The sequence below is a fragment of the Salmo salar genome, chromosome ssa20 (assembly GCF_905237065.1).
Source record: "Salmo salar chromosome ssa20, Ssal_v3.1, whole genome shotgun sequence".
Taxonomy (NCBI): domain Eukaryota; kingdom Metazoa; phylum Chordata; class Actinopteri; order Salmoniformes; family Salmonidae; genus Salmo; species Salmo salar.
The window spans coordinates 46,319,649-46,391,737 of record NC_059461.1 but is presented as its reverse complement, the minus strand read 5'-3'; the positions used below and the strand labels follow the sequence as shown (position 1 = coordinate 46,391,737).

The 72,089-nt window shown below is 41.4% G+C and overlaps 2 protein-coding genes across 3 annotated transcripts in view; one reads left to right on the top strand and one right to left on the bottom strand.

The window, feature by feature from the left end:
* Positions 1 to 17,949: 17,949 nt before the first annotated feature.
* Positions 17,950 to 45,744, top strand: drd2a (dopamine receptor D2a). 2 transcript variants are annotated; one of them, XM_045703447.1, is made up of 8 exons: positions 17,950 to 18,332; positions 30,955 to 31,265; positions 40,594 to 40,703; positions 41,717 to 41,853; positions 42,433 to 42,635; positions 43,520 to 43,606; positions 43,855 to 44,236; positions 44,643 to 45,744. In XM_045703447.1, the coding sequence occupies exons 2-8, from the start codon at positions 30,987 to 30,989 to the stop codon at positions 44,837 to 44,839; spliced, it is 1,395 nt and encodes a 464-aa protein (XP_045559403.1). In that variant the 5' UTR covers positions 17,950 to 18,332; positions 30,955 to 30,986; the 3' UTR covers positions 44,840 to 45,744. The 2 variants fall into 2 exon arrangements, with proteins under 2 accessions (XP_045559403.1, XP_045559402.1); XM_045703446.1 differs by having other exon boundaries at positions 43,852 to 44,236.
* A 26,127-nt stretch (positions 45,745 to 71,871) lies between these two features.
* Positions 71,872 to 72,089, bottom strand: part of ankk1 (ankyrin repeat and kinase domain containing 1) — a 9,887-nt gene continuing 9,669 nt past the window's right edge. Inside the window, exon 8 of the mRNA XM_045703445.1 lies at positions 71,872 to 72,089. This exon is cut by the window's right edge and continues 1,593 nt beyond it. The gene's annotated coding sequence lies outside the window, so the exon portion shown is untranslated.

The following is a 72,089-nucleotide window of genomic DNA, read 5'->3' as shown; positions in this document are numbered from 1 at the left end:
ATGAGCTTGATTCCGTGGTTCGTTTAGAACATAAAATGTTGTCTGCCTACTCCTTCTGTGGAAAAGTCTGTTTTGGTCACAGTCCCAGACTCCAGTACTTGCAGGAGCAAAGCATTATGCAACACCATCCTGAGAGAAACGATGACCTTCACTTCCTAATGAAATATTTAGAGGTTGGCAGATTTAAATCTTTTCACATTTTGTTATGTTACAGCCTTATTCTAAAATTGATTAAATGAATAAAAGATCCTCAGCAATCTACACACTATACTCCAGATTTTTAGAATTTTTAAAAAATGTATTAAAAAGAAAAAACAGAAATACCAAGTATTCAAACCCTTTTCTACAACCTGATTGGAGTCCACCTGTGGTTAATTCAATTGATTGGATATGATTTGGAAAAGCACACGCCTGTCTATATAAGGTCCCACAGCTGACAGTGCATGTTAGAGCAAAACCAAGCCATGAGGTCGAAGGAATTGCCTTTAGAGTGCCGAGACACGATTGTGTCGAGGCACAGATCTGGGGAAGGGTACCAAAAAATGTCTGGAGCATTGAAGGTCCCAAAGATCACAGTGGCCTCCATCATTCTTAAATGGAAGAAGTTTGGAACCACCAAGACTCTTCCTAGAGCTGGAAACTGAGCAATCAGGAGAGATGGGCCTTGGTCAGGGAGGTGAACAACAACCCAAATGGTCACTCTAACAGAGCTCTAGAGTTCCTCTGTGGAGATGGGAGAACCTTCCAGAAGGACAACCATCTATGCAGCACTCCACCAATCAGGCCTTTATGGTAGAGTGGCCAGATGGAAGCCACTCCTCAGTTAAAGGCACATGACAGCCCGCTTGGAGTTTGCCAAAAGGCACCTAAAGACTCTCAGACCATGAGAAACAAGATTCTCTGGTCTGATGAAACCAAAAGTGAACTCTGGCCTGAATGCCAAGCGTCACGTCTGGAAGAAACCTGGCACCATCCCTACAGTGAAGCATTGTGGTAAAGGCATCATGCTGTGGGGATGTTTTTCAGCGGCAGGGACATGGAGACAGGTCAGGGTCGAGGGAAAGATGAACGGAGCAAAATACAGAGAGATCCTTGATGAAAACCTGCTCCAGAGCACTCAGGACCTCAGACTGGGGCAAAGGTTCACCTTCCAACAGGACAATGACCCTAAGCACACAGCCAAGACAATGCAGGAGTGGCTTCGGGACAAGTCTCTGAATGTCCTTGAGTTGCCCAGCCAGAGCCCAGACATGAACCCGATCGAACATCTCTGGAGAGACCTGAAAAAAGCTGTGCAGCAATGCTCCCCATCCAACCTGACAGAGCTTGAGAGGATCGGCAGAGAAGAATGGGAGAAACTCCCCAAATATAGGTGTGCCACGCTTGTAGAGTCATACCCAAGAAGACTCGAGGCTGTATTCGCTGCCAAAGGTGCTTCAACAAAGTACTGAGTAAAGGGTCTGAATACTTTTTTAAAAATAAATTAGCAAACATTTCTGAAAACCTGTTTTTGCTTCATCATTATGGGGTATTGTGTTTAGATTGATGAGGAATTACATTTTTTAATACATTTTAGAACAAGGCTGTAATGTAAGAAAATGTGGAAAAAGTCAAGGGGTCTGAAAACCTTCCGAATGCACTGTAGCTAGTTAGAGCAAAGCATGCATACGTTACTGTATCATCATATGAGGTGCAGGTCTGTTAGGGTCTGTGGACCCGCTCATCTGTTAGAGTCATGATAGCTTGCTCATTAAAGTAGCACTCCACTTTCTCCCTTGAACCAAGAGATAGAAGTCAAATAAGAGCATTTTAAGCCCACAATTACAGTAAGTTATTGCTTGATTATGTCTTAGTGTTTCTGTTTTCTGAAGAACACCGAAGACATATGATACAGAACAGATAAAACACTGTTAGTAATAAAGCTACAAACATTTTACCAGGAAAAGGATAGCACATGTTGGCAAAACAGTAGTAGCCAATCGTCATCTCCACACCGTGCCAGATTAGAAGCCGTTCATGAAAATTATGAAAATAGTCCATATTAATGTATGTACCCTTAGAAATAAGGTTAACAAAATCAATAACTTGCTAACATCAGATAACATTAATATATTAGCCATTTCTGAGACTTACTTAGATAGTTCATTTGATGGTACAGCAGTAGCAATACAAGGATATAACATCTACATTAAATTCTTATGGGGGAGGTGTTGTTGTTTATATTCCGAGCCACATCCCTGTAATGCTTAGAGAAGATCTCATGTCAAGTGTTAAGTGTTGTGGTTGCAGGTTCCCTTGGCACATCTAAAGCCTTTTCTTTTGGGGTGTTGCTATAGGCCACCAAGTGCTAACTGCCAGTATCTAAATAATATGTGTGAAATGCTTGATAATGTTTATGACGTTAACAGAGAGTTCTACATTCTTGGGGACCTGAATATTGATTGGTTTTCATCAAGCTGTCCGCTCAAGAGGAAGCTTCTCACTGTAACCAGTGCCTGTAATCTGGTTCAGAGTATTAATCAACCTACCGGGGTGTTTACATACACTACAGGAAAAAGATCATCCACATGTATCGACCACATTTTTACTAATACTTTAGAACTTAGTTCTAAAACTGTATTCGTACCCAGTGATCACAATATAGTGGCTATATCCAGGAAAGCCAAAATTGCAAAAACTGGGCCTAAAATAGTGTATAAGGGATCATACAAAAGATTTAGCTGTGACTCTTATGTGGATGACGTTAAAAATATTTGTTGGCCTGAGTGCATCCAAACGCTGCACTTGATGAATTTATGAAATTGCTTCCTCAAATTATTGATAAACATGCACCTGTTAAGAAACTGACTGTTAGAACTGTTAAGGCTCTATGGATTGATGAGGATTTTAAAAACGGTATGGTTGAAAGAGATGGGGCAAAAGGAGTGGCTAATAAGTCTGTCTGTACATCTGACTGGCTGTCTTACTGCAAATTGAGAAATGATGTGACTAAATTCAACAGAAAGAAGAAGAAACTTTATTATGAAGCCAAGATCAATAATATAAAGAATAATGGAAAATGAAAATGATGGGCAGAAAGACAAATTCAACTCCATCTTTCATCGAATCAGATGGCTAATTCATTACAAAACCATTTGATGCCAATTATTTTATTTAATACTTTATTGGCAAAGTGGGCCTATCAGCTTGCTGTTTGACCAAATATCTCCGTAAACAAATTAAAAACAGACTTTCAGCATGCTTACAGAGAAGGGCACTCAACATGTACTGCACTGACGTAAATGACTGATGATTAGTTGAAAGAAATTGATAATAAGAAGATTGTGGGAGCATACTGTTAAATTTCAGTGCAGCCTTTTATATTATTGACCATAACCTGTTGTTGAAAAATCCTACAGTTTAAGTCGGAAGTTTACATACACTTAGGTTGGAGTCATTAAAACTCATTTTTAAACCACTTCACAAATTTCTTGTTAACAACTATAGTTTTGGCAAGTCGGTTAGGACATCTACTTTTGGCATGACACAAGTAATTTCTCTAACAATTGTTTACAGACAGATTATTTCGCTTATAATTCATTGTATCACAATTCCAGTGGGTCAGAAGTTTACATACACTAAGTTGACTGTGCCTTTAAACAGCTTGGAAAATTCCAGAAAATGATGTCATGGCTTTAGAAGCTTCTGATAGGCTAATTTACATAATTTGAGTCAATTGGAGGTGTACCTGTGGATGTATTTCAAGGCCTACCTTCAAACTCAGTTCCTCATTGCTTGACATCATGGGAAAATCAAAAGAAATCAGCCAAGACCTCAGAAAAAAACATTGTAGACCTCCACAAGTCTGGTTCATCCTTGGGAGCAATTTCCAAACACCTTAAGGTACCACGTTCATCTGTACAAACAATAGTACGCAAGTATAAACACCATGGGACCACACAGCCGCCATACCTCTCAGGAAGGAGACGCGTTCTGTCTCCTAGAGATGAACGTACTTTGGTGCGAAACGTGCAAATCAATCCCAGAACAACAGCAAAGGACCTTGTGAAGATGCTGGAGGAAACAGATACAAAAGTATCTATATCCACAGTAAAACGAGTCCTATATCGACATAACCTGAAAGGCCGCTCAGCAAGAAAGAAGCCACTGCTCCAAAACTGCCATAAAAAAGCCAGACTACGGTTTGCAACTGCACATGGGGACAAAGATCGTACTTTTTGGAGAAATGTCCTCTGGTCTGATGAATCAAAAATAGCCATAATGACCATCATTATGTTCGGAGGAAAAAGGGGGAGGCTTGCAAGCCGAAGAACACCATCCCAACCAAAGAATCACGGGGTTGGAAGCATCATATTGTGGTGGTGCTTTGCTGCAGGAGGGACTGGTGCACTTCAAAATAGATGGCATCATTAGGGAGGAAAATTATGTGGATATATTGAAGCAACATTTCAAGACATCAGTCACGAAGTTAAAGCTTGGTTGCAAATGGGTCTTCCAAATGGACAATGACCCCAAGCATACTTCCAAAGTTGTGGCAAAATGGCTTAAGGACAACAAAGTCAAGGTATTGGAGTGGCCATCACAAAGCTCTGACCTCAATCATATAGAACATTTGTGGGCAGAACTGAAAAAGTGTGTGTGAGCATGGAGGCTTACAAACCTGACTCAGTTACAGCAGCTCTGTCAGGAGGAACGGGCCAAAATTCACCCAACTTATTGTGGGAAGCTTGTGGAAGGCTACCTGAAACATTTGACCCAAGTTAAACAATTTAAAGGCAATGCTACCAAATACGAATTGAGTGTATGTAAACTTCTGACCCACTGGGAACGTGATGAAAGAAATAAAAGCTGAAATAAATCAATCATTCTCTCTACTATTATTCTGACATTTCACATTTTTTAAATAAAGTGATGATGCTAACTGACCTAATACAGGGAGGTTTTACTAGTTTAAATGTATTTTGCTAAGTTGTATGTAAACTTCCAACTTCCACTGTATGTGTTATGGCTTTTCAACCTCTGCCATATCGTGGATTTAGAGCTATCTATCTAATAGAACTAATATGTTTTTCTTTAATGGAAGCTTCTCTAATGCCAAACATGTACAGTGTGGTGTACTGCAGGGCAGCTCTCTAGGCCCTCTACGCCTTTCTATTTTTACCAGTGACCTGCCACTGGCGTTAACTTCTTACGGATCATTGGGATGCCACCATCCCACCTCGACAACATCCGGTGAAATTGCAGAGCGCCAAATTCAAATGACAGAAATCGTAATATTAAACATTCATGAAAATACAAGTGTCATACATCATTTAAAAGCTTAACGCCTTGTTAATCCAGCCGCGTTGTCAGATTTCAAAAAGGCTTTACGGCAAAAGCACACCATGCGATTATCTGAGGACAGCGCCCCGCACACAAAAGCATTACATACATTTTCCAACCAAGCAGATGCATCACAGAAGTCAGAAATAGCGATAAAATAAATCACTTACCTTTGAAGATCTTCATCTGGTTGCAATCACAAATGGTCCTTTTGTTCGACAAAGTCCTTCTTTATATCCCAAAAAAGTATGTTTCAATGGCACGCTAGACTCAGTAATCCACCAGTTCCCTCGTTCAAAATGCATACAAAATGAATCCCGTAAGTTACCAATAAACTTCTTCTAAACAAGTCAAACAAAGTTCCTAATCAATCCTCAGGTACCCTATTATGTAAATAAACAATAAAATTTAAGACAGAGAATACCGGAGACCATTACCGGAGATAAATAACGAAGTACGTGCACTCATCGGAACGCGCTACAAACACTACAGCCAAAATGGGAGCCACTTAGAAAAACTACAAATTCTAGCTAATTTTTCAAAAAACAAGCCTGAAACTCTTTCTAAAGACTGTTGACATCTAGTGGAAGCCCTAGGAACTGCAATCTGGGAGGACTTTCTTTTATTTTCCCATTCCCAGCCATTGTAATCAGGTGAGCTGAAAAACAAATCTGGATGGATTGTCCTTGGGTTTTTGCCTGCCATCTCAGTTCTGTTATACTCACAGACATTATTTTAACAGTTTTGGAAACTTTAGAGTGTTTTCTATCCAATACTACCAATTATATGCATATCCTAGCTGCTGGGCCTGAGTAACAGGCAGTTTACTTTGGGCACCTCATTCATCCAAACTTCCGAATACTGCCCCCTAGCCCGAAGAAGTTAAACAAATCATGTGTGTCCATGTATGCTTTTGATTCAACCATATACGCATCAGCAAGCACAGCCAATGAAGTCACTGAAACCCTTAACAAAGAGTTGCAGTCTGTTTTGGAATGGGTGGCCAGTAATAAACTGGTCCTGAACATCTCTAAAACTAAGAGCATTGTATTTGGTACAGATCATTCCCTAAGTTCTAGACCTTAGCTGAATCTGGTAATGAATGGTATGGCTGTTGAACAAGTTGTCGAGACTAAATTACTTGGTGTTACCTTTGATTCTAAACTATCATGGTCAAAAACATATATATTCAATGGTTGTAAAGCTGGGGAGATGTCACGCCTGCTCTCGCTCTCCCTCTCTGGTGGTCGAGTGTGCAAGGCTGCCCTTCATTACACACACCTGTCACCATCATTACGCGCAGCAGCGCTCATTGGACTCACCTGGACTCCTTCCCTTTGTTGATTGCCCCATCTATAAGTGTCTGCTCCATCGTTTGTTCTCTGTGTCTACATTCATGTCGTTATGTGTTCATGTCCAGACGCTGTCCTATCCTGTTCCATGTCCGTTGCCATTAAATGTTCACTCCATGTACCTGCTTCTCGTCTCTACCAACCATCGATCCTTACAGGGAGAGGTCTGTCTGTACTAAAGAGATGCTCAGATGTTTTGACACCACACTCCAAAAAGCAAGTCCTGCAAGCTCTTGTTTTTTCTTATCTTGATTATTGTCCTGTTGTGTGGTCAAGTGCTGCAAGAAATTACCTAATTAAGCTGCAGCTGGCCCAGAACAGAGTGGAACGTCTTGCTCTTCATTGTAACCAGAGGGCTGATATAAATACTATGCATGCCAGTGTCTCTTGGCTAAGAGTTGAGAGAAGAGACTGACTGCATCACTTCTTCTTTTTATAAGAAACATTCATGCTTTAAAAATCCCAAATAGTTTGCATAGTCAACTTACACACAGCTCTGACACACACTTACCCCACCAGACATGCCACCAGGGGTCTTTCACATTCCCCAAATCCAGAACAAATTCAAGAAAGCGTACAGTATTATATAGAGCCATTATGGCATGGAACTCAATTCCATCTCATATACCTCAAATGAACAGCAAACCTGGTTTCAAAAAACAGATAAATTAACACCTCACAGCACAATGCCCCTCCCCTACTTGACCTCTATAGTTTGTGTGTATATATTGATATGGGATCCAGAGTGGCGCAGCGGTCTAAGGCACTGCATCTCAGTGCTAGAGGTCACTACAGACCCTGGTTTGATTCCAGGCTGTATCACAACCGGCCATGATTGGGATTCCCATAGGGCGGTGCGCAACTGGCCCAGCATCGTCCAGGTTAGGGTTTGGCTGGGGTAGGCCGTCATTGTAAATAGGAATTTGTTCTTAACTGACTTTCCTAGTTAAATAAAAATATGTTGGCTGCATGTACCTTTTTAAAACAGATGTAGTTCTGTCCTTGAACTGTCCTTGCCTATTAATATTCTGTATGATGTCATGTTTCATGTTTTGTGTGGATCCCAGGAAGAATAGCTGCTGCTTTTGAAGCAGCTAATAGGGATCCTAATAAAATACCAAACACCAAACACCAATCCCTTTACCTGGCCATAACCAGATTCTCTGAATACCACACGTTGTCTGGATCTCAGGGAACCAATCCCTTGGGTACTAATATCTGTCTTTAAGTTTAACCCACACAAACCTACAGAGAACGGATGCCCTCTGTACCCTCTTAGGATCTCTGACACCAATGAATTATTATGGGACTTCACCCCATCATGCTCCGTTGACTGGAGTATCATCGGGAGTCATGAATAAATCACACTTTTCCCTCTGTGAAGTGAATTCCAACTCCTCGCCAGCTTAATGAACACATCCTCCACTCACTGTACTGGCCCTCGCTAGCTCCCAATTAGGCCAATAGTTGGCATGTTGAGAATAAAGAACCCTGGCCCTCCTAATTCTCAGGGAACACTCCAACTTCATCCCCTTCATTAATTCAAAAGCTCTCAGTCAGTTCCTCTCCTTTGTCTCTGCACTCTCCGCGCTCCAAGTGTGCACGTCTTCCAGTGCCGCCACGAAGATAAACTTTTAGAAAAAAAAGGTGCTATCTCAAACCTAAAAGGAGAACTCTTTGAAGAACCCTTTTTGGTTCCAAGTAGAACCCTTTTTGTTCCAGGTAGGAAGGTTCTACATGCAAGGTTCTACATGGAATTCAAAAGGGTTCTACCTGGAACCAAAAACAGATCTCCTAAGGGGACAGCCAAATTACTATTTTCTTTCAAAGAGTGTACAGCATGAAGTCCTCTGCCCACTTGAGAGAGAAAGAAAACATGATAGAAGCGTTGTTGAGGAGATTCAAAGATAATTCAATATTTTCAAAGAGACCGATTCATCTTTTTGGGTCAGAACAGTGCCAGTTAAATCAGCAACTTGCACATGCGCAGGCTAGCGAATCACCACCAAGTCCCAAGACAGGGTAGTCACGATTTTCAATCACAGCACCAGTTCTTTCATCATAGAAAAAACAATAATCTCGAAAGTTGTTGTCACTGCTGTGACTGCTTTATTGCTTTATTAGAGTTGTTTGTTTAATGGGGACCTCTGCTGTTTGTTTTATGGGGACCTCAACCCTGATACGAAGCAATTCTATTTTTTAGTTAGAATTCTGGCACCAGAACTGTCAGTTAAACTGTAAATACTGCTTTTTGCTGGAAATGCCATCTCTTACTGTGTACAATGAAGTCTTTTGAGAAACGGTGGGGAGTTGATTACTGTAGCGTGGGCTTACAAAGTGGATTGAAACCGTGAAATGGGAGCTTATGTGTTGCTTTGGGATTTTTGGCCCACACATACAAGGCTGAAACACAACTCAATAGCCATAAATGCCTCGGCTGTGGGAAGAGACTATAACCCATAAGAGTCTAAGCCGAGGGGAGGGTTTATGTGGATTTTTTCATTATGCTAATTCGATTTCCGCTGGGGCGCCGACATCGACCTTAGGGGGATAAAGTCCTGCGAAGAAAGCACTAGGCTATTTTGTTGAGAATACGTTGTAAAAAGGTGATCCTATCTTACAAAAACGCCGTACATTTTCCAATGGTGTTAGACATCATTTTTAACGAGTTAGTTGAAATGGTGAGACCAGTCATAGCCCCAGGAAAATGAAAACAATGATGAGCATAATGGTCTGAAAATGCTGAGCTCACATAAAGATCTATACCCCAGCTCCTTCTTTTTCTGAGCAGTACATCAAATCAAATCAAATGTTATTTGTCATATGCACCGAATACAACAGTGAAATGCTTACTTACAAGCCCTTAACCAACAATGCAGTTTTAAGAATAACAAATAATTAAAGACAGCAGTAAATATCAATAGCAGGGCTATATACAGGGGGTACCGGTACAGAGTCAATATACGGGGGCACCGGTGTCGAGGTAATTGAGGTAATATGTACATGTAGGTAGAATTATTAAAGTGACTATGCATAGATAATAACAGAGAATAGCAGCAACGTAGAAGGGGTGGGGGGGGGCAATGCAAATAGTCTGGGTAGCCATTTGATTACCTGTTCAGGAGTCTTATGGCTTGGGGGTAGAAGCTGTTTAGAAGCCTCTTGGACCTAGACTTGGCGCTCTGGTACCGCTTGCCGTGTGGTAGCAGAAAGAACAGACTATGACTAGGATGGCTGAAGTCTTTGACAATATAAGAAGATGTTGAAGACACATGGAACATTTTATTTGCCAAAGAGAATATGAGAGGAAAAATGTGTAGATCTCCCTAATGACTCCAACTTTGACATTGGCATGGAAATGGAGTGTCACTTTGGTCCAGAGGGCCTGTTCAAATTGCTACCCTGTTAGGATTAAGTAATTATTTTGTGAAAAAATGTCAATACCGTGTGGTTCTGTTGGTAGACCATGGCACTTGCAACACCAGGGTTGTGGGTTCAATTCATATGGGGGACCAGTATCAACAAGAATGTAATCGCTACTGTAATTTGCCCTGGATAAGGGTGTCTACTAACATATTAAAGAGAAATAGCTTCTAGATAAGCACAATTCATGCGTTTACATACTTATTAACACCGAAAGGTTGTTGAGTGATGATGTTACGCAAGCCGCAATTTACATTAACGCTAATTTTCAAACTTTGTTGTCATGAGTGAGATGCCCTTGTGAGTTATAGAGGCGTAGTTGGAACAGGCACATTAAAGCCTTAAAAAATGATGTGTTGCAGCCTTTGTATGTCTCTCTGGAATACTAAACTAGCCTTCACTTGACATTTTTAGCTGAGTGCAGTTGCCATACTCTGGAACACAGTGCAATGGTGTTGAACAAAGAAAAGCTTGAACGTTGCCGGCTTTCTAGGTCAAAGAGCAGTGCATGACACTCAGGACCTGGGGAAACTAGTGCTGGCAGATGTACACATAAAGAATAGCAAAGCTAATCCTAGACATTCCGTCCTGTTGATGTGTTTCATGCGAGTGGAGCAGGTAAAGGATTTTCAAGGATCTCTTAAAGGGCTTGTGAGAAAATGGTAAGTCAGAACAGAAAACGGGAGAACTTTCTCTGTGATTTAATAAAAGCCGCGTTTATGATTCATGTAACTCTCCCAGACGCAGGGACTCAACTAAGAATGGCTGTACCAAAGGAGGCATAACTGAAGCCTTCTAAGATAACATGACCTGTGTCTCCCCAAAAAGTCTTAAACTCAAATTAAGCGGTTACACTTGTGCATCCACAGTTGAACAAAAATGGCTTCAACAGCCGTTTCAGGCTTCACCTCTATTACAGAACAATCGTTTACAGGAGAGGATTATAGCTTCATTTCATAACACAACCTACAAAAGGAAATCATGTGTATTCAAAAAGACATTGTTTTAGTAAACTGTCACAAACGTCACAAACGTGAACTAGTCAAAAGTATGACTTATAGGACCTTGAAGGGTTAACCTGCTGTTCACATTTAGCCAATTCAATAGCAAAGGGCCTTGTCTATTATGATTAGTAACTGTTACTCCCTCGCTGTTTCCTGTGTGTTTACATCAATATATCACAACTCCTTTCCTATTAATTGACTGTATTTCTGCGTTCCTCCACCACACATTGAAAGATATAGCTGAAAACGTATGATTTTGAGATATTTACTACATTTCCCCTCCTACAGTTTGCTGCGTTATGTTTCATATTTCAAAACCACCCACACTTTCATATGACTTTTAACATAGACCAACGGTGCAGAAAATGGTGTCATAAACAAAATGAGGTGACACACGGACTAAATAGAACAACCAACATTACTTAAAACATCCCCCAAAAATGAGAAACGTTTCAGTATGCTGGTATTCAACTCCGTGTTTGACAAATGAGGTCAAAAAGAAATGACAACGTTTGGCATTTGCTTTCCCATGCTACTTGTTTCTCTTTTGATATATGGCAGACAAATAATTGTTTTGTCTGAGTGAGGAAGTACTTTGAAATTGTGAAGGGCTCACGGGCTAACATGTTTGTAGTACGCCTCTTTCCTTTACTTGGTTCATTTCCCCTCTATCTAATTAGAGTATTTTTCTAATCTGAATTCCCTTAGCCAGCACCAGTGTCTTAATGCCTTCCTTTGCCTCATTAAGGCAGTCCTTATCTCTGCCTCTTTATTAATGTGGGCTAAAATTCACTATATGAAGACAGATAGAGGCAGTGTATCAGCCTACAACAACGCATCTAATGACTATGCAGAAGGGGACTTCATATGGCTGCAAGCCCTAGTGGTTTGTTGCACCACACTTACATAGTAGCTTATGTTATTATTGATAATGTTCTAGTCCCAATAGGAAGCAGCCGCTCAAATATTTCCATTGTTGTCTTCGGGGCCAGATCTCTCTCTCTTTTTCTGTGTAGTCTTTTTCTCTCCCTCTCTTTATCTCTCTCTCTGAATATTTCTGTATCTCTCTCTCTCTCTATTTCTCTACCACATTCTCTCTCTCTCTCTCTGTCTCTCTCTCGTGTGACTTTTTATGTGTAGCACAACACAAATGGCTGCTTGCAAACTACATATGCCCAAAAAATAGATAAAACTTAAATATTGTGGTATCTATCAGTTGTGACATTTTATTTGGCGCTGTTAAATATATTATAAATGCTTTATGAGAGAGTTCATGCAAAGTGTGTGTCCATGAAATATGGGCAGGACAATAACATTTCCTGACAGTGCAGCAGAAAGACAGATGGAGTGCTGGACTGAAGATGTAGAAATGAGTCCCTTCAGAGGACTGCATTATTATATGTCACACCGTAGCAACTGCCTATATAAGACACACTACAGACCCTACAGTCCCTTGGGACTAGACAGGCAGGCTTTGAGCCAAACGATATGGTGAGTATCAGTGCATCAAAACTGCCTGGAGAGACTTTGCAGCTGTGTCCGTTATTAAATAAGGAGATGAATGTCCGTCGAGCAGGCAGATTGAACTGTTCAATAGAAATATAGTGAGAAATAATGACGATCCTTACATTCTATTCCAGGCATGATTTTGCTGGTTTGTACTAAAGAAGAAAATCTATTTTAATATGCAAAAGTAGAGGCTTGGGAAGGTCTAATGGTCTAAGCAGCTGCCTCTGGAGCACTTGTACAAAGTACAGCTGCCAGCATGGCTTCAAATCTGACTCACTGCTCTTTCAGCAATCATTCACCTCTGTCTCTCTCTATCCAATAAACATACAAAATCCTTAAATATACACTTAAATGTCCTTGTTTTTGAAAGAAAAGCTCATTTCTTTTGTCCATAAGTTGAGGACTTGTGAGGCATCTGTTTCTCAAAACTAGACACTCTAATGCAGTTGTCTTCTTGCTCAGTTGTGCACCGGGGCCTCCCACTCCTCTTTCTATTCTGGTTAGCGCCAGTTTGCGCTGTTCTGTGAAGGGAGTAGTACACAGCGTTGTACGAGATCTTCAGTTTCTTGGCAATTTCTCGCATTGAATAGCCTTCATTTCTCAGATCAAGAATAGACTGACGAGTTTCAGAAGAAAGTTCTTTGTTTCTAGACATTTTGAGCCTGTAATCAAACCCACAAATGCTAATGCTCCAGACACTCAACTAGTCTAAAGAAGGCCAGTTTTATTGCTTCTTTAATCAGAACAATCGTTTTCAGCTGTGCTAACAAAATTGCAAAAGAGTTTTCTAATGATCAATTAGCCTTTTAAAATGATAAACTTGGATTAGCTAACACAACGTACCATTGGAACACAGGAGTGAAGGTTGCTGATAATGGGACTCTGTATGCCTATGTAGATATTCCATAAAGAATCTGCCGTTTCCAGCTACGATAGTCATTTACAACATTAACAATGTTTACACTGTATTTCTGATCAATTTGATGTTATTTTAATGGACAAAAAAGGTGCTTTTCTTTCAAAAACAAGGACATTTCCAAGCGACCCCAAACTTTGAACAGTAGTGTGTATATATATAAACAAATAATTAAAAAAATATATATAAATAAGGAGCTGATGCTTGAAATCAGTTGTTGCTGTGATTTATTTTTTTAATTCTACAGTTGTCATCTCATCAGCCCAAGTTAATAGAGGTTGTTGGAAGTAGTGCCTAGCTTTAATGGCAGCCCCATGGCACTATGGCCGGATGTGAGCTGTTAGTGCCCATGGCCAGGGATGGAAATGGAAGACAGGGGGATTGATCGGAACACTGTTCTTCTCATGACAAGGACATTAAAAGCCATGAGGTGTTTCTGACCATGGTTGCGTCCCAAATGGCACCCTATTCCCTATATAGTGCATTACATAAAGAACATGGTGCCATTAGGGGCGCAACCTGTCTCTGTCCTATGTGTCCTTTGCACCCCCTGGGAGATGGATGAATGTCATATATAAGAAATGGTTTCTTTCTCTCTTTTTTCTTGATTTTCTATTGGCTGATTGTGATTGATTTGACAATCTGTTGGATCATGTGCTTGTTCTGACATGAACATTTTAATATGTGATTGTTCTATAGTGCGCTTGCAGTGCTGCATACATAACAATCCTGACAGCATTATGTCACCTATATAAGGAATGGCACGTATTAGCTCAACTACCTCCTTGGTAATATGGATGTAAGTATTTGAGCTGCTTGATGTACTGTCATCTGTATAGTATTTGATGTGATGACTGCAAAGCACAGTCACTGCAACTGAGGAGGAGCACATTTCTGTCACTGGAAGAAAAACATTGCATATTCATCATACTTACCAGTGGTGTGTAGTACTTAAGTAAAAACCTTACTTTTTACTCTATACATTTTACCTGACACCCAAAAGTACTTGTTACATTTTGAATGCTTAGCAGGACAGGAAAATGGTCCAATTCACGCACTTGTCAAGACAACACACGGGCATCCCTTCTGCCTCAGATCTGGCGGACTCACTAAACACAAATGCATCTTTTGTAAATAATGTCTGAGTGTTGGAATGTGCCCCTGGCTATCCATAACTTCTAAAAACAAGAAAATAGTGCTGTCTGGTACGCTTAATATAAGTAATTTTAAATGATTTATACTTTTACTTTACTTTTGATACTTAAGTATATTTTAGCAATTACATTTACTTTTGATACTTAAGTATATTTAGAACCAAATACTTTTAGATTTTTACTCAAGTTGAATTTTACTGGGTGACTTTTACTTTTATTTGAGTAACTTTCTATTAAGGCATCTATACTTTTACTCAAGTATGACAATTGGGTACTTTTCCACCACTGATACTTACTATACTATTTAAAGACTAAATTCTACATTTTATAATATTATATGCCAGTCATTGTATTTGTAGGCAAATGCAGCATTCCAAAAATTTTATTTTAAAAAAGGACTAAAAGACGTCTCCTCATTTCACCTATTTATTTTCGCCCGGACAGGCTAACGTGTTTCGGCTGTATGCCTTCATCAGAGCATAAAAAAAGTGCCAAAGCCATTGTTTTTTATATTCAGGTGCCTAGGTGATAATTACAATTGTCCACACCTGTGGGAAAGCGGTACATAATGGTAATAAAAAAAAAACGTTTTTGAAAGTATTCAGACCCCTTGACATTTTCCATGTTTGTTACGTTACAGCCTTATTCTAAAATTGATTAAATACAACATTTTCCTCTTCAATCTTTACACAATACCTCATAACAAAAAAGTGAAAACAGGTTTTCAGAAATGTTTTGAAATGTATAAAAATAAAACAGAAATACCTTACTTACATAATGATCATCCTTGAGACGTTTCTACAATTTGATTGGAGTCGACCTGTGGTAAATTCAGTTGATTGGACATGATTTCGAAAGGCACACACCTGTCAATATGTGATCCCACAGTTGACAGTGCATGTCAGAGCAAAAACCAAGCCATGAGGTCGAAGGAATTGTCTGTATAGCTCCGAGACAGGATTGTGTCGAGGAACAGATCTGGGGAAGGGTATCAAAACATTTCTGGAGCATTTGGGGTCCCCAAGAACACAGTGGCCTCCATCATTCTTAAATGGAAGAAGTTTGGAACCACCAAGACTCTTCCTAGAGCTGGCCACCCAGCAAAACTGAGCAATCGGGGGAGAAGTGCCTTGGTCAGGGAGGTGACCAAGAACCCGATGGTCACTCTAACAGAGCTCCAGAGTTTCTCTGTGGAGATGGGAAAACCTTCCAGAAGGACAACCATCTCTGCAGCACTCCATCAATCAGGCCTTTATGGTAGAGTGGCCAGAAGGAAGTCCCTCCTCAGTAAAAGGCACATGACAGACTGCTTGGAGTTTACCAAAAGGCACCTAAATGACTCTCAGACGATGAGAAACAAGATTCTCTGGTCTGATGAAACCAAGATTGAACTCTTTGGTCTGGAAGAAACCTGGCACCATCCCTACAGTGAAGCATGGTGGTCAAGGCATCATGCTGTGGGAACGTTTTTCAGTGGCAAGAACTGGGAGACTAGTCAGGATTAAGGGAAAGATGAGCGGAGCAAAGTACAGAGAGATCCTTGATGAAAACCTCCTCCAGAGTGCTCAGGACCTCAGACTGGGGCGAAGGTTCAACTACCAACAGGACAATGACCCTAAGCACACAGCCAAGACAACGCAGGAGTGGCTTCGGGACAAGTCTCTGAATGTCCTTGAGTGGCCCAGCTAGAGCCCAGACATGAACCCAATCGAACTTCTCTGGAGAGACCTGAAAATAGCTATGCAGCGGCGCACCCCATCTAACCTGACAGAGCTTGAGGTGCTTCAACAAAGTACTGAATAAAAAGTCTGAATACTTCTGTAAATGTGATATATATATTTGGTTTTTATCAATTTGCTAAAGTTTCCTAAAACCTGTTATTGCTTTGTCATTATGGGTTATTGTGTGTAGATTAATGAGTGGGAAAACAAACGTTTTAATCCATTTTAGAATAAGGCTGTTAACGTAACAAAATGTGGAAAAAGTCAAGGGGTCTGAATACTTTCCGAATGCACTGTACATACAAATACATATACAAATACACAGATCAGCAGAATAAACTTGATAAATAGCATTTAGGTATCATCATGATGACATATAGTAAATCTGAGAAATTTTGGGGGCATTTAGTTACTTCCTATTGAAAAGTAAAGCCTACAAAAATAGATGCTTGGGGGTATAAAAAATAGACATCTGGATAGAAAGATTGTAATAGAATTTAGGAATATATATATATATATATACATGAGCATTCAAAATACAACACAGCCATATAATCTACATGTAGGAACCTCTGTAATCCTATGGGACGGTAAAAAGCCTTTTACAGTAAGAGTGGCATATTAGAAAGCATTTGAAATCTTTAGAAAAAGGCTTTATTCTGTTCTTTAGAGAATACTTCCAGTTGCCTTACGTGTGTGTGTCTGTGTGTGTGTGTGTGTGTGTGTGTGTGTGTGTGTGTGTGTGTGTGTGTGTGTGTGTGTGTGTGTGTGTGTGTGTGTGTGTGTGTGTGTGTGTGTGTGTGTGTGTGTGTGTGTGTGTGTGTGTGTGTGCAGTTTTTGTTTTACATGTGTGGAAAAGGTACAGCTGACTGGAGCATGGTTCTCTAAAGGGGTTTTAGGCATGCACTGCACTTTTCAACTTTGTTGAAACACTCACCTGGTCCCCTTTTATTCATAGAATTTGTTAATACCTGGCATAGCTTGGTAAATATGCACTTTTATTTTCACATGAAATAATAAAGCTGACCTTGTGATCCAAGACTCCCACTACCTGTAAATGTTGGCATTGTCTCTCAGTTGAGGTGTGAATAGATCATTGGTCATGTTAAACTTGTTTGCACCTTTACTTGACAACTTAAATAGCTGAATAGTGATAAACAACTTGCAGGCATCTCTATCATTGTCTGACTTAATACTACTTGGGACTCCTTAACATATATTTAAAGACGTAATAAGTAATTTTTTCCAAATATTTACACCAACATGTGTGTGATATCCATAGTTGGATAAATGAAAGGTCATGATTTATTTGCTTATTTTTGGATAGCCTATACATCTCCTTAAAAAAAATTATATAGAATTTCCCCCACCAATAAGTCAGATTTGTCCGGCAGTATACATAAACTAAAGATAACTGTGTCATTTTAGGAGAAAAATGCAGATCTGCTTTTTTTCAAAGGTTTAAGAACTAGCCCCGCCTTAATGATACACAGTCTGAATTTCTGCTCCCAATAGTTGGAGCGACTGTTCCACTGTCAGTGTTGAAGATTACCTCTTGCGTAGTGGGTAAACGGTGCGGGGAGGAGACGGATATCTCGCTGCTCTCACACATAGGCTACACGCCATCAAAGAGGCTGAATTAAGATAGCCTGAATCTTAAGTAAAATATTTAAGTAAAAAAAAAAAGCTTGAGTAGGATTTTATAAAACAATGTTTTTGTGAAGAGCGTTCATCAGACCATATGGTAGTGCCTTTGGTGGCACAACTTCTCCTTTGCTTCTGAACAGCCAGAGTCGATGAACAATTTGAGAACTGTCAGCAAAATGTTCAAGCCAAACAGAGGACATCAAAAGCGGTGAATTTGGATATCGTTGGATTTAAAAGACGGATCCCTATAAGACCAGTGACTCAATCAAACTTATGGCGTGAAGGTAAGAGCATATCTTGCTCTGACACCTAAACACAGGTATAATTCTCATTAAATTGACACGGTGTCCACATTGAAGAGTAGACATAGGCTACCCGATGCCTGCACTATGAAGGAAAGTGTAGACTAGATCCAGTTGCTTAAAGTGATATTTCAAGATCATAATATAGTTATTAGTTTTTTATTGCATTTAGTGAATGATTCTCCCACTTAAGTTTTCAATTAGTAACAATGTGCGCAAGCCTGAATTGTATAAATTGATGAGGTATTGAGTCATTTATTATGTTAGACCATATGCTGTATGGCAGTGATCGTTTCATGATCAACTAAATTATGTGCTCCAGGCTATAACATTTCACGCGTGAGTTTGCGTGCGTGCGCATTTATGTGTGTGTTTTTGCGAGCGTGCCTGCATGCATAAATATGTATGAGTCTGCTTGCTTAAGTTTGTGGTGTGTGTGTGCATACGTGCGTGCGTGCCTGCGCGCGCGCGCGCGCGCGTGTGTGTGTGTGTTTGTTTGAATGCTCTCTGCATCCATTTTTTTGATTTAGGGATCATTTCTGTGTAATATGTCACAGGTATAATACAGCATGCAAAGGTTGCCTGTTGGTCTTCTTCAAAGGCCTCGATGAAAGGACAAAGCAAACGGATGATTGTACACGCACTCACCACTAGTAAGCCATTTAAAGACTTATTGAATGTTTATGGTCTGCTCTGCTCCATAGATGGTGTGTGTGTCTGTGATCCTATGAAGGAACTGCCAGTTCTTCTCGTGCAGCTTCTTGTTCCTATCAACAGCCTCTGAGAATAGCAGCACCATCTTCAGTATTTCTTAAATGTGTTGCCTTAGCATATTAACTATAAGTACATACATTATACAGTAGGATATATCTAAATCAATGAGGGTTATACATGTAAGGGGTTGTGTTTTGACTATACTCTATACTATACCATTTTTGCATTTGTATTTATTATCTACTAGCCAAGGCAGCAGCTACTCTTTCTGGGGTCAAGCAAAATTAAGGCAGTTATATAATTTACAATACATTTCACAACAGATTTCACTACAAGGTAAGTGTGTGCCCTCAGGCCGCTACTCCACTACCACATATCTACAACACAAAATCCATGTGTACATGTGTGTATAGTGCGTAAGTTATCGTGTGTGTATGCATGTGGCTGTGCCTGTGTGTATGTCTCTTCACAGTCCCCACTGTCCCATAAGGTGTATTTTTATCTGTTTAAAAAAAAATCTGATTTAGCTAAAACAGTGTTTTGTCCCTCACAAGTAAATGATTGGATGAGCAATGATGAAAATAAGGTGTGATCCACAGCCGGCAGTCCTACCCATGACCAAAGATGACAATAATGATAATAATTGTTATTTTCATTCTTGCTCATTTAACAATTCACTTTTTTTAGTACAAAATGCCGACAGGCTTTTGGTACATATTTAAAACAATTACACAATTACTGAGAAATACCAATTAGCCTGAATGGTGCCAAAAATTAAAATGACTCAATACTCTCCAACTGCAGAGGAACATCCTTAAATGCAAACTGTGGAGAGACGGGAAGAAATGTACACACTGTGTGCTATAATTATTTAAGCCACAGAAAATAACAACCATTATCGCAACTGAATTGCAGTGATTTTTGGTCTGATCAAGCTATGTTATGGTTCTTTTATGATTATTTCCGTTTGTGCTGTCCATTGCCTTGCTTACTGGCAGGTCGGAAGCTTATAGCTCCATACCATCTCAATACGATCCTCTCAGCTCTCTGGTTACTCTGTACTGTATCTCACTCTTGTGCTGCTGATGGCAATCGAAGCTGCTGAAATTACCCTATAGACCCCAAACTCGGTCCTTGCCTCTGGGTGCACATTTTGTTTTTTTGCCCTAGCACTACACAGCTGATTCAAATAATCAAAGCTTGACGAGTTGGTTATTTGAATCAGCTGTGTAGTGCTGGGGAAAATACCAGGGGGGGGGGGGGCAGGACTGAGTTTGGGAGACCCTGCGTATAGATGGCCTACCCTAGCTGTTTCTGAACGAGAATGATTCTACTTCTTAGAATCAATCTGGCTTTGTTTCCATGCTTGAGTCATGGTTGGTTTGTTTGGAGGTAGACTGTAGGCTTCAGCAGATGTCCCCCTGACAGATAGCTAGCTGTCTCCCATTATTTATGAAGACCTCCATTGAATAGTTGAGACATCAACACACTTGTACTGTAGTCTGCCAATACACCATGGATTATGTTTGCATACCTTCAGTTTCGATAACAACAACCTTCAAATAATAACACATTAAAGGCATAGTTTTCTGGTGTGGTAGTCATTATGTGACATTGAAAGCTCGTTACATTGGGGTTTTCACATATATGTCATTGAATTGTTTTGGAATTGGAATTTGTAACCAACAACTAGAATGATATTCCCACTTTGAGTCCCTTTTTCCGAGTGTGTCAACTGCCGGACATTTCTTGTGAGCAATAATCACTGAAAGGAAAGGAGATGGAGGAGGCAATTAAGTCCAAAAACCTATAAAAGATATGGTCCACTTATGATGGTGTAGATTACAGTCTTCTTGTATATCTGGTCATTAAGGGGCTGTTGATGTCAACATAATGGAGGGGTGTAAAGTGTCTGACCAGGAATGAGCATGTTATGTATTTTATAGCATGTGTGATGTGTTCAGGCAAACCTGGGTTCAAATAGCATTTGTCTTCTTCCAAATTCAAAGTGTTTGATTGTCTGGAGTGCCAGTTGGGCAGGATTTGCACTTTTAGGCAAGCTTAATCAAGCACAGCTCAATTATTTTATAGAAAATGAATGTTATTTGAACCCAGGTCTGATGTACAGTATCCCTAGTATTTGTTGCTTCCAAAATACCATTTACTATATACTGTTTGGATAACACCCCTTCTTATTGAAACTTTTTGCATACTCCTCACATCCTCTCTCCTCGTATCCTTCTCTAAACCCATTGGAGGAGAAGGTCAGAGGGGAGGGACCTCTGTCTTTCACGTCGAATGGGTTTTGAGAAGGAGACAAGGAGAGAAGAGAGAGGATGCGAGGAGTATGCAATTGAGATCTTCCCATGATAACCTTCCCTATTGTGCAAATGCCTGTATAAACCTTCAGATGGCCCTTGGTCCCTTTGAACTCTTATCCTAAGCTGATCAAAACGTCATACATCTGGCGTCACACTTGATTGAAATGTTTCCTGACAAACCTTATTTAAACAAATGGTCCATGGTGAAATCCTCGCCTTATCGTAAGCAAGCACTCTTGGTTATTTTGGGTGCTTAGAAGTGGAGATCCTTTCTCCCCCTCTATCTCTCTCTCATCCACTGCAGGATTATAAAGCGACAATGCTCCCCTGGGAGACGTTTAACTCCTTTAGTCACAGTCAGGCTAAATTGTCAAAGCTCTCTCCACACACATATGCACACACGCACACGCGTGCGCACAACCGTGCACACACATTAATGTGGATGTCCTCTATGGTTACTTCTGCATGGCAAGATGAAGTATCACAGGTACAGTAGTGGTGCGTGGGTCAAATCACCAGGGAAGCCAAGCCAGGAAAAAAATCCATATTGAAACCTACAGTATGTGTTGTGATAATTGTTGTTTGCTCTATAACCTGTTAGTTCATATGCCGTGACACCATTATATATACAATTGAAGTCGGAAGTTTACATACACTTAGGTTGGAGTCATTAAAACTCGTTTATCAACCACTCCACAGATTTCTTGTTAACAAACTATAGTTTTGGCAAGTCAGTTAGGACATCTTTGTGCATGACACAAGTAATTTTTCCAGGAATTGTTTACAGACAGATTATTTCACTTATATTTCACTGTATCACAATTCCAGTGGGTCAAACATTTACATACACTAAGTTGACTGTGCCTTTAAAAAGCTTGGAAAATTCCAGAAAATAATGTCATGGTTTCTGATTTTTTATATATTTTTTTAATTTCACCTTTAATTAACCAGGTAGGCTAGTTGAGAACAAGTTCTCATTTGCAACTGCGACCTGGCCTAGATAAAGCAAAGCAGTTCGACACATACAACAGCACAGAGTTACACATGGAATAAACAAACATACAATTAATAATACAGTAGAAAAATCTATATACAGCATGTGCAAATGAGGTAGGATAAGAGAGGTAAGGCAATAAATAGGCCATGGTGGCAAAGTAATTACAATATAGCAATTAAACACTGGAATGGTAGGATGTGCAGAAGATGAATGTGATAGGCTAATTGACATAATTTGAGTCAATTGGCGGTGTACCTGTGGATGTATTTCAAGGCCTACCTTCAAACTCAGTGCCTCTTTGCTTGATATCATGGGAAAATAAAAATAAATTAGCAAGACCTCAGAAAAAAATTGTAGACCTCCGCAAATCTGGTTCATCCTTGGGAGCAATTTCCAAATGCCTGAAGGTACCACGTTCATCTGTACAAACAATAGTACACGAGTATGAACACCATGGTCCACGCAGCCGTCATACCGCTTAGGAAGGAGACGCGTTCTGTCTCCTAGAGATGAACGTGGTTTGGTGCGAAAAAAGTGCAAATCAATCCCAGAACAACAGCAAAGGACCTTGTGAAGATGCTGGAGGAAACAGGTACAAAAGTATCTATATCCACAGTCAAACGAGTCCTATATCGACATAACCTGAAAGGCCGCTCAGCAAGGAAGAAGCCACTGCTCCAAAACCAAAATAAAAAAGCCAGACTACAGTTTGCAACTGCACATGGGGACAAAGATTGTACTTTTCGGAGAAATGTCCTCTGGTCTGATGAAACAAAAAAGAGCTGTTTGGCCATAATGACCATTGTTATGTTTGGAGGAAAAAGGGGGATGATTGCTAGCCAAAGAACACTATCCCAACCGTGAAGCACGGGGTGGCAGCATCATGTTGTGTGGGTGCTTTGCTGCAGGTCGGACTGGTGGACTTCACAAAATAGATGGCATCATGAGGAGGAAAATTATGTGGATATATTGAAGCAACATCTCAAGACATTGATCAGGAAGTTAAAGCTTGGTTGCAAATGGGTCTTCCAAATGGACAATGACCCCAAGCATACTCCCAAAGTTGTGGCAAAATGGCTTAAGGACAACAAAGTCAAGGTATTAGAGTGGCCATCACAAAGCCCTGACCTCAATCCTATAGAAAATGTGTGGGCAGAACTGAAAAGCGTGTGCGAGCAAGGAGGCCTACAAACCTGACTCAGTTACAGCAGTTCTGTCAGGAGGAATGGGCCAAAATTCACCCAACTTATTGTGGGAAGCTTGTGGAAGGCTACCTGAAACGTTTGACCCAAGTTAAGCAATTTAAAGGCAATCCTACCAAAAACGAATTGAGTGTATGTAAACTTCTGACCCACTGGGAATGTGATGAAAGAAATAAAAGCTGAGATAAATCATTCTCTCTACTATTGTTCTGAGATTTCACATTCTTAAAATAAAGTGGTGATCCTAACTGACCTGAGACAGGGAATTTTTACTAGGATTAAATGTCAGGAATTGTGAAAAACTGAGTTTAAATGTATTTGGTTAAGGTGTATGTAAACTTCCGACTTCAACTGTATATGCCAGTGCACAGGTAAAAGATGAACAAAAAGATACGTTAGGCTCCACAAGGAACTACCTACAGGTTCGAGACGATTGTCCAAATGACTGACTATTGTGCACAGATTGACAACGAGAGGGGGAAGAAAGGAAGAGCGAAAGAAAGAAAAGTGCTTGAGAGACATGAAATCGCTCAACAATTATCTCAGTGTGCGACATGTTCAGTCAAAGGACCATTAACTGTGAATGTGGTACTAGATCTGGGCGGGTCCCCTTAGACATTTAGTCAGAAATACTAGCTTTAGATTAAGCCTTGGCGCAAACAGATGTTTGGGGACATTGACAGACCTGAGGTGTGTAGGGAACAACATTTACCCAGCGTTGAAGTGCAGAACCTCTCTTTTTGTGATTGTAGTCGAGAAACGTTTCAAGAAGGTCTAAATGTTAGACTACACAGTGTGAGTGTGTATAGTTGAAATAGCTTTTGAATTGCAGTTTGGAATTTTTCCCCAAACTGGTACAAAACCTTGCTGTATATATAACCTTCACTGTGGGCTTCGATATAGTAATGGTCCAATCAAATATGCTCTTACTAAAGGTTTACATCTGAAAATAGCATGTACCCATTTTTAACATAACGGGCATTCATTCATTAAAAGGTTTAGTGTTGTTAAATCAATAATATCTCTGTAATTACTTCTATGTGATTCATAGTCTCTATAGGCTCTCCTTTCATCATTTTGTCCTTGTTCTCTCTCAGATTGAACCTTCCTACACACAGCTGGAGTTTCAAGTTTCAAGTTTTAATGTCACACAGTGAAATGCCTTTCTTGCAAACTCAAAACCCAACAATGCAATAATCAATAACAATGTAATACTAGAAAAAAAGCACACAAGAAATAAGAAGAAATATAAAGAACACAATAAGTAAGTAAGTAAGCATACTTTATACAGGGTAGGGCTGACCCCGTTTAGTCGACTGGTCGACACATGATTTGCGCCTGTCTCAGTGGTCTAATCCATTACGGAGGCCATTGGGATGGCACAGTCCATCACTCTAAGACGTGATACTGAAATTGTATATGGTTATATTATGTAAAAATAATGGTGCAACACAAATAAATCGAATGTTATTTTAGAACAAATGCGCTTTCTCCCACGTTGGAGACGGTCGCTGTCCGCGCTTCTGAAACATAGCCTTCAGTGCGCCGTAGAATTGGCACCTTTCCCTATGTGGCAACGTGCATAATATCAAAGTTAACCAGCATATTGGAATTGAGAACAATGCGGCGGAGGCAGCAGCAGCAGAGATGAGGAAACAGCCCTTGCCTTAGCCTAATTGTCTAAGAAAATTGAGTAGAGTGGAAACCCCTACTTAATTAGATCTATAATCAATAGCCTAACTGTTAAATGTGCCTGGCTTTATAAATCATCCATATATATCTACAGAAATAAGACAGATCCTGCTTCTGTTGCCTGTTTGAGTGATTGTTTAATAGCCTACTGATTCCATCAGCACCAAGCCTCGTGCAACGGAAGAATGTAGAATAAAGCAGTTTCAGAGATTCGGTTGTTTTTAATCTTTGCTACGCTGTAATAAAGGCTTTACAATTTTTTTAGCTTTAGAACAGACTGGTATTACTTATAATTGATTTAGTGTTGTTTACACTGTTCCAAACCATATATATGTTTTTGTAATCTCACAGCACCTGTTTGTCACACATAATATCCACGCAGCTCTCGCTCCTATACCCTCCTTTTTCTTGATCTCCTCCTTATTGTTATTATTACAATTATTATTATGATCATCATTGTAATAATAAGTAATGTCGTTATCATTATTCGTTTTTTTATAGTAGCCTTGTATAACCACCATTGAGCTATAGGCCTCTATATGTATTAAGACTATAGGTAGTCTTAATACCATAACATCCTTAGGCCTATATTTCATTAAATAGCCTACTGTATCCATCAATCAACCAGTCATTAATTAGTTCATGCCATCACACAGCATATGAGACATTCATGTTTTGAAATGCAAGGAAGCATTTTAGTTTTAAAATTAAATAACAAAGGGAGCTGTGAATATTTCGCCTAAAACAAGAAATAAACTGCAATTCGCGAATGCATGCAACTGTTTTTAGTCTGCTGTAATAAAGGCTTTATATATTTAGATATTTTTTCGTTAAAACAGACTCTCTGGTACACTTATTTATTTAGTGTTTACACTGTTCCAAATGGTCAGAAAAAGTATAATATTGTAATATAACAGTAACTGTTTGGCACACATAATGCTCACGCAATGCTTGATCCTATACCCTCCTTTATCTGGATCTCCAGTAGTTTCCACAACTAAGACAAATGTCTTCCACAGATCTGACTTCCCCTTTCCCTCCTGAGCAACCAGTAAACATTCACCCGTTTCGAGTTTCTTTGTCACGTCGTCCGCATCCATTTTGCTGTCACGTGTTACTGTGTTCGGAGTTTGTTATAACCAATTTATTGATGTGATTGTGATAGGCTGTAGGTCCGACCCTATTGGTCACATGCATGTGGTGCTTACATGTTTCACGTACAGAGAGCAAGGGTTGGGGGAATAGGGATTTATTTTCCTAAACAAATTAGGGATTTGTAGGCATACTGTGTAAGAAACTAAATGGCTGAATGTACGTTGCAGCTTCAGCACAGACAGCGCAATAAACACTAGCTGTGCCGTGGTGCCTTTTCGCCACAGTAGGGAAGAGAGCAAGACAACGTGCACCAGTCACACTCGATGTCATTTTTTTTAACACTGTGTTACCATCGGGCTCTTTTTGAGTTATTTGTGTTTCTTAATTATTTAATCAAACAGTGTGCTTAAAGCATCAGACAAGATCAGTGCATATGTAGTTGATTTTAGCCAAACACATAGGGTGTCTGTATATATACATGTGAAAAAATAAGTTTAAACATTTCAACCAATCGATTGGTTGAAAGAACAGGATGACTCTTGGTCAACCCAGATTTTTTGGTCGGGGACATCCCTAATACAGGGCCAGTTCCAATACCATATTTGCTATGTGCAGGGATACTGGAGTGATGTACTGTAAGTAAATATGTATAGGGGTAAGATGACTAGGCGACAGGATATAAGATAAAGAGAGTAGCAACAGCTTGTATGTGAGTTGGTGTGTGTGTGGAGTTAGTATAAATGTACATGTAAGTGCATATTATGTGTGAGTGAGAACATGGGGTGCGCGTGTGTGTAGGGCCCTGTGAGTGTGCATAGAGACAGTGCAAAATACTGAAATAAAAAGGTTAACTCAGATAGTCAGTGTAGCTATTTTGTTTAGATCTGAAAGACTACTAATGACCTTTTAGATATGAGGGACTACGCTGTTCAGTTTTCTTTTGTCTTTGGTGCGACTTGTGGAGAGCACCGTGGCATCAAGCACAATTGCAAATCGGATTTTCTTCCAACATTGCAAGACAATTGAGTGAGTTTTGATGTACAAGTTGCAAGATGCAATGAATTTACCATAGCATGCTGGGTATTTATTGAATTTGCATTGGGGAAAGTAGAAAAAACATGGCAAAGGGAAACTTTAAAAGTTAACAAAGGGAAAACCGTCTTAGAAAAGCTAAACTTGTAAAGGGAGATGTATTGTGGCAGCATGACTACGTACACGAATTAAACTCTTTAGTAAAATAAAAAATAAAAAAATACATTATTCACAAACCCATGGCAAACATATCAAACAGGTTGAATGCAACATTTTAAATAAATGCATGTCATTCTCTGTTGCTAGGGCTTTACCTACAAGCATGAGCTTCACCTGGGTCTCCTATGCAGACAGCTGAGTAGGAAAGTAGGCAAAGAACCTCACCAGAGACATGGCTTGTTGTTAGGAAAGAGCATCCCCACTACCTAATGAGGCAGTTGGAGGCTTGTTAACGTCCCCCTTCTCTGCTTCCTCCAACAGGCAGATGCTCCACAGCTTCCCACATTACTTTATTTGAGTAGCTAGTTGCTAACATCAGTAGAACAACTACCTGGTTTCTATTATATTCTGATAGCATGTCTGGGCATGCCTAAAGTTAGGATTGTTTTTAGAAGGTTATTGGTTCCCAATGCTTACGTTGCAGTTTATGGATGAACATATAATCTATGAGTCAGTTCAACTGGTGTGAACTTTGCTGTCTTCTTGAACCCATCTGGAGGTTGGTAAATATTTCATTAGTAGGATTCTATCAAAAGTGCAGGCCTTTTATTCCTATATTGTCTTCTCACAAATATGGTCAACATACAATTTTAGCTGTCAGTGTATTGGAATGTTTACTGGCCTTTACTGGGCACACTTTGTATCAATCGTAAGTAATGTAAAGCATTTATATGAGCATTTTCCTTCCTCAGTGTTTGCAGCATTCACCAGTGTTAGCAACTCAAACAGGTAAACAAACAATTGCCCTAGCTCTAAAATATGTGACATGCAAATCTCTTCCATAAACATTTTATAGGGTGATGAAGTGCTACTTCATGTTCAAGATATCAAAGGGAGGTTTGTTGATGTTATGCAACTGTCATTCGAATCACCCCCTCAAACATCCCCTTAAACAGTTACTCACCCATATCTGACCACCTGTACACAGGAATGCCTCTTGGATCCGAATCAATTTGTGAGCCACACGCTTTTGGACCTTGGAAGAGCGTCATTGAAATTGCAGGTCGTACTTTAGTTGGAGCCTGAGAAATGCTGAATTATTATCCCTGTCCTTGTGGCTATCGGAGCCCCACTGTTTTAGAAAATGTTACGGTGAATTAATTTTGTAACTGGAACAGCTTTTATTATTTTATGAACTCAATCAATTCTCTATTGTTCAACATTTTTCCTTTAACATTTTTTTTATATCTGGGAAAAGTTCCAAACAGAAATAGATTCACATTTAGAGGGCAAGGATGGTAATTATTCTTAGGGATGTAACTATTGAAGGAAATAATTGCAGTAAGAAGATAAAGAAGAAGATAAAGGGAAGAGACACTAAGTGCTACTGTATGCAGGCCAGGAGGGCTTTCTCTTCTCTGCACGGTAGAGGTGCAATAACCCTGCTTAGAAAATGGCTAAATGATGACTACCTACCCAAAGCATGTCAGTAGGCAGTCAGACCGAGGCAAAATGGGTATATAATGACTATATAGGACAAGGACGGACTGGAACCAGAAATCAACCCGGGCATTTCTAACACACTGGACCATTTTATTACTTGAGGCCCCCACACCGTTATATTTTTTTCATTCTGCTGAGAAAAAAAAAAAAGATCAGCCCATATGGCATTTGCCCTAAATGCCCTGCAGCCAATCCGTTTCTGTGAAAAAAGACTGCGTTCTGTGTTTGTTTATGCTGTACTGTGAACTTCAAATGTGCATGGGTCAAAGTGTGCGGAGGCTTCCCTCTCCACATTACCTACAATACTTATGTGTCAGTAGGTACTTGGACCGTGACAACAGATGCCAATTGAGGATTCACAGCCTGTAATTGGCTAGTTGCCATCAATGATTTCAACCAAGCATCAAAGAGGCCTGCGGCAGATAGAAAACAAATTAAAATAGCTGCTATCTCCGAATAAGATCGAACACTTTTACTCCAGATTGACAGAGGTGGTATCTACTGGAGGTTTCTCCCAGTCTCAGACACTTGTATTCCATACACACACACACACACACACACACACACACACACACACACACACACACACACACACACACACACACACACACACACACACACACACACACACACACACACACACACACACACACACACACACACACATACACACACACACACACACACACACACACACACACACACACACACATTCCAATCATCGTCTTCCATCTAACCTTCAGTCAGCTGTGCTGCTATGGGAGTATGACGTAGGCTATGCAGGGAGTATTGACGCTTGTGGCTAGATGGGGGTTGTTGAGTGTTCATCCAGGTCTGCACTTCAGGGCAGGTCACCTACTCATGGATGATGGAAGTGAGGGTTATAAGGTCAGCTTATGATTGGATATGGAGTCATTTGATGTCATACAATGCCAGAGAGAAGACACTAATAACCTCTCAGTGAGCTGGCAGACAGGGAGATAATAGGCTATTGTGTAATGTGTGTTTCTTATAAAAGGGTTTCAGCAATACAGTTAAATCGAATGTATGATATTGTATCTCTGTGGTTTCCAGACTGTGTTTTTTAATAATTCTGTAAATCCATGGATTGTCAATAGTCATATCTGACTTGGCTTATTCATTTGAGCTCCTAGTGGAGCGTAAGGCCTCAATATCTGGTTATATCTTGACACAATACAAACTCCACTAGTTTCACCTGTATGACCTGCAGGAGTATCCCTCTGACTTCAACTTCTTAGCACACCCCGAGCTCGATGTGTATCTGAAACTGTGTATACGATTGGGAGATAGCTAGCCGTTGCTCCTATCTCGCAACTTGGGATAAAGCGTACGTGATGCACAGCAGGTATAAGGATAAGGCTGGTACAGCCCCAGTGAGCACTGCATGGACAACCACTTCCAACACAAGCTTTCAGTACTGCAGTGAGAACAATCTCACATAAATAAAGAATTGGAGCGGGCAATAAATGAGCTCAGACAGCACAGGGCATCTGCAGGGTAAAGGCACAGGCCTGTGTCCCCGGGGCAATGCTTTCAGATAGGCAGGAGGCAGGAGCACGTGACGAAGGGAGCGAGAGAGGGAGATAGAAAACCCCTAAAGAAAGTTCCTCACGTACAGTGCGCACCATCGTAGTCACAGACGGCATTCACACAGACACGAATGCACGCACACGCACACACATTCGCCCAAAAAAAACGCAGACACACGCATAGAGAAAGAGATAAAGACAATCATGTAAATGCACATTCATCAATAATGTATTTTAGCTGACACACACATACACACACGCCCACACACAAACACATAGCTCTTGTAATTAAAGCTGAATATGTAAATTCTCTCCCTTTTTTCTTTGTGTCCATTTCAGGGCCCGTTCTCGGCCTTCGTCACTCACAGCTAATGGATGTCCTCACACAGTATGCCTACAATGAGAGTTTCTGGGACAATGGGAATGGGAGCTTCAATGACACGGAGAGTGGGCAGAAGCACCCGTACAATTACTATGCCATGCTCCTGACGCTGCTCATCCTCGTCATTGTCTTTGGCAATGTGTTGGTGTGCATGGCCGTGTCCAGGGAGAAGGCCCTCCAGTCCACCACCAATTACCTGATCGTCAGCCTGGCTGTGGCTGACCTGCTGGTGGCCACCTTGGTTATGCCCTGGGTGGTCTATCTAGAGGTAGGTTACCTACACACCCACCCATGCTCTTTCATTGGCAGAAAGGCTTGAAGCTAAAGATACAGTGTCGTTTTTTTACCCTGTGGTTGCCGGAGGTAGGCTACCTGTACAGCCAGGCACATTTGTCATTTCCTAAAAGGCTTAAAGGTGAAGTGTAGTTTACTTTTCCATGAAGTTTTCACAGCAAATTGCGTACATAATCATAGCTGAAGCAAAACAAACACACACAACGGGTTGTTTGATTACACTTATGCCAATCAGGGTTTCTTTTACCCATCCTCTTTGATTTTGCCCTTGCATTGACCCTCCCACTCAGTCCTCCAAAATGAAAACAAATCATAACGGCCACATTGTTGATCTGAAAAAGAATATATTCAAAGTACTTCTTTATTAATGGTCTGGTTACGGAACGACTTTCCCAAGGTGTCTGTCATTGAAGAATTTAGCGTTATGCAAACATAGGCCTAATTGGTTTTGACAAGAAATTGTAAATGAAAGGATAAAGACAATAGCTATAATTGCTGGAACAATGTGAATGCAATGTGTGTCTGTTTTCAGTGTATCTTCTCCACATAACTGGTTAAAGATATTAATTTGAACAAAATTAATTCTAAATACGTTTAAAAAATATATTTAAAAAAAATGTACTACATGGCTTTAAAGTGCATGAGAAGAAAATACACGTCATCACGTTTTATGATGCCAATTTACCACGCGATAAAATATTCAAGTTTTAATCCATCAAACAGTTTTTCCCTGTCAACAAGAAATGATCTTGTAGGTAATTATGGTCCCATGCAATGTAACTGTGGAATTTAATAGATAAGACTTAAGATGGCATCAGCATTAAATTGTGGGAAATAGCGTTGCATATTAGAACTGACAGTTTAACGAGTCACTCAATAAAAAAGTAATCGCTCTAGCAAATAGGATGTAATGTTGATACTGTAGACAGGAGGTCAGATAATTAAGTTTGAGCAAAGTGAGGAAATTAATAAATTCACATCATGAAAATAAAGGGGCGCTTGTACCTACGAAGCTATCTAGCTTAGTATGTGGAGCAGCAGCACTGGCAATGTCAAAATGTAAAACGTGTGTACTCATTCCCCAGTTATACTGTAGCTAGGCTAGACAACATCGGTGAATTATTATGTATTATTTTGTGATGTGACTTTTAAAACTGTCTTGTGTGATCTAGGTGTGTGCTGTGAAGAACCGCATAAGGTTGAATCAATGCCCAGTGACATTTGCGATGTAAAGCAGCAGAACGGTAGCCTTGGGCAGCAACACAATCAACCTCATTCAACCAAATCAATTGAGAGCAGGACGTTGAACAGGTTTAAGATGTTATTTTTGACCATGGTCTTTGGCCAGTGAAATGAGAGGCCATCCAAGACTGCAGTGAAATAATCATCCTGTGTGTGTATCAATGAGCCTGCCTCCTGATTACCAGGGCTATCAAATTACACTACAATCTATAGTCTGTCATGGGCTTTGGAGAGAAACTGTGACTCGATCTCTTCGTCTAGCGTCGAAGAAAACCAGAATGATTCTCCTGTGTTTATATGGTGTACTTTCATTTTACATTAAAACATTTTGTTTTGTCATTTAGCAGATGCTCTTATCCAGAGCGACTTACAGGAGCAATTAGGATTACATGCCTTGCTCAAGGGCACATAGACAGATTTTTCACCTAGTCGGCTCAGGGATTCGAACCTTCGGGTACTGGCCCAAAGCTCTAAACCGCTAGGCTACTTCTGACAAAAGGTTGAGAAATGCCACATACAGTAGGCTAACTCATTACACAACCTTTCCACAGTGACCCTCAGCTCTTTTCAAACAGGCCTCTCAATTGTATTACAAAGGATACCATGTTTAAGGTCATGTGTCAATTAGTACACTCTTAACAAGAAGTTAAGGATATAACGAATGAGCTTTGAAGGTTTGTTGTGCACGAATCCCATTCATTTTGTCTTACAGACTAATAGTAGCATAACCAGCCTTTGGAAATGGCACAAATTAAAATATGTGCCTCTTACACAGTAGGCTGCAGCTTGGCAACATTATAAGGGCTTATTGTTAACATGAGAATAAGCACTGCCTTCAAGTGAAATGGGTGGATTTGCGTTTCTTTGGATGATTCACACTCTTCAAACATTCGATTTCTAGCGGAGAAAAGAGATGTTATGTAGGATTATGCTTTGACACAACAAAAATAAGCACATTGATCTTTTGCTATTACAATGTCATGTTCGGATTATCGTCCCTCTCCCAGGAAACCATTGCAATTTGCTGCGAGACCATTATTTTATTTTTTTCATTTTGCTGAGATCTTGTTCAGGTTCAGGTAGTCCAATAACAAGCCGTGGTAATGTGCTTGTCACAGTCTGCTGCAGGAGCACTGTTGCCCTTTCTTGCTAAATGCTAAATTTGCATTAATTATGAATACGTTTTGCCTTCATTCGACCATGCCAAATGTGCTATATTGAGAGCCTCTTCTTGGCATATGCTAGATGACCTTAGGTCTTGAGATGTTTATTGGCTTTGATGAGCAGCTGGGAAAGATGCTTAGCCTCTCTCCTCCCAGCCAGCCTCCCAGTATGTTAAACAAAGTGTCTGTGCAGATTGCAAATTAAATGTTGGCATTTCTGAGAAAGTGTGATATCTAATGTACAATCTCGACGCAAAATGAGAAAAACAAAACACCAGGACCAAATGAGAAAATATGTATCGGGCCGTAGTCGGCATTAACATAGCAATTGGGTTTCTTGCCGTGTTGCATTTACGATGTCACCAATGTCAGGGCAGCCCTCCGCTAACATCATGGTGGAGGTAGATGTATGTTTCCAATAAGCCCTTACCATGATCCATGATGTCTATGGGTGTTAGCCATGAGCTCCATTCCCACGAGTTAGGGAGGAGTGTTAATAGGCTGATGTGTGGAGCCTGGTATAGAGGAGCTTTCATTAGGCTTGTCAGATCATTCTTTAATCACTGGCAGGGCGGCAGACAGACAACCAGGAGCAAAGACATAACCCTCTTCAAGCCTGAGCTTGGCATAATTAATAATACACTGCCTCAGAACAGAGATTAATCAGACAGGTCTCTATGAGCCCAGCTTCGCAGCTCTTGCTGTTTTAAAAAAAAAAGAAAGAAAAAAGGTGAGATGCGGATAACTCTGGGCTTGACGACTCCAATAAAATTCAGTGAGAAACTGAGTGAGAAGCAAAGGACCACTCTCAGTAGTGGTGTAGGGGAAACGAGGATCTGCCACGATGGGCGGGCTTCGAAGCGCACTGTCAGTCATGCGGGGATGTTATCTAGTAGCTACACCACAGGAGCCCTGTTCTTGTGGAGAGTGGAGGTGGTTTGTTAATAAGAATGGGTTCTCTCTGTTGTGAGTGGAAGGGTGTGTGTGTTTGTAACCAGAGGATGAAGCGAAGCAAACCTCTCGCTAAAATATGTCCAAAATAAGGCCAATGCGTTTCTATGGGCTTATTTTGGACCTAAGCTTGTCGCCTCTCTTCCCTCCTTTGGGACAACAACTCCCATGGTTAGGGCAGAGACGTGCGTCTCGTCATTATATACAGCTCTCTGGTGTAAATGGGAAGGTGCACACAGCACAGAAGGCACGAAGGAGACGAGACTAAAAAGACAACATGAGAACAAGTGGACATAAACGCTCATGAAAAAATACAAAAACACGAGATTCGTGCGATACAGGTATTTGGAATATTGCGCAAAAACATAAATTAGAATTAATAATGGGTAACTGGGCATTTTTATACATGTCCCTAAGCATTATGGGATATTAATTGCTTAACTAACTCATTAACCACACCTGTGTGGAAGGACCTGCTTTCAATGTACTACATACATACATACATACATACATACATACATACATACATACATACATACATACATACATACATACATACATACATACATACATACAGTGCATTCGGACAGTATTCAGACCCCTTGACTTTTTCCACATTTTCTTACATTACAGCCTTATTCTAAAATTTATTAAATTGTTCGTTTTTTTCCTCATCAATCTACACACAATACTCCGTAATGACAAAGCAAAAACAGGTTTTTAGAAATTTTTGCAAATATATTACAAATAAAAAACAGAAATATCACATTTACCTAAGTATTCAGACCCTTTACTCAGTACTTTGTTGAAGCACCTTTGGCAGCGATTACATCCTCAAGTATTTTTGGGTATGACGCAGCAAGCTTGGCACACCTGTATTTGGGGAGTTTCTCCCATTCCTCTCTGCAGATTCTCTCAAGCTCTGTCAGGTTAGATGGGGTGCGTCGCTGCACAGCTATTTTCAGGTCTCTCCAGAGATGTTAGATTGGGTTCATGTCTGGGCTCTGGCTGGGCCACTCAAGGACATTCAGAGACTTGTCCCGAAGCCACTCCTGCGTTGTCTTGGCTGTGTGCTTAGGGTCATTGTCCTGTTGGAAGGTGAACCTTGGCTCCAGTCACACCTGTCCTTATACAGACAGGTGTGTGATTTTCCAAATCATGTCCAGTCAATGGGATTTACCACAGACTCCAATCAAGTTGTAGAAACACAGATGGTCAATTAAAACAGGATGCACCTGAGCTCAATTCTGAGTCTCATAGCAAAGAGTCTGAATACATTTCCCAACATTTCTATAAACCTGTTTTCAATTTGTAATTATGGGGTATTGTGTGTGAGGAAAAATGAGGCTGTAAAATGTTTTATTTAATACATTTTAGAATAAGACTGGAACGTAACAAAATGTGGAAAAAGGGAATTGGTCTCATTACAAAATCAAGGGCATTAATATGGAGTTTGCTGCTATAACAGCCTCCACTCTTCTTGGAAGGCTTTCCACTAGATGTTGGAACATTGCTGCAAGGACTTGCTTTCATTCAGCTACAAGACTATTAGTGAGGTTGTGCACTGATGTTGGGCGATTAGGCCTGGCTCACAGTCGGCGTTCCAATTCATCCCAAAGGTGTTCGACGGGGTTGAGGTCAGAGCTCTGTGCAGACCAGTCAAGTTCTTCCACACCGATCTCGACAAACCATTTCTGTATGGATCTCACTTTGTTCATAGGGACATTGTCATGCTGAAACAGGAAAGGGCCTTCCCCAAGTTATTGCCACACAGTTGGAAACAGAATCGTCTAGAATGTCATTGTATGCTGTAGCATTAAGATTTCCCTTCACTGCCGAGCCCGAACCATGAAAAACAGCCCCAGACCATTATTCCTCCTCCACCAAACTTTACAATTGGCACCAATGTTCCCTCTCGCGCAGTAGCCCAAGACTGTCGCGCAGCTCCCTCCGGGATTGCTGTGCAGAAATATCAGCCCACAGAGACAAGCACGAGATTGAACTTCACTCTACTTTCTAGAGCAGTGGTCACCAACCGGTTGATCTCCAAGGCATTCCTGGTCGATCGTCAAACATTTCTGTAAAAAACCCAATGATAAAGCCTTGTGTTCCTATTTTTTTTTTTGTCTCAGGCTGTTGGCGGTAGGTGCACCTGATTCAGCTGCCCTGCATCCCGGGTAGGCGAACTGTTGCCATTTCTAACCATTTCATGTGTCTGAAGGTACAAACTCTGCCTTCCCGGAGGGCCTAGAGAGCAAATCAAGCACACTATAGACCTATAGCTGGCCAATCGGATGGCTGAGATGACCGTGTCTGTAGTAACGTAGCAGGCATGACAGAAAGCTACAATGAAGTTGATACTGTGATATTTCTAAACTTTAAAACCATGACTGGAGAGAGACTGTCAATGAATACAACAAAGAGATGTAGTTTTTAAGAATGAGTTCATGTTTAACTTCTTACTCAGCATTGTCAACACTTTGTATTCATAAACCATAAAATGTGTGTTCTTCCTTTTTCCATGAGTAGGAAAGTAGGCTTGCGTTGTTATTATTATTAGCTCTTTTTTAATTAATATTGAGGAATATTTCACTTTCTCTGTTCATAGGAGTAACAAAATGAATTTGTGCATGAGGCAGAAATAATGAGGTGCGACTCGAGTTTCGCCATCAGCTGGAAGACGGTGTCCCTTTTTGGCCAGTGTCAGTGGAGGAAAGGGAGAGCGGAGGGATGTTGAGAGGCAAACCCTCAGTCTGCTGCTCTCTCCCTCTGCTGAGACTGACCATCAGATGCATGCACCATCAGCCCAATAAAAGAAAAATACACTGAACTGTTCCATACGCACAAAAAGCATAACCCAATGCCACAAATGTCTCAAGTTTTGAGGGAGCATGCTGACTGCAGGAATGTCCACCAGAGCTGTTTGTAAAGTGGTTTCTTGCATCAAACAACAACAACATTTTCAGTCACCTCCTTGTCAGAAGGACAAGTGGTTAAAGAGGTTAATGTCAAGCCCTGCATGTTTTTCAAAAGTCTCATGGAATGTAGGCCTACATTGAACACCACACATTGGCTGCCACTCTAGGCTGAATGATAGAACAGCTATTTCCATGTTAAAATGCTATGCAATGGATTTTCTCCATTGTATTTGACGGAAGGCCACTCGGGTAGGTCTACGTTATGATCGAATAGCCACATTAGCCTACATGGCCACTATTAAAACTGTAACTTAAAGCGGGTGCTTTCAAGTTCAAGTTTGCGCTCAGCGGACCTGAAATTTGCTCAGTGCCGAAAAAAATGAAAGGCAATATTGGTTGGTACTATGCATTGGGGCAGGTGGCATTATCCTGGCATCCACCAAACCCAGATTCGTCCATCGGACTGCCAGATGGTGAAGCGTGATTCATCACTCCAGAGAATGCGTTTCCACTGCTCCAGCCAACACTTGGCATTGCGCATGGTGATCTTAGGCTTGTGTGCGACTGCTCGGCCATGGAAACCCATTTCATGAAGCTCCCAACGAACAGTTCTTGTGCTGATGTTGCTTCCAGAGGCAGTTAGGGAGTGTTGTAGACAAGTTTTTCGCGCTACGCGCTTCAGGTCTCGGCGGTCCTGTTCTGTGAGCTTGTGTGGCCTTCCACTTCGCAGCTGAGCCACTGTAGCTCCTAGAAGTTTCCACTTAACAATAACAGCATTTACAGTTGACCGGGGCAGATCTAGTACAGCAGAAATTTGACAAACTGACTTGTTGGAAAGGTGGCATCCTATGACGGTGCCAAGTTGAAAGTTACTGAGCTCTTCATTAAGGCCATTGTACTACCAATGTTTGTATATGGAGATGTTATACACCTGTCAGCAACAGGTGTTGCTGAATTAGCCACATCCACTAATTTGAAGGGGTGTCCACATACTTTTGTAGTATATATACACTCAGTGGCCAGTTTATTAGGTATATCAGCCCGTTCACGAAAATGGTTTGCTCTTACAGACAGTGAGTCATGTGGCTTGCTATATAAAGCAGGCAGCCACACGTCAAGGCATTCAGTTACTGTTCGAATGAACGTTAGAATCAAGCGAACTAAGCGACTTTGAGCCTGTCATGATCGTCGGTGCCAGCTGCACCGGTTCCATTATTTCAGCCAGCATCCTCTGCTTTTCACAGTGTCAAGGGAGAGAATCATGCAAGAAACAAAAAACATCTAGTCAGCGGCAGTCCTGTGGGCCGAAAGTAGAATGACAAGAGTCATGCAAGCTAACAGGCGGGCCACAGACAGACAAAGATCGGCGCAGCACAACAGTAGTGTGCAGGATGGCATCTCGGGACGCCAACTCGTCGGTCCTTGTCATGGGTGGGCTAGACAACCACACCGGGTTTTACCCTTATCATCTAAAAACAAGAAGAAGCGGCTCCAGTGGGCATTGCGATCACCAACACTGGACAATTGAGGAGTGGAAAAACATTGCCTTGTCTGACAAATCCCGTTTTCTGTGCGTCATGTTGATTGCAGAGTCAGGATTTGGAGTCCATAACCTCATCCTGCCTGGGGGTAACAATAGAGGCTGGTGGCGGTGGTGTATTGGTGTGGGGAATGTTTTCCTGGCACACGTTAGGTCCCTTGATAGCAATTGAGCAACGTTTAAAATGTCACAGCATATCTGAAAATAGCATCCATTCCAGAAGGATTCAGGCTGTTCAAATCTAATTTTACTTGTCACATGCTTTGTTAACAACAGATGTAGACTAACTGTGAAATGCTTACTTGGGGGCCCTTCCCAACAATGCAGAAAAAAATTGTAAAGAAAATTATATTTTCAGATGGATACACTGCTGCCATAAAGGGATGCACGTGATTGGCAATGATGTTCAGATACCCTGTGGCATTCAAACGTTACTCCACTTTAATCAAGGGGTCCAATGTGTGTGCCCTGAAAACACACCTCACACCATCATACCACCACCACCAGCCTGCAATGTTGACTCACAGCATGATGGATGCATGTGCTCATGTGGTTTTCTCTATACCCTTGTCCTCCCATCAGCGTGAAACAGCAGGAACAAAGGATTCATCAGACCAGGCAATGTTTTTCCAATTCTCCAGTGTCCAGTGTTTTCGTTCCTGAGCCCACTGCAACCGCAGTTTCTTGTTTTCCGCTGAAAGAAGTGGAACTCTACGGTTATCGGCTGCCATTCATATCAAGGTACGACGAGTGGGCGTTCTTTTATGGGTCATTAGGCACCAATGTTGTACTGGACTGTCAGTTAACTAACTGTAGCCCGTCTGTTGCTCTGCACAATTCGTGTCAGCCTCCCGTTTTCAATCACTAGCCTGCCGCTGGCTGGATTACCTTTGGGTGGTGGACCATTCTTGATACAAACGGGAAACTGTTGAGCATGAAAAACCCAGCAGCGTTGCAGTTCTTGACACACTCAAACCGGTGCGCCTGGCACCTAATACCATACCTCGTTCAAAGGCACTTTAATATTTTGTGTTAACCATTCACCCTCAATGGCACACCTATACAATCCATGTCTCAGTTGTCTCAAAGCTTAAAAATCCTTCTTTAACCTGTCTCCTCCCCTTCAGCTACACTGATTTGAAGTGGATTTAACAGGTGACATCAATAAGGGATAATAGCTTTCACCTGGATTCACCTGGTTAGTCTATGCTGTGGAAAGAACAGTGTACACTCAGTGTATACATTATCTACTGTATACACCGTTTTTTGATTGATTCTGATATAAGTGACAGGGAAATTGTGGTTAATGGAGCAGGCATTGGAAGATTCATGAGAACAGATGAAAATATAAGACAATCTATTTAGGAACATGTAGGGTGGGATTTTTAGTGTCTGACTGAACTGCAACTGAAAAACAGTCAGTGTTTGAGTCAGTGCTTGAGGAAGATTAAACTGTTGTCTCTAAATGTTGGAACATCTTTCTTTCAGGTGGTGGGAGAGTGGAGGTTTAGTAAAATCCACTGTGACATCTTTGTCACCCTAGATGTCATGATGTGCACTGCAAGCATCCTCAATCTCTGTGCCATCAGCATTGATCGGTAAGTGCTCATGAAATTGTTGAATCTTGGCTGAAGGCAGGTGCCATTGTGGATTTGCAGTGAAAATCTTGAGATTGAAAATCTTTAAGAAAATTCAGTTGCGTCTGGGCCTAAAAGGCCTACTTGCAAACCCATCTGGTACTTTTAATTGAATACCAATTCCATTATTTATGGACTATGCAGTATGCCACTTTCATTTTGCATGATTTTCCACTTCACTGATTTTTGTGTCACTCAAATGCCTGTACAGAACAAATATTCACCTTGGTTATGTGAATACTTAGCTCAGAGGTAATTTAAATATTTATTGAAGTGATTTGTATTTAAATACAAAATGTCTGTACATTTAGTATGTATGGAGAATATCTTTGAGTTGTTTATACTGCAGATGCTTATTTTAGGTTGTTAAGATAAGACTCATGCATGTTTATAATTAAATCTGTACTACTGAATAAAGAGTACCCTTAAATCTAGAGTCCTTAATTGAAACAATAACAAAGTGGCCAACCGCCTCTGTTGTGGTAAACAGCTGATGGATGGGCCTGGAAAAATGTAACCACTGTCAAATTCATAGACAGAGCTATGGATGCAAGGACTGTCCATCCAAAATTATAGTTTTAACCATGTTTTGAGACTATATATAATGTTTGTTTACACTTACATTGTTTACAAACATTGGAGTAAAACAAGCCTATAGTTTGGGTTCTGTTTCCTGAATAGCCTTTATGCACCTGTTACGCTAAATTATCATTTTTATCATTATCGTTTACTGCGCGTTAGTCGTCTCCCGTCATCTCAGAGTTTACCCCCACATCCCTGATGTCCCTACTAAGAGAATATAGAGACAGGTGTTTGCTGTCACTCCACGTCTAGTCTGCACAGTTGAAAAGCCATATTCAAATGTGGCATAATGTGTGTGTGTACTTGTGCAATCGGATCATGTCTGGCAGTTTGTCTAACCCTACGGTGTTTGTCCCTTGTCTTTCCTCACCCTCTGCTTCCTTCCACGACAGATACACAGCAGTTGCCATGCCCATGCTGTACAACACGCGCTACAGCTCCAGAAGACGAGTCACTGTTATGATCTCGGTGGTGTGGGTTCTGTCCTTTGCGATATCATGCCCCCTGTTGTTCGGCCTAAATAACACAGGTAATAGCAGGAACTCTGGGCTACCTTGCTCTGTTGCACTGTGATCTTTGCCGTTGCTCTGTGCTTCCACAGTATTTAAGCTTTTATGGGACTAAGGAGTAGACTCCGTATGACAATGATAGGTGATACTAAATTGAATGACTGCTGTGAATGAGGCGAACAGTGTGGTGGTTAGTTTGAATGCTCCTTTTTCATACACATTGTGTATTCATCCAAAACGACCCTTTTAGGCGTTATGCACTGTACTGACCAACTCAGTGGCCTTGTGCTTAGTGTCCACATTGAGATCGAAAGGTTGAGTGATTTGATCCTCGGCCTTAGTCATACTAAAGCCTGTATAAATGGGACCCGATGCGTCTCAGCTTGGCACTCAGAATTAAGGAGGTACATTGGGGATAAGACTCTGCAATAGACTAGTGTCCTGTCCAGGGGTTGTACTTGTACATCAAGCTGCGTCATGCTACAGAGAATGGCTCCAGCTCCAATGAGCTGTTCCTGCTCGCTCGTGCAAGGCTACTGGTTTGATTGGTATTATTGTTGTCTGTATTGACCGGTGCATCATTTTGTTTTCCTCCCTAGCGACTCGCGACGAGTCCCTTTGCATCATTGCCAATCCGGCCTTTGTGGTGTACTCCTCCATTGTGTCCTTCTACATTCCCTTCATCATCACTCTGCTGGTCTACGTGCAGATTTATGTGGTGCTTCGCAAGCGGCGGAAACGGGTGAACACAAAGCGCTCGTGTCAAGGGACAGGCGACCACGACACAGGCACCACGTTAAAGGTGACTAGGCTGCATATCGTGTTTTTAAAAAATGGAAGTGCTTGACACACTTAGGAGAGACAATTCAATTAAATCCATTGTCAACAACGTGTCATGTGTTTTTGGAGAATTGAAGTCAAAAATGAGGAAGCTAAATATTGTCCATAAAGTGCTTGCTATTCCCAGAAATGAGAGGCCGAACACATAGATAATGATTTTGTGTGGGGGGGCAAGAAAAACACAGTAGATAGAATTCTAGCCAGGATTGAAAAGGGCACAAGCTAATTATCCTAAGGCGTTTTAAGAGGGTTCTCTTCGCGTATTGAGATTATTAGCAACATTTTCTGCTGTAATTGGTCATTTCACATGACAAATTCCACTTGGCCATTGTTCATTGGCCTACTAGATTGGCAGGAGAGCTGAAATGCAACAGTAATTATGATGTACCTTTTCGTGACCTTTTCCTTTTCTGGATATTGATTTTAGTGACATTAATGCGGATCAATACAGGAAAAGAAGCTGTGTTTCTCTACATTGCTCATGTACATGCATACCTTTTGTCTTGGTGTGGGGAAGGGAGAGGGCAAATAAAATACATTCAGAACGTACTAGGCAATTGCAAGGCAAATAGTCCTCATCACTTTTATACTGTGAGTCAATAAACTATTTCTGAAACAATATTGTCAGTTTAAGTCCGTGACTTTTTATTTCTGCTCTATTGAGTGTTATGGACGTAATGACTCGAATGGGAATCAAATAACGGCGTACGCTCAATAGAATTACAATTGGTTTTGTTTATTGTTAATTGTTCTTTAGAATTGTGCCCTCTCAAAGAGCGACTCGGAGACCATTTGGTGCCTGTGCAGTGACTGTGTGCTAGCTTCTCTCCCCTGTTGTTGTTTCAGGAGAAGTGCAGTCACCCAGGAGATGTGAGGCTGTGCACTGTGATTGTGAAACCTAATGGGAGCTTTCCTGTCAACAAGAAAAAAGTGGTGTGTCAAGTATTTGTTGTGCTATTTTTACAGAGTAACTCTCAGAAGGGAATGTCTTTACTTTCAAAGGCAGTTAACAAGGTGTCACCTCTATTGTTCCCATTTCTCCCTGTAAGCAAGCTATAGAAGTTACTGCTACATTACTACTACTACTGCTACTACTACTACTACTACTACTACTACTACTGCTACTACTACTACTACTACTACTACTACTGTTTAACATTGTTGTTGATCTCTGTCAGCAGATCTTCATCAAAGAGGTGGCCCACGAAGGGGACGACATAGAGTTGGACGAGATTACCAACTGCAACCCTCAGAAACAGAAGAATATGGACAATGCCACCGCCACGCCTGTCAGCCACCAGCTCCTCCCGTCAACCAAGTCCAACGCCAGCCCCACCTCTGTGCCCCCCTCCCCGCCTGAGAGCTCCATCAAAGTGGAGAAGAACGGCGACTCGAAGGACATACTGGCAGAAGTGCCCAAAGTGGCTAAAGCGTTTCAGACCGAGGCCTTGCCCAACGGCAAAACCCAGACATCTATCAAGCAGCAGCCCACTCTCATGAGTAAGAGGAAGATCTCCCAACAGAAGGAAAAGAAAGCCACTCAAATGTTAGCCATAGTCCTGGGTAAGTTGTTAACATGAATACCACTTTGAATGTTTGAATGTACTGTTGAACTTTTCAGGAGAGAGGAGGGATACAGAGACATTGGGGTAAAGTTAATTTTACTTTCACACATCATAAGCGATAAGACAACTCAATAAAATGTAGCTGATATCTTTATTTTACTAGCTGTAGTTTTCTGATGGCCTGTATAGATATATTGTATTCACTTAGTAATCCTTAACTTGAAAATAGCTTACAGGCAGAAAGTCAGACAAGGAAACATTTTTAATTTTCATTGATGAGAAATACATATTTATCAAGTTTATCTTCAGGACATGATTCAATGTTCACATCAATCCAGTAACATGGTACTAGCTGGTTTCTTTGATCTTTTCACATTTTGTCTTCTCTCTCTCTCTCTTTTCAGGTGTATTTATCATATGCTGGCTACCTTTTTTCATCACTCATATATTGAACACCCACTGCACCACATGCAAGGTTCCTGCGGAGATGTATAACGCTTTCACGTGGCTGGGGTATGTGAACAGCGCGGTGAACCCCATCATATACACCACTTTCAATATAGAGTTCAGAAAAGCTTTCATCAAGATCCTGCATTGCTAAGGTTGGCATTTGAGAAGGGAGCTGGAATGAAGAAAAGCGTCACTTATAGCCTACTAAAATATACCTCATCCACGTGAGGACAGCGCACATGACCATTCATCTCGGTGATGATCTTTGACAAATGGAGAGACTGAGTAAATGCCACACATGAAGTCTTGGGGACTTTTGTGGATTATTTGGTGGACTCATGTTCTCCCACATGAATGTATATCGAGGAGTAACATCTTTATCAATGAACTGTTTCTTGGAGATTTCATATTGGTCTTAACCATCATGCTTGTCACTTAAGAGCCATCCATGTAAAGAAATGTAAAGAAAACACAAGAAGATGTTTAAAAAAAATACTAAAGCAAGCCAGCTATTTAATCTGTGTATATGATGTCTTTTGATAATGGCTGAATCCCGCAAAGAACAACTAGATATCAACAAATCAGTGTTCATCTCAGTATTAAACCTGATAATATTAAACTGGTCATCCATGAGCTCTGCATCTTTAAACCACCCACAGAATGGAATGTGTGTTACATAGAGATTAAACATTTTGACTCATAGTTTTCTCACTGGTCCGCTTGGCAAGAGAGGCAGCCACACATTTGTGATAAATTGAAATATTATGAATAATAGTATGATTATTATTATTATTATTGTTATTATTATACAAAAACCCTCTACAGCCACCACTGGTGAATTGCTCCAATCTGGCTCGGAAGGACCATGAATAAGGTTTTTGTACAATTATTATTTACATTTCCTGTAGATGCTTTTTATAAACACATTCTATGTGATTATATGCCTGCAATGAAAATGTGATGCATGTTACATTGCTCCTTTACATGAATTCTCATGAAATGTAAGTTAAAAAAAAAGTGAATATGTCCAATAAATTGAGTTATGAGACATGTAAATGTCTTATTCTTTGATACTCTAAATACTGTTTATATACTGTAATACTGTATAAATAACTAATACAATAGTACAATGCAAAACTTTATACCACTACTAGGCTGAATACTCTATTATAATTGGTCGAGACGGTGTTGATTATTTTCCTGGTAATCCACTGCAAAAAATTATATGGCAATGAAGTAGTTCCAACAAAGAGGTGTAATGGGTTCACACTCAAAAATATGTTGTATAAAGCGTTGTTTTTTTTTTTACTGCATCAGGGATAGCATACACAGATGTTTTGGCTTTATAGCCTTCTTCAGAGTATAGGTACAATTTTCTTTAATTCAAAACAGCATTTCAAAACAGCACAGTAAACATGTTTGACTATTTCTTAATTTCCATTACAACGAAAAATCGCATACAATATATCCAGTTCAAAAAGACAAATCAACAACAAGTCTTTAGTGTTAATGCCCTTTAGGCCCTGTCTATGGTTTATGTGGTATGACACAGCTTGATGTACAGGCCCCATCTCGTAGGATATTATAATGTCATTAGCCCCATGGTAACCATTATCAGAGAATGTGGTTAGAGTCTCTCAATAGAAGATCAAAGGCATAGGTTCTGACAACAGAGCAAAAATATTTCCCCTATTCATATGTCATCTTAAACTCTCTCCGTGGATTTTCTGCCCCCCAGTTACCTGTTTTGACATATCTAGTACCTCATCACTATCCCATGAGATGTCTCCCCACTTCACTGAAAGTATACCCTGGCTGTCTGGCCTGATACCACCAACAATGGCAAAGAATAGAGCTGTAATAGATTTCACATACGGAACCCCATTATTGTACAGGTAGGATAGTATGCCAATTACCAGATCCAAATTTACTTACAGTACAATGAGTGCATTCACTTTTAGAATGTCTTTGTCATCCCTGTGGGACTTAAACCCATGACCTTGGTGTTGATGGGTTTTTTTCTGACCAAGTGATGTGCTTTTGTATACCTTGTCTGAATTTGTTTGGCATTCGGACACATTCTGACGTCACAGTATACGTCTCATCGCAGGCTGTTGTGTTATAATGGGAACTTTGATTTACACTTTAGCCATGGTTCCTCTGTGCCTGAGCCATTTGAGAATCTACCTCTCTCTTTCCTCATCCTTGGTCTGTAGCAAGCTTCCTTTAGAAACGATTTTAAACACTAGACATTTCCTACAACCACCGTCAAACCCCTGGCACCATGTCACATTCCCCAGAGCCCCAATTCAAACAGCACCCTGAGTCTTCAAAATCCTGTTCTTCAGATGGTATACCACCTTCAATGACCCCAATACCAACCATACATGTACTATCCCCAGTCACTGTCAATCTGAATGTCCTCCCCTCCATCCGTGATGACGACACAGTCAGGCCCCCACAGTGTTGTCTACACTTTAAGGAACCGTCTGTGACATTGATTCTCCTCAAGTTTCCTTCATATCAACTGCAACTTTTGACAAGCACTTACCTCGAGGGACAACTGGAAACACTGAATAATCTCTGCACCGCTCTAATGCAAACCATCAGTGGAGGACAGGGATTGGCCTCCTTCCAGTGTATATCCCTCTTCCTCTGATCTCTGAAGCGACTTTTCTCCTGCTATCACCCTAAGGCTTGCCTGAGCCCCGGTGATTGGCATGTTCAAATAAAGTAGTAGTGGTGGTGTGTGTTCCAACACTGGGGCCCTTTAATGAACTGAGTCAAGATGGCTTGCCAGGTATTGCATTATTGAAAAGCTTCCACACCCGAGCTGTGATCAGGCGGCCTGAAAGCCTCTTAATGGACTTGGTGTCAGAGCTTCCAATGTGATTGTTAGATCATCAGCCATTGCCATTTACCTCCAGCGTGAGCTGTGAAGTCGTGCCACTCCGGCGAGTGATTTCTGTGCTGCAGGGAGTATGGTGGATGGATGATTGCCTGTCAGAGACGGGGCATCCTGGCTACTGCGTTGTGGAACTCAAACCTAACAGGATGTTTTGAATGGCAACTGACTTCACCTCTCTGTCTCATCTCTCCTCATTAACTGAAGAGCACATATCTACATCTATGGAGTTAGATCCAGTTCAGACCAGTTCATCAGTAATGATGGCCTAGACATGACTTTGCAACGACAGGGTTAGACAGGGTTAGCTGAAATTTTACAGTAGATATAGAGATATAACAGAGGTATAGGCCCAGCTCGCTCTTCAGAAAAACACTAAAGATTACTTAAGGCTACTGTGCATTGCAAGTGACAAAAATTGAGTGGATACATTTCTCATCACACTGTACGTATCAATCTTAGTCAGCCAGGATCCCAGGACATAATCTTGGGAATGTTGTTATCACTGTTTTCTATCAGTAATGATAAATGTTGTTTACTACCTGGACTTTTAGGATTGTTATTGTACTGTCTTCCTGACAGAGATGGCACAGATTAAAACATAATAAAAAGAACAGAGATATTAAATACAGAAAACACTGAAATATATAAATACAGAAATTCAGAGACTTTTTTTCTCCCAAAAACCCATTCTTTCTACTGCTGTATGCATTCACATTGTATTGAGTCACGGCATAAGCCGCATTTAATATTTATTTGAAAGACTTTCCTCAATACTTTACCACAAATTGCATGGTGGAGACAAAAAGTAAACGAGAGGTGATGTATAAAGCAACATAACTGTAATGGTATAGCGCTGCACATTTGGTATAGCGCTGCACATATTAGAGAGTTTTCAGAGTCGGAGATGGTTGGCCCATGGTGGTCAATTCCATTAGGAGGAATACTGTAGCAGTTCATCCAGAAATCAATTTACTGGATACAGATATCCTGAGAGAGGTGTAACTTTCGTCATTAGAATTGCACTCTATTCTGGATTACTGCTGCAAAGTCTAAAGGGTTTCAAGAGAAGCACGCTAGAAAATGGGCATACAGTGCCTTCGGAAAGTGTTCAGACCCCTTGACCTTTTTCACATGCTGTATTACATTTCACAAATGTATTACATCGTTTTTTCCTCCTCATCAATCTGCACACAATACCCCATAATGAGAAAGCAAAAACAGGTTTTTCAAAAGTTTTGTTAATTTATAGATAAATACAAATCTGAAATATCACATTTACGTAAGTATTCTGACCCTTTACAGCCTCGAGTCTTCTTGGGTATGACACTACAAGCTTGGCACCCCAGCGTTTGGGGGAGTTTATCCCATTCCTCTCTGCAGATCCTCTCAAGCTCTGTCAGGTTGGATGGGGGGCATTGCTGCACAGCTATTTTCAGGTCTCTCAAAGTCTCTCCGGCTCTGGCTGGGCCACTCAAGTACATTCAGAGACTTGTCCTGAAGCCACTCCTGCATTGTTTTATCTGTGTGCTTAGGGTCGTTGTCCTGTTGGAAGGTGAACCTTTGCCCCAGTCTGAGGTCCTGAGTGTTCTGGAGCAGGTTTTCATCAATGATCTCTCTGTATTTTGCTCCGTTCATCTTTCCTTCGATTCTGACTAGTCTCCCAGTCCCTGCCGCTGAAAAACATCCCAACAGCATGATGCTGCCACCACCATGCTTCACCGTAGGGATGGTGCCAGGTTTCTTCCAGACGTGACGCTTGGCATTCAGGCCAAAGAGTTCAATCTTGGTTTCATCAGGCCAGAGAATTTTGTTTCTCATGGTTTGAGAGTGTTTTGTAAACTGCAAGTGGGCTGTCATGTGCCTTACTGAGGAGTGGCTTCCGTCTGGTCACTCTACCACAAAGGGACAACAGGTGGGTGCAATTCATTTTCAGCTAGAACAGAAAAGCAGCAGTATTTCAGACATCGTAGTGTAAGAGATTTGAATACCCCTTTCAAATCAAATCGAATTTTATTGGTCACATACACATGGTTAGCAGATGTTATTGCAAGTGTAGCGAAATGCTTGTGCTTCTAGTTCCGACAGTGCAGCAATATCTAACAAGTAATCTAACAATTCCACAACAACTACCTTATACACACAAATCTAAGTAAAGGAATGGAATAAGAATATATACATATAAATATATGGATGAGCAATGACCGAGCGGCATATCAATCAATCAATCAATCAATCAATCAAATGTATTTATAAACCCCTTTTTACATCAGCCGATGTCACAAAGTTCTGTACAGAAACCCAGCCTAAAACCCCAAACAGCAAGCAATGAGATATAGAAGCACGGTGGCTAGGAAAAACTCCCTATAAAGGCCAGAACCTAGGAAGAAACCTAGAGAGTAACCAGGCTCTGAGAGGTGGCCAAGATGTTCAAATGTTCATAGATGACCAGCAGGGTCAGATAATAATAATCACAGTGGTTGTAGAGGGTGCAACAGGTCAGCACCTAAATGTAAGTTGGCTTTTCATCATTCAGAGTTAGAGACAGCAGGTGCGGTAGAGAGAGAGTCCAAAACAGCAGGTCCGGGACAAGGGAGCACGTCCGGTGAACAGCCCCCCTAGCCCCCCGACAGATAAACTATTGCAGCATAAATCCTGGAGGCTGAGACAGGAGGGGTCGGGAGACACTGTGGCCCCGTCCGACGATACCCCCAGACAGGCAGGATATAACCCCACCCACTTTGCCAAAGCACAGCCCCCACACCACTAGAGGGATATCTTCATCCTTACCATCCTGAGGCAAGGCCGAGTATAGCCCACAAAGATCTCCGCCATGGCACAACCCAAGGGGGGGCACCAACCCGGACAGGAAGATCATATCAGTGACTCAACCCACTCAAGTGACACACCGACGATACCCCCGGACAGGGCCAAACAGGCAGGATATAACCCCACCCACTTTGCCAATGCACAGCCCCCACACCACTAGAGGGACATCTTCAACCACCAACCTACTACCCTGAGACAAGGCCGAGTATAGCCCACGAAGTCATCCCCCACGGCACGAATGGGGCAAGATGCAATAGATTGTATAAAATACAGTATATACATATGACATGAGTAATGCAAGATATGTTACCATTATTAAAGTGGCATTATTAAAGTAACTAGTGATCCATTTATTAAAGTGGCCAATGATTTCAAGTCTGTATGTAGGCGGCAGCCTCACTGTGTTAGTGATGGCTGTTTAACAGTCTGATGGCTTTGAGATAGAAGCCATTTTTCAGTCTCTCGGTCCCAGCTTTGATCCCAGCTTTACTGACCTCACCTTCTGGATGGTAGCCGGGTGAACAAGCAGTGACTCGGGTGGTTGTTGAACTTGATGATCTTTTTGGCCTTCCTATGACATCGGGCACTGTAGGTGTCCTGAAAGGCAGCTAGTTTGCCCCCGGGTAATGCGTTGTGCAGACCGCACCACTCTCTGGAGAGCCTTGCGGTTGTGGGCGGTGCAGTTGCCATACCAGGCAGTGATACAGCCGACAGGATGCTTTGAATTGTGCATCTATAAAAAATTGTGAGGGTTTTAGTTGACAAGCCAAATTTCTTCAGCCTCCTGAGGTTCATCACACTGTCTGTGTGGGTGGACCATTTCAGTTTGTCCGTGATGTGTACCCTGGGGAACTTAAAACTGTCCACCTTCTCCACTGCTGTCTTGTCCATGTGGACAAGGGGTGCTCCCTCTGCTGTTTCCTGAAGTCCACGGTCATCTTCTTTGTTTTGTTGAAGTTGAGTGATAGGTTGTTTTCCTGACACAACACTTTGAGTGCCCTCACCTCCTCACACTGCACAGGGTGGGGTTGAGGACCAGGGCCTCAAACTGAATGATGAGTTTGGAGGGTACTATGGTGTTGAATGCTGAGCTGTAGTCAATGAACAGCATTCTTACATAGGTATTCCTCTTGTCCAGGTGGGATAGGGCAGTGTGCAGTGTGATGGTGATTGCATCATCTGTGGACCTATTGGGGTGGTACGCAAATTGAAGTGGGTCTAGGGTGACAGGTAAGGTGGAGGTCATATGATCCTTGACTAGTCTCTCAAAGCACTTCATGATGACAGAAGTGAGTGCTACGGGGCGATAGTCATTTAGTTCAGTTGCCTTTGCCTTCTTGGGCACAGGAACAATGGGGGCCATCATGAAGCATGTGGGGACAGCAGACTGGGATAGAAAGAGATTGAATATGTCCATAAACACACCAGCCAGCTGGTATGCACATGCTCTGAGGATGCGGCTAGGGCCGGCAGCCTTGTGAGGGTTAACACGTGTAAATGTCTTACTCACTTCGGCCTTGGAGAAGGAGAAACCACAGTCCTTGGTAGCGGGCCGCGTCGATGGCACTGTATTATCCTAAAAGGGGGCAAAGAAGGTGTTATGTTTGTCTGGAAGCAAGATGTCGGTGTCTGTGACGTGGCTGGTTTTCTTTTTGTAGTCCGTGATTGTCTGTAGACCCTGCCACATATGGCTCGTGTCTGAGCCATTGAATTGCGACTTCACATTGTCTCTATACTGACATTTCGCTTGTTTGATTGCCTTGCGGAGGGAATAACTACACTGTTTGTATTTGGCCGTATTCCCAGTCAACTTTCCATGGTTAAATGCGGTGGTTCATGCTTTCAGTATTGTGCGAATGACGCCCTCTATCCACGGTTCCTGCTTAGGGTAGGTTTTAATAGTCACAGTGGATACATCTCCTACGCACTTCCTTATAAACTCACACACCGAATCAGCGTATAAATCTTTATTATTCTCTGAGGCTACCCAGAACATGTCCCAGTCCGTGTGATCAAAACAATCTTGAAGCGTGGATTCCGATTGGTCAGACCAGTGTTGAATAGTCCTTGTCACGGGTACATCCTGTTTGAGTTTCTGCCTATAGGAAGGGAGGAGCAAAATGGAGTTATGGTCAGATTTGCGTAAGGGAGGGCGGGGAAGGGCATCGCGGAAGTTAGAGTAGCAGTGATTCAGAGTTTTGCCAGCGCAAGTACTACAATCAATATACTGGTAGAATTTAGGTAGCCTTGTTGTCAAATTTGTTTTGTTAAAATCCCCAGCTACAATAAATGCAGCCTCAGGATATATGGTTTCCAGTTTGCATTAAGTCTAGTAAAGTTCCTTGAGGGACGTCGTGGTATCGGCTTGAGGGGGGATATACACAGCTGTGACAATAACCGACGAGAATTCTCTTGGGAGATAATACGGTCGGCATTTGATTGTGAGGAATTCTAGGTCAGGTGAACAAAAGGACTTGAGTTCCTGTATGTTGTTACAAATACACCATGAGTCGTTAATCATGAAACATACACCCCCGCCCTTCTTCTTCCCGGAGAGATTTATTTCTGTCGGCGCGACGCATAAAAGAATCCCGGTGGCTGTATCGACTCTGACAACATATCCTGAGAGAGTATGTTGCAATTCCTGATGTCTCTCTGGAAAGCAACCCTTGCCCTAATTTCATCTACCTTGTTATCTAGAGACTGGACATTAGCAAGTAATATACTCAGAGGCGGTGGGTGGTGTGCGCGCCTCTGAAGTCTGACCAGAAGGCCGCTCCGTTGACCTCTTCTGTTGAGATTCCATAGGTAGTTCAGACAAAGGATCCACTTCAGGAAAGTCGTATTCCTGGTCGTAGTGCTGGTAAGTTGACGTTGCTCTGAGATCCAATAGTTCTTCCCTGCTGTATGTAATAACACTTAAGATTTTCCAGGCTAAAAATTTAAGAAATAACACATTAAAAAACAAAATACTGCAAAGTTTCCTAAGGACTAGAAGAGAGGCGGCCCTCTCTGTCGGCACCATCTTTAGCTGGCCTAGACAATCCCAAAGAGCAAATACGGTAACAGGTCCATCTGACAGGTCCCTCCAGTTTATGAGAAAAACTCCAGTCCACCCACACTAGTCGGCACTCAGCTCCATCGTAAATCGTGGAGTTGAGTTAAGTTTTGTCGGCTATTACCCCATGTGGGGGGTTGGGCTAAGCTGCTGACATATAGAATTGTATTAAGATGGTCAAGCTATGGATCATTTAGCTATTTGATTTAGAATTTTAGGACCACTTTAGGTATCAAAAAACAGATGTTCAACCCCTTTTGTGGGTAGGCTCAAAACTGCATTCATAATTGCATTCATTGTTTTTAACCAGTACTGGTTACATTTAGATGAGTCCTGTGACAATTGTGGGAGTTGTAGAGCAAAAAAGAGAACACCATTGTCTTTGTGAGAATCTCCCATTTCCACAGTGGGTTCACATTAGTTTGTAGCCAAAGCAGTTTGGATGCTACAAACAGAAGTTGGCACATCGACGGTATCGACTTCAGACGAGTCCCCTGACACTTGTGAGGGTCATAAAGCAAATCGTTCGGACGCCACAGTTGTTTTCGTGAGAAGACTGATTTTCGGGATGTCTCATGATTTGACGAACACCGCTAAGCACCGCAGATTAAGAAGTGTGACACTGCCGGATGATATCTCTATCTTAAACAGACAAATTTTGATGGGTAAGTTTTTGTTATGTAACTTAGAGTGATGCACTGGTGCGTAAATCGACTCTAGCGGGTTATTAGATAAGCATACTATTGTCCTAAAAGTCTGCATATGTAAGGTCTTGGTAGATAAGCATGGAGGACAGATTTTGTGGCTGATAGACAATATTGGCAACTTGTCCCTAAGCTTTAGATGCTCAACCCTTACTTAAAAGGGAACAATTTCTTCAATTCACGCAATTAGTCAGGAAGGAGTCGTTTGTAATAATTTATCCCTCACAGGCACAGTATCAATCTAAATCTTTGTACAATCTATCTCATTTGAGGCTGGGGATTGCAAGAGGAGTTGTGGAGCCTGTTGTTAATTGTGTTGGGAGTGTGGTGGAAGATTGGAGAGCTCTGAGAGCTCCCAAGGCATCCCGGCCATAATCACATGCTTGGTGAGACAAGCCGAAAGCCGCCTCCTCCCTCCTCCAGAGTCAGGGTGATGGGGAGAATAAGGCTGCCACAGCTGAGCCACTGGCAAATGTTGTGTTTGTTTTTCTAATGTGTTAATAAGACTGTTCTAGCTGGGCCCCAACCGAACACTAAGCCCTCTGCCTATTCACTAGAGCCGGCTGGTTGATGCCCTTTATGCATTCATTTTTCACATGTATAAATCAATACTGTCAAGTACCTGGGCTGGGCTGTGTATGAGGTGCATCCTCTGTTGTTTACTGAGGCTGGAGATAAAAGCTCTGCCACAGTCTGCCATCCTCTGGAAATAGCTATATTTAAGTGGCACCAGCTGCGACAAGTGTGTCATTTCCATCCTAAATGTTCCCTCTTATTCCAATCATTTCCCCAGAGATTTGATCATGTTTGAGGAATCTTAATACAATTCTACATAATCAGTGAGACTATTAGTTAAATAACATGGTGGATACTGTCCAGATATCTGATGAATAGTTGAAATTTTACTCCACTTCAGACATTACATTTTTCACTGCAATGGGAGTTGTCTTTGATTACAACTGATGCATGTAGTTAATTCATTCACATGTAGTTCATTTACGTGCTCCGTCACAATCACAAATGTGTTTCTGAGACAGAATTTATGGTTTCACTTTCACAGGAGAACATCTTTTGAAGTCACTTTTTTGTTCCTTGAAAGGCCTCGAAACCGCTATTCCATCTTCCACATCAATCAAAACAATATTGAGGACGATCAATGGTAGCCTATCTAATACTGAGGACGATCAATGCTATCTAAGGGGATGTCTGAGTATGTCTGAAATTTTCAGGCTGCTCCAGCATCCAAAAGCCTTCCATAATCCATAATTGGCACTTATAGGCCTATAGCCATCTAGTTATCTATGTATTGATTCAGTTTAGGGCTACATTACACTATAGGCCTACAGTAAAATAGCTGGGAAAAGCAATCCGGCAAGTTCATCGGATCTTATCATAACTTTTTTCCATTCCTTCTCAAAATACTCTTTTGTAACTTGCTGAATGGCTTCTGGGAATTACATTACAATTTCTAAAAAACTATTGTTGGAGAATAAGAATGGAAGGACTTTGGGGTTAATACAATTATGTAGGCCTGTTTGTTGGGGGACTAAGTGACAACTGAACTAAGATTAATGTTGTATTGTGTCTGAAGTACAAATAGCCTTTGTGTTCTCTGTGGTTTTATTGTTACCTTCATTCTTACTTTCCATTGTGCATCTTTAACCATGGTTTAAACTATTACTGTATGGGGTTTTCATCCCGCCATGTTTTGTAGCTATCTATTAACCAAGCAGTCAAGACACTTACCCTTGCTAAACCCACTGTATGTCAACAAATCACGTTTTTGACATGCCTAGTGAATGACTGTTTTCTAATAGGATATTTGGTAACACTTTTTAAGGGGTCCTTATTACAGTGTAATTATATATGTAATTACACTGTAACAAGTATTGGCCCAATGGCAAAAACGGTTCACAAACGGTTCACAACAAAAAAAATACTTGTTAAATCATTAAACGGTGCATTTGACAATGGGTCAATTACTTTAACCATCAATCCCAAAATAATTGACACATTAATAAAAAGGTTATGGTTAAGATTGTGAGATAGTTATTTGTTCTTGTCAAATTGTAAGCCTATTAAGCTTGGTTGAATAATGGTTTATAAATGCACTTAAAACGGTGATATGTCAAAATAATTTTCTATAATGTAACCTTGTAAGGAATATTTAACTTTCTCTGGTGATAGGGGTAACAACATTAAGTTGTGCACGAGGCAGAAAAAATGCAGTGTGACTCGGGTTTCATCATCAGCTGGAAGACAGTGTTTCTTTTTGGTCAGTGTCAGCAGAGGAAAGGGAGAGCGGAGGGATATTAAAACTTCTTAGGGCTAGGCCCATTTTTTCTCAATTTCCGCCTGAATGACGTGCCCAAAGTGAATGGCCTGTTGCTCAGGCCCTGAAGCCAGGATATGCATATAATTGGTGCAATTGGAAAGAAAACACTTTGAAGTTTGTAGAAATGTAAAAAAAATGTAGGAGAATATAACACAATAGATATGGTAGGAGAAAATCCAAAGAAAAACCAACCAGATTTTTTGGGGGGAGAGAGACCATCCTCTTACAGTGGCAAGTATAAGGTCATACTGAGAATTCCACAGGGTGTCAGCAGTCTATGTTCAAGATTTCAGGCTTGTAACTTCAAAAACGAAGACAGGACGCACCTGCTTCTTTCCATAATAAATATTATAGTTTGATTACATTTTAGGGTATCTGAGGAGTAAATAGAAACGTATTTTGACTCGTTGAAACTAATTTTAAGGGTAGATTTTCGGATTCCTTTCTCTGCATGTTGAATGAGTGGATTGCTCAAATCGATGGCGCCAACTAAACAGACTTTATGGGATATAAAGAAGGATTTTATCTAACAAAACAACACTACATGTTATAGCTGGGACCCTTTGGATGACAAATCAGAGGAAGATTTTCAAAAAGTAAGTGAATATTTATCGCTATTTGTGAATTTATGAAACCTGTGCCGGTGGAAATTTTTTTTGATGTGGGGTGCTGTCCTCAAACAATCGCATGGCATGTTTTTGCTGTAATAGCTACTGTAATTAGATTAACAAGAATTTAAGCTTTCAACCGATATAAGACACTTATATGGACCTAAATATTGAAATATAATTTAAAAAAATGGTCTGAGAAGAACAACAATGCATTGGCAGGGCATTTCAAGCAAAGCAAATATATGCAGTGAGGATGTTTTGGGCTTATAGCCTACTGGACAAACCTCATTACCACAGTACTGTTTTTAATAAGTTAGTGTTGAATAGACTTTTGTTTTTTAAGGGATGTAAAAAAAAAGGCATTTTGTCTTAGAAAGTGATCTCGAATCAAGAAAGGTTGGTGACTACTGATCTACAGAATAGACTTGCATGAAATCTGGTGAGTTTTGGGGGATTTGCTAGAACACTAGTTAGCAGCTAGTTTTGTAACCTTGACTAGCTAGGGCGGCAGGTAGCCTAGTGGTTAGAGCGTTGGGCCAGTAACTGAAAGGTTGCTGGACTGAATCCCCGAACTGACAAGGTAAAAATCTGTTGTTCTGCCCCTAAGCAAGGCAGTTAACCCACCCGCCGAAGATGTTGATTAAGGCAGCCCCCTGCTCCTCTCTGATTTAGAGGAGTTGGGTTAAATGCAGAAGATACATTTAGCTAGCTAGATAAACCTGGCAAATATGCTATGGTTGGTAAACTAGGGCTGAGAATGTTAGATCGCAATGACAGAACCTTGTATAGGTTCTCTCCAGTTTAGCCTTGAACTATGGCCACCAGCATAGATGGACATTGGTCCAGTACCACAGAAGCACAAGCTTTGAAGGGACAGGTGGAGAAAACCCAGAAACTAATGACAAAAGCTGAAAAGGAAAAGATACTGCGTTTGAGAATGGAACAATTAAAATACCTGGTACAAAACCGTCTTCAACAGGAACAACTCGATTTAGCCAAAAATAAATATGATGAAGTCCATGCAAAACTAGGTAAATTAGGTACATTTTAGCTAGCTAAAAACAAGGGCGAGCAACTTGATACCCTGCAAGCAGTTTTGTGTGACACCACTCAAAGCAATAATGTTCTTTTCCAAAAGTTGCAGACTGATACTCTCTAGAAGTTCTGCTAAGAGAAGTACAGAAGCACCAACAATTTGAGAATGAGGAAAAAGATAAGTCACCATGTATAGAGCGCATTCACAGTCCAGAGTATCCGGCGACGGTCCCCAGTCCAGAGCTTCCGGCGACGGTCCACAGTCCGGAACCTCCTGCGACGGTCCACAGTACGCAACCTCCTCCGACGGTCCACAGTCCAGAACCTTCTGCAACGGTCCACAGTCCGGAACCTCCTGCGACGGTTCACAGTCCAGAACCTCCTGCGACTGTCTACAGTCCGGAACCTCCTGCGACGGTCCACAGTCCGGAACCTCCTGCGACGGTCCACAGTCCGGGACCTCCTGCGACGGTCCACAGTCTGGAACCTCCTGCGATGGTCCACAGTCCGGAACCCCCTGTGACGGTCCACAGTCTGCAACCTCCTGCGACAGTCCACAGTGCAGATCCTCCAGCAACGGTCTACGGTCTGGAACCTCCAGCGACGGTCAACGGTCCGGAACCTCCAGCTCCATGGCCGGAGCCTTCCCCTGCGCCGATGCCCAGTCCAAGTACCACGTCCAGTCCAGCTCCAAGGCCAGAGTCTTCTTCTGTGCCGATGCCCAGTCCAGATATGGCGTCCAGGCACGGCGTCCAGTCCAGCTCCAGGGCAGGAGCCTTCCTCTGCGCCGGTGGCCAGTCCAGGCACTGCGTCCAGTCCCGCTCCATGGCCGGAGCCCTCCTTTGCGCCGGTGCCCAGTCCAGGCACGATGTCCAGTCCCGCTCCATGGCCGGAGCCTTCTTCTGTGCCGGTGCCCAGTCCAGGCACGGCATCCGGTCCAGCTCCATGGCCGGAGCCTTCTTCTGCGTCGATGCCCAGTCCAGGCACGGAGTCCAACCCAGCTCCAGGGCCGGAGCCCTCCTCTACGCCGGTGCCCAGTCCAGGCATGGTGTTCAGCCCGGCGCCATGGTCGGATCCGGGGTATGGGAGGGGCTACGACCCGCACCGGCGCCGCCACCAACACTAGTCACCCCCCCCCTAACCCCCCCCCATTTGGAGCTGACACTAGTCACCCCCCCTAATCCCCCCATTTGGTTTCAGGTTTTGCGGCCAGAGTCCGCACCTTTGGGGGGGGGGGTGTATTGTCACGCCCTGACCATAGAGAGCCCTTGTTTCTCTATGGTGTAGTAGGCAGTGCGTGACTAGGGGGTAGTCTAGTTTAATATTTCTATGTTGTGTTCTAGTTTATATTTTCTATGTTGGTGTTTTGTATGATTCCCAATTAGAGGCAGTGGATAATCGTTGTCTCTAATTGGGGATCATATTTAAGTAGCTATTTTTCCCACCTGTGTTTGTGGAATATTGTTTTGTGTTTGTGCCTGTGCGCCATGTAGTCACGTTTAGTTGTTCATTTATTCGATTTATTTGTTTTTGCTTGAAGTTTCACTTTGGAATAAAGATGTGGATCTCTACACACGCTGTGCCTTGGTCCTGTTCTTACGACAACTGTGACAACACCACGTTCAAGTTGGTCCACAGGAACCAAATCAAGTTGTACACTCCCACCATGGGAATAGAAGGGGGACAGTCAGTCCCAAATAGATAGAACCCTTGCAAATCAGAGGTACAAAAAAAATATTCATGTACCCTCAGATGATCCCTCCCAGGAGATCAGTATGTTGCACGTAACATCTTTTCTACTCTTCCCAGCTACAAGATATACGTTTCGTTGTCACTGTTGATATTGTCCTGCGTTGTGCTGTTCAAAATAGGAAAATCAGCTAAATTAGTTGTGTCAAAACGTTTTTCTTAAAAAAAAATGTAAAACTGAAATAAACATACAATATCTCTAATTATGCGTTTTTGTAGGTTGGTTCCTTTGGCTGATCCTGACACTCTGCGCCCTGGTCAAAACCAACCCAGCAGATGTACTCATGAGCAGACCCCCTATGAGAATCATTCTCCGCGATGATCCAGGACTCCTTATAACCAACTGCAGATGGTGTGTGTCTGCCAAGATGCAGAGAATGTGTACCGCCAACACATTCCACCTGCGGCAAATTTGATTTGGTCCAGGGCTGACTGGAACTCCCAGGCAGTTAATAAGCACGCCCAGCTGGATACTGCCCATATTTTGGCCCAACTCCAAAAGTTCACAGTATCCCAGTCAGAACTAGCAGAGCCCAGGCGAGGAAAACGATTTGTTGGGGCGCTACTCTCAATAGGTGTTGCCATAGGGTCACTATTTGCTCTAGGTACTACTGCCGTCAACGCAATCAGTCCACGAGAAGTAGGTCAGACCAGGTTTCCAATTAATAACTTAAAGCAGACCGCCTCTCACCCTAGAGGGGGAAGAAAATCGAGGGAGAAGATTCAGGCCTGCGCTCTCAAGATTCACCAAAAATAATGTACTTTGTTTCAACAGACTTTTCCCGCTGAAACTCTAACACGTTCAAAAGAGCTTATTTGGAACAATATTTCTAACATAGAATGTGGGGAAAGGTCAGAGGCGGTCTATAGAACACTAATGTTATTTTTTTTGTTATTTTGTGATGTCATTAAAAATGTTATAAAGGAAATACTGTAACTTAGAAAGTATACCCAATACATATATGAAGTTTCCATACTTTGCGTTGTGAATGTAATATAAAAAATGATGAAAGTGTTTTAGTTAAGAGAGGGATGTGATTTGAGAAGCTATAATAGATCATTGTTTTACCTAACTTTGCACAGTGAGTAGTTACCTCCCGGAGTGAGATCAGGGAGTGTGCCAGCCTGACGGAACTGCCCCTTTCGAACAAACTGCATAAGTGATGGTTAAGAAAAAAACACATCAGACCAGAAAAACGTGAAACTGCAGCTGCACGTTTAAAGTGGTTTGAACTTTGAATGGAGATGATAAACTCACCTCTCGGACAATCATTGATATAGCTGATTAGCTGTCCTAAGTAAAGTATCTTCGAAAGCGAATTTAAGTAGGACCATCCTGTTACTCTGCTCAAACCATCGATACGGCTGGCTAGCCTATCTTCAAAGAAGCCTCTTCAAGAGTGAATGGAAGGAACGTCAACTGTGTAGTTCTGTACAGGACTACATGACAAGTCACCGGATAGAGGACAACTACAAAGACAGACAACAATAGAAGACTTGTTGGAACCTTTTCGGACAATCAGAGCCTTACAAACGTGCCGCGAAAAGGCCAAACCCCCTTTTGAAGGCTGCCCTGTTTACCGAGAGACCCCTGGAGATCCCAGACATTTCACATAGGTACATTCATGACTTCTTACTCAAAGCATGCGGCGGTTCGTGTTTAAAGTATATGGTTACTGTAGGTGAGAGTAGTTTCTGAATGTACCAATGTTAAGTGTCTCTGTCCCTCTCTCTCCCTCTCCATCTCTTCTTTAACCTCTATGGGACCGGCGGGACGAATTCGTCCCACCTACGTAACAGCCACTGCCAGCCTGTGGCGCGATTTTCAAAATCTTCAAAATCCTATTACTTCAATTTCTCAAACATATGACTATTTTACAGCCATTTAAAGATAAGACTCTCGTTAATCTAACCACACTGTCCGATTTCAAAAAGGCTTTACAACGAAAGCAAAACATTAGATTATGTCAGCAGAGTACCAAGCCAGAAATAATCAGACACCCATTTTTCAAGCCAGCATATAATGTCACCAAAACCCAGAAGACAGCTAAATGCAGCACTCACCTTTGATGATCTTCATCAGATGACAACCCTAGGACATTATGTTATACAATACATGCATGTTTTGTTCAATCAAGTTCATATTTATATCAAAAACCAGCTTTTTACATTAGCATGTGACGTTCAGAACTAGCATACCCCCCGCAAACTTACGGGGAATTCGCTAACATTTTACTAAATTACTCACGATAAACGTTCACAAAAAGCATAACAATTATTTTAAGAATTATAGATACAGACCTCCTCTATGCACTCGATATGTCCGATTTTAAAATAGCTTTTGGTGAAAGCACATTTTGCAATATTCTAAGTACATAGCCCAGGCATCACGGGCTCGCTATTTAGACACCCGGCAAGTTTAGCACTCACCATAATCATATTTACTATTATAAAAATGTCATTACCTTTTGTTGTCTTCGTCAGAATGCACACCCAGGACGTCTACTTCAATAACAAATGTTGGTTTGGTCCAAAATAATCCATCGTTATATCCGAATAGCGGCGTTTTGTTCGATGCGTTCCAGACACTATCCGAAATAGTAAAGAAGTGTCGCGCTTGGCGCAATTCCTGACAATAAAATTCAAAGTATTCCATTGCCGTACGTCGAAGCATGTCAACCGCTGTTTAAAATCAATTTTGACGTCATTTTTCTCGTAGAAAAGCGATAATATTCCGACAGGGAATCTCCTTTTCGGCAAACAGAGGAAAAAATCCCAAAGGCGGGGGCGGTCGGGGTCACGCGCATAAGCTAGTGTCTCTTGATGGGCCACTTGAGAAAGGCGATAATGTGTTTCAGCCTGGGGCTGGAATGACGACATTCTCTTTTTTCCCGGGCTCTGAGAGCCTATGGAAGACGTGGGAAGTGTCACGTTAGAGCAGAGATCCTTAGTAAATGATAGAGATGGCAAAGAAGTTCCAGAAATGGTCAGACAGGCCACTTCCTGTAAAGGAATCTCTCAGGTTTTGACCTGCCATTTGAGTTCTGTTATACTCACAGACACCATTCAAACAGTTTTAGAAAATGTAGGGTGTTTTCTATCCATATGTAATAAGTATATGCATATTCTAGTTACTGAGTAGGAGTGGTAACCAGATTAAATCGGGTATGTTTTTTATCCAGCCGTGTCAATGCTGCCCCCTAGCCCTAACAGGTTAACCTCTATGGGCTATGTGGGACGCAAGCGTCCCACCCCTGGTACACCCTATGAACAACAGGTGAAATATCAAGAGCGCCAAATTTGAAAACAATTAAATGTCATAATTCAAATTTCTCAAACATACAACTATCTTACACCCTTTGAAAGATAAACATCTCCTTAATCTAACCACGTTGTCCGATTTCAAAAAGGCTTTATGGCGAAAGCATAAAGTTAGATTATGTTAGGAGAGTACATTGACAATAGCTGTGTGTAATGTTTTGTCAATTCAAAGACAGGCGTCACCAAAAGCAGAAAACCAGCTAAAGTTATGCACTAACCTTTGACAATCTCCATCAGATGACACTCATAGGACATTATGTTAGACAATACATGCATTTTTTGTTCTATCAAGTTCATATTTATATCCAAAAACAGTGTTTTACTATGGCGTTGATGTTGAGGAAATCGTTTCCCTCCAATAACCGCCAGTCAATCAGCACGACAAATTAAATAATTACTATTCGAAAACATTGGTAAAATATTATATTGTCATTCAAAGAATTATAAATTTACATCTCTTGAACGCAACCGGATTGCCAGATTTAAAAATAACCTTACTGGGAAATCACACTTTGCAATAATCTGAGCACTGCGCCCAGAAAAATACGCTTTGCGATACAGACTAACCGCCATGTTGGAGAGATCTAAAATCGAAAATACCATGTAAATAATCCATTACCTTTGATTCTCTTCATCAGATGTCACTTCCAGGATTCCCAGGTCCATAACAAATGTAGTTTTGTTCGAAAAAGCTCATAATTTATGTCCAAAAAGCTCCGTGTTGTTAGCACATGATCTATGCCCGCCGGACTTCTCGTCATAAACGAGGGGGAAAAAAATATTTACGTTCGTTCAAACATGTCAAACGTTGTATAGCATAAATCATTAGTGCCTTTTTTAACCAGAACATGAATAATATTCAAGGCGGACGATTGCATTCTCTTTTAAAACGTATTGGAACGAGAGTACCCAACATGAACTTGCGCGCCAGAGTCTAATCGGCCACCACCGTTCCAAGGCTCTTGTTCGGTCAGATCTCACAGTATAAGACTCAAAACACTTTGTAAAGACTGGTGACATCTAGTGGAAGCCATAGGAAGTGCTCAACAATTAATAAGCCCCTGTGTGTTTCAATGGCATAGGCTTAAAGGCAATTCAACACATCAGGTATCCACTTCCTGTCAGAATTTGTCTCAGGGTTTTGACTGCCATATGAGTTCTGTTATACTTACAGACACCATTCAAACAGTTTTAGAAAATTCAGAGTGTTTTCTATCCAAACATGAACAATAATATGCATATTCTAGCTTCTGAGTTGGTGTAGGAGGCAGTTAAAAATGGGCAAATATTTTTTTCAAAATTCTCAATACTGCCCCCTAGCCCCAACAGGTTTAACAAGCATCAATGTTGTTGTCATTCCACTAGGGACCTGTTTTCAGCGTATTGTGTCTCCAGTCAATAACCGGTGCAGAGTGTGTATGTTTATCCTGTGTTTCCATTTAATTAGCTAGTAAATAAATAATTAAACCAATTTGTGTAGTACTGAATCATAAGTAAGGCTCTGGTTTTTGCAGATGCAAGGAGGTTACGACTGTTCAGAATGTAGCGCCTTCCTCACGACTGTGCGCGTGTATGGATATTACATGTACTCTGTGATGTATTTATGGGTTCATCCTCTCACTTGGATGGCAAGGAGTTTCAGGTTGTCATAATGGGTGATGTACACATGAATTATAAGTATTTGTTTAATTAGAATCTGGATGGAACCCGTATGGTAAACCCCATTCAGTGAGGTTGACCTACACTGAGTGTGTAAAACATAAGGAACACCTGATCTTTCCATGACATAGACATAGGTGTCACACCCTGATCTGTTTCACCTGTCTTTGTGCTTGTCCCCACCCCCACCAGGTGTCTCCCATCTCCCCTCATTATCCCCTGTGTATTTATACCTGTGTTATCTGTTTGTCAGTTGCCAGTTCATCTTGTCAGGTCTTACCAGCATGTTTCTCAAGTTCTGTTTCCTAGTTTCCCCAGCTCTGACCATTCTGCCTGCCCTGACTCCGAGCCTGCCTGCCGTTCTGTACCTGCCTGACTCTGATCTGTTTTCGAACCACTGCCTGTCCTGACCCCGAGCCTGTCTGCTGTTCTGTACCTTTGTGACTCTGCCCTGGATTACGGACCTCTGCTTTCCTTTGACCTGTATTTTTCCTGCCCCCTGTTTGGGTCAATTAACATCTGTGACTCTAGCTGTCTGCATCTGGGACTTCCGTAAAACGTGATACCAGGTGAATCCAGGTGAAAAGCTGTTAAACTGTTAAATACACTTCAATCAGTTTAGATGAAGGGAAGGTTAAAGAAGGATTTTTAAGCCTTGAGACATGGATTGTGTATCAAATCAAATCAAATTGTATTTGTAACATACACATGGTTAGCAGATGTTAATGCAAGTGTAGCGAAATGCTTTTGCTTCTAGTTCCGACCATGCAGTAATATCTAACAAGTAATCTAACCTAACAATTTCACAAGAACTACATTATACACACAAGTGTAAAGGAATGAATAAGAATATGCACATAAAAATATATGAATGAGCGATGGCCGAACTGCATAGGCAAGATGCAGTAAATGGTATAGAGTACAGTATATACATATGTATACATATGAGATGAGTAATGTAGGGTATGTAAACATTATATAAAGTGGCATTGTTTAAAGTGTCTAGTGATACATTTATTACATAGATGTTTCATTATTAAAGTGGCTAGAGATGAGTCAGTATGTTGGCGGCAGCCACTCAATGTTAGTGATGGCTGTTTAACAGTCTGATGGCCTTGAGATAGAAGCTGTTTTTCAGTCTCTCGGTCCCCGCTTTGATGCACCTGTACTGGCCACGCCTTCTGTATGATAGCGGGGTGAACAGGCAGTGGCTCGGGTGGTTTTTGTCCTTGATGATCTTTTTGGCTTTCCTGTGACATTGGGTGGTGTAGGTGTCCTGGAGGGCAGGTAGTTTGCCCCCGGTGATGTGTTGTGCAGACCTCACTACCCTCTGGAGAGCCTTACGGTTGTGGGTGGAGCAGTTGCCGTACCAGGCGGTGATACAGCCCGACAGGATGCTCTCGATTGTGCATCTGTAAAAGTTTGTGAGTGTTTTTGGTGACAAGCCAAATTTCTTCAGCTTCCTGAGGTTGAAGAGGCGCTGTTGCGCCTTCTTCACAATGCTGTCTGTGTGGGTGGACCATTTCAGTTTGTCCGTGATGTGTACGCCGAGGAACTTAAAACTTTCCACCATCTCCACTAAGTATCTGTGCCATTCAAAGGGTGAAGGGTGAAGGTTGAATGGGAAAGTCAAAAGATTTAAGTGCCTTTGAACCAGGTATGTCAGTAGGTGCCAGGCGCACAGGTTTGTGTCAAGAACCCAACGAATTCAGGCTGTTCTGAAGGCAAAAGGGGGTGAAACTCAATATTAGGAAGGTGTTTCTAATGTTTTTTACACTCGTTGTGTATCTGATCTGTTTTGTAAACTCAACCAAGTTAACCCAGATGGTACACTTTTTGGGGGGCAAGTGCTAGCAACAACACTACGTGGAGATTCTGAAGAGTGCGCATTCACAGGTAAGCCTATTGAGCCTCCAACATTTGTAATCTCGGACACCCAGCGCATCTGTCTACAAGAGACTACAACCTTGTGACAGTTATTACTGAATTGGATGCAGCTGAGAAGAAATTAAATTATTTGTAACAAGCATTTGTTGTTACACCTCTGTAATGACAGACTGCAATTACTACCAGTTACACATTATTTTTTACAGTGTAACTATGAGTTATTACAATTAACTACAATACTAATTACACATGTAATTTAAATGTAATAAGGAGCCCTTAAAATTAAGAGTTACCGGATTTTTCTATTCCTTTTAGTTTTTCTGGTTGAAATGCACTAGTCCAAACCTTTGCTGCTGCAAACCTCACAACTGTAATGATATTATCTACTGCTGACAATTAGGTTTACAGTTGACAACTGATTGTTAAAAGGAGTGGCAGCCCAGCCTAACTTTTTCCCATCCTAAGTGATTTGCTATTGATTTCTGGAGCCTCTAATCCTCAGCTTCCTATTCTCCATTCCTAAAGCTTCTTACATTTGCGAGTAAGAATTAAAACACTTTCATATTTGAGTTGGTTATAGACGTTTCTGTATGACAGTTAACAGAAAACTAGGATGCATTGCCTCAACTGTAAACATGTCTTAAGTTGTCATGCCATCTTCCCATACAGTACTGTCGCGTGACATCAAAGAGCTCCCAGTTCTAGACAGTCCTGTGAAATCCACAAGCCTTCCAAATCCAGACTACAAGGCATGTCTGATTGCCATCGTGCAAGGACCCACTCAATGTGTGAATTGTGACAGGACTGTGCGCGAAGAATTTGTAGAAAGGTTGTGGATGTGATATTTAAAGGGAATTGGCAGGCCGTGAGGAGAACAATCCCATTCGTCTGCCATGATGGTGCTATCTTCGCTGAAGCCTGAAGGACATAGAGGAGAGACAGAGGAAATGAAACAGATACATATCTGTGTGTTGTTTAATTCAATCCTTCAGAAGAGACGACAGAGAAAGGAGTTTCACTTCACTGTAGCCTATGTACCTCACTGTACAACTGTAGTTTTCATACATTGTTGTAATGTCTTTGAGCTTCGAAATGCCTTAAGAGCCAGTTACAATATGTGTGAAACACAAAGGTTGGGGGGGGGGGGTAAATCACGATGCATTCCTATTACAATAACAACAATTTGACGAAACACATCCTTTATGCTCTAAACATGTCATTATAGACCATTGGCTGGATAAAATGTTGACCAATGTCAGTGGGAAAACATAAAGAGTCACGTGTTGCCTTGACTTGCATGCATCCCTGTATGCGCGTGTGCATGCGTTACGTCTGTGTGTGTGTGCACACGTGTGTGTACAGTATGTGCATTTTCATTAAGCATGTGTGTGTGCGTGTGCGTGTGCGTGTGTGTGTGTGCGTGCATGTCTCACTTGTTACGTTCCCCAATAAGAGACCAAATAAGTTCTGAAAGGCATCCATGGGGGGGGGGCTTACTGAGTGCTGGTCAAGCCTTAAAATATCTATTTTTCCAACTGAAGCACTGGGCCAGCGGTCCTTAAATATCAACTGTGCTAGCACAGGTGAAGCACCTTCTGACTAAAGAGGACAACAGGTGCAACACATCCTGGTCAATGAGGATGACTCCAATCATCCTCACACACCAGAAAGGAAGAGGCGCAGTGGGAGGGCTAACTGGGCCCAAAATCTGTTTTCTCCAGCATGTGCCGTTTTTTTCCTGCTCACCAATCGAGGAGTTTTTGTATAGAAGTCAATGAGAGTGTCTAATTTTGTTAACAACACATTGAATGGATTTGTTTGCTACGTGACTCTTATTTGATAGAAGTCTCATGATGATTAGGTTGTAAGAATGTGCTGATATAAGTAGGACACGTGACATCCCGGCAACTTTGAGAAAAACCACTAGTTAGCACACCCACAATGTTATAAACCCAGCCTATTTCTAAAATGTATCTTCTTAAAATGTGATTTTAAACATAAGCCTAACCTTAACCACACCTCTAACCCCTGACCTTAAATTAAAACCATGACTTTTTATGATATAGACAACTTAGTAACTAGTGGAAACAGTTGTGACTGTTGTTCACACACATATCTGACATCTCATTGGTTAGAATGGTCCCGCCCGATCTTGCCTCCTCCTGACTGCCTACCATTTTTGAAGACATTTATTTTAATTGTTAGAGCAGCCACTTGAGTATCTGGTTAATATAATGGCTGATCTGTGGCCACACCCAAAGAGAACCAACCTCGAAATCGAGAGAAAAACCAAAGGCTGTAACACATTTATCAGAGGAGATTATGGTATACCCATGTGTTGGCTTTCATCCCAAATTATTTGAAAGCCTCTTACATTTGACATTTTACTGTACAGTAAAAGTATGCCGGAACGGACAAATGGGAGCTACGGTAAAAATAAACAACAGAAGAAAATAGAAACCGGAATGGCAATGGAAACTTTGCCAATAGGCCTATTGTTTTCTAAGTTTCTATATGTTGGATCCAATTAAATGGCTTTCATATAATACATCATAATGTCATGGTATGACTTTTATTATCTATGACAAATAGACATGGAAGTTAAACTTCGGAATATAAGTGTGCAATTATTATTATTATTTTTTTTTTTGGCCTTATTTTACCAGGTAAATTGAATTAGAACACATTGTCATTTACAGTAATGACCTAGGGTATACAGTAGTTACAGGGTAGAGGAGGTGTGATGAAAGAGCCAATTGGAAGCTATCCATGAGTGCATCTGTAAATACACCATTTAGCAATTACCTAACTGTAATGTAGCCTAATTGTATTGGGCTGTAAAGCAATTTATGTGAGGTATTAAAGTTAAAAAAGCATAGTTGCTCACTAAATGCTATTTGATACCTAAAATTCTATTTGAATGTTTGTGGTTGTTGAGCCTGTGCTGAGAGAGCCAGTGAACCATCGTGCCTCCTCCATCCACCCGCAAGTGGAAAGCAAAATGGGTCTTTTATTAAGGTCCGAATTTTCACTTGGGCAGAAAGTCCAGGTAGGGATTCGTCAAAGGGTCCAATTCTGGGGAGCTCTCTCCGTTATCACCAATGAATCTGTCTGATTGTTGCTATTCCACTAACGTATCGTATAATAGGAAATGTCCCTCAGTGCATGGTAGCCACTGCAGCTATAGCTCATATTGTACATATGCATGTCTCTCGTCGCACAAAACAAGCCGACCTACTCAGAAAATGTCAGGAAATAGTAAATATCATGACTTTAGATTGATAAGGGGTATAAATGGATGGGTAAAACCATCACAAAGATATAGACGAGAGAGAGAGAGAGGGGAAGAGAAAGAGCGAGAAAGTCGGGGGCTGTGCACTTTGTTGAGGAGCTAGCAGTAAACGGAAATATGAATCATTTTAAAGGGGCATGTATGATGACAAGAAGACTAAGGGCAATAATATACTGTATATTGATGAAAACAAGGGCATGGAAAAGTAGCTTTGAGTAATGTGAGAATGAGGGGCTTGCTTGGTATTATAATGCAGTTCTGCAGTATCTATGCTGCTTAAACTTAGACTACGCTGAAGGCTGTTATATCTTTGGCTGAGCAATGCAAGTGGATCTCTGGTGAAAGTATTTCAAACTCATCAGCCTATAAAACAGTTGTGACTTTAACCTGTGTCTATACTGACAGGTCTGCTAGAAGAAAGACTAATGATAATTGCCCAAATAGTAACCTTGGGCAGCAAAAGGGATTAAACTCGGGGGTATTTTTTTTAAATATTGGTATACTGAGAGGCCAAGTGGTGGCTAAGATGACAGGGGAAAATGTTTTCCACATCATCACCCTGGAGACTTGAAAGATCACTCCCCGTCAATTACCTGGGCAAGACCAGAGGTGCCCGGGCAGAGGAGACTTTCTTGGGAGGGGGGGGGGGGGCACACCTGGGTTAGGAGCTGGTTCAGTGGCTGAATTAGTCATGTTTGCAGTTGCTAAGCACCACAGGCCTCTGTGAATCATTTAACCCCGTGAGAGGCTGTCTCAACTCAAAGATATCCCTCTAGCCCGCTGGGGAATTAAATACACCACCGACCATTGTACATGTAGTTTGGTGTACTATTAATATCTATAGACTGTGTAAACATATCGCATTCATTAATAATGCAACATTTTGTCTGAAAGTAGTACGCCTACAAGGAATGTCCCATGGAAATAGGACGACAGCAAGTGTTTCTTCTTCTATCTAAACTCCTGTCGTTGACTAGCATCCCTTGCTGTGATGCAATGCCCTTAACGGCTTGCCCAATCAAACTGGCATTAGCTGCTGTTGCACGTTGTCTCCTGACCTTCCTCAGAAATTCTGTTAGGGATTTGCAAACTGAATTATAGCCTGATGGAAACCGTGAAATGTGTCACTTTGGGTGTAAAAGGTTGTGCCGGAGCCATTGATTCAGACTAACTTTGATTAGATGGTGAAGATGAGTTACATTTTTCAGGAAGTCTGCTGTCAACTAATGTGGATGGGTGTGGCACACACTCTTTTATGAATGAGGGAGGGTTTATCAAATCCTGCGGATCAGGGAGAAATGCACTGGTGTCAGAAAGAGATCATCATACTGTTTGGGGAGAGAGAAATGCTGTCAAACGAGTTATCTTCTCAGGGGGAGGGTGGTAGTGAGAATGATTGAAATGTTTCACATTGATATCATTCCTCTCTGGTGAGATAAACGTTCTGGGAAGGTTTTCGATTACATTGCACACAGGTTTCGGGTCACTTCCACCTGTCAGTGAAGTAGATCCAACAGATCTGATATGCTATGAGTACTAGCTGACGACGTTTGTTTTCTGTGACAACGACTCATGGGATAAGTTACAGTACGGTCATGGCTACTATGCTGGAGTATTTAAAAAAAAAAATGTTTGGTAACCTGTGCCATGGAAATGAGAACATAAGTATATGTAAATATATTTCTCAATGCATTTCAGTTCTATTCAATATAATGTGTCAACCTGGCAGCTTTGTCTTGCACAAGATATAGTGCTGTTAGTTGTTCACCACAGTGAGGAGAATGAAAAACCTTCACTATTTGCCAGCTAATGAAAAATTATTTTATAATCCACTCATGGTCAGAGTCATAATTACATATTTATAGATGTCGACAACAGACAAGAAAATTAATCCTTGAGCACTCGAAAAATAATTAAACAATTTAAATTAGCATAACAATGTAATATAATATTGAGCATTCAGAATAACATTCCTAATTACAGCGTAGACACCGTAGACACATAAATCAATAGAGT

Coding starts and splice junctions, on each gene's coding strand:
- drd2a (XM_045703446.1), top strand. CDS start 30,987: ATGGATGTCCTCACACAGTATGCCTACAATGAGAGTTTCTGGGACAAT. Junction 31,266..40,593: donor CCTGGGTGGTCTATCTAGAG/GTAGGTTACCTA, acceptor TCTTTCTTTCAG/GTGGTGGGAGAGTGGAGGTT. Junction 41,854..42,432: donor GTTCGGCCTAAATAACACAG/GTAATAGCAGGA, acceptor TTTCCTCCCTAG/CGACTCGCGACGAGTCCCTT.